This window comes from Manis pentadactyla, chromosome 9 (assembly GCF_030020395.1).
Source record: "Manis pentadactyla isolate mManPen7 chromosome 9, mManPen7.hap1, whole genome shotgun sequence".
Classification (NCBI taxonomy): Eukaryota; Metazoa; Chordata; class Mammalia; order Pholidota; family Manidae; genus Manis; species Manis pentadactyla.
In genome coordinates this window covers 44,537,618-44,609,706 of record NC_080027.1, presented here as the reverse complement: position 1 = coordinate 44,609,706, position 72,089 = coordinate 44,537,618, and the positions used below count along the sequence as shown (strand labels likewise).

General features: G+C 37.9%; 3 protein-coding genes and 1 pseudogene across 3 annotated transcripts in view; all 4 read left to right on the top strand.

Annotated features, from left to right (window-relative positions):
- LOC118933055 (olfactory receptor 51V1) overlaps positions 1 to 347 on the top strand; it is a 954-nt gene extending 607 nt beyond the window's left edge. Inside the window, 1 exon segment of the mRNA XM_036927022.2 lies at positions 1 to 347. This exon segment is cut by the window's left edge and continues 607 nt beyond it. Coding sequence (XP_036782917.2) covers positions 1 to 347 — 347 coding nt within the window.
- Positions 348 to 16,423: 16,076 nt separating this feature from the next.
- Positions 16,424 to 17,362, top strand: LOC118933137 (olfactory receptor 52A1-like). Its single transcript, XM_036927112.2, has one exon. The coding sequence runs from the start codon at positions 16,424 to 16,426 to the stop codon at positions 17,360 to 17,362; it is 939 nt and encodes a 312-aa protein (XP_036783007.2).
- A 37,071-nt stretch (positions 17,363 to 54,433) lies between these two features.
- Positions 54,434 to 55,372, top strand: LOC118933139 (olfactory receptor 52A1-like). Its single transcript, XM_036927113.1, has one exon. The coding sequence runs from the start codon at positions 54,434 to 54,436 to the stop codon at positions 55,370 to 55,372; it is 939 nt and encodes a 312-aa protein (XP_036783008.1).
- A 243-nt stretch (positions 55,373 to 55,615) lies between these two features.
- Positions 55,616 to 56,376, top strand: LOC118933056 (olfactory receptor 52A5-like; annotated as a pseudogene).
- The last annotated feature ends 15,713 nt before the right edge of the window (positions 56,377 to 72,089 follow it).

Sequence of the window (72,089 nt, the reverse complement as noted above, 5' to 3'; positions counted from 1 at the left end):
ATGCCCTGATGCTGGTCATTTGCACGGTGTTGCTGGATGTTGTTCTTATCTTTTCCTCCTATGCCCTGATTCTTAAGTCAGTCTTAGCAATTGCCTCTAAGGAGGAGTAGCACAAGTCATTTCAGACCTGCATCTCCCACATCTGTGCTGTCCTTGTGTTCTATATCCCTCTGGTTAGCCTAACAATGGTGCATCGTTTTGGGAAGCATCTCTCTCCCTTGGTCCATGTCCTCGTGGGCAACATTTACATCCTTTTCCCACCTTTGATGAACCCTATCACCTAAAGTGTCAAGACCCAACAGATTCGTAGCAGAATGCTCAGACTCTTTTCTCTGAAAATATATTGAGATACTCAGGTCTTTATATAAAAAAAAGAGCAACAGCAGTTTTAAAACACAAAAATCAATACAAAAAAATAAGTTCTATTAAAATTAGAGCTTCAGCCCTGAGTCTATAAGCTGTGATCTTAAGATACACTTTAAACATGAAGCCAAAGGATCACCAACAAACAGTTCCATTTTAACCTACATCATAGAAATGAGTTATTCTTAAGGCTGAAGGTAAGAGACTCTATCTGAAACTTCCCATTAATTCACTACCAACTGTTTGATTTGTGTAAACCAAGACATATGACATATGTAGTCTGTGCCACAAGCGTGAGGATATTCAAGAAACTATAAAACTAGTTAATGTGGCCCAAATGGATTTTTGAGTACTCTCGTTGCAGAAAAACAAAGCTAGATTCAAATCCTAAGTCTTTCAGTTTCAAAGGTAGATAATTTGAAGCTTCTGTAATTCTCTGAGAGTCAATCAATTAATCTTCAAAATGGGGAAAACACCCAACTCACAGGAATGTTGTGATAACTGTATGAACCAGAAATATCCAGTAGAAATTTTTTCTAAAATGATGGAGATATTCTATAAATTAGAGTAATGTAGACCAACATAGACTAAAAGTTACAATAATTGCTGAACACTTGAAATATAGGTAATTTAACAGAGCAACTATATTTTTGATTTGGGTTAATTGTATTTAATTTATATTGGAATATTAAAAGACCATTGTATTGGATAATGCAGTGGCTACTGTACTGAGCCAGGCAGGTATAAAGTATAAAGGGAATATATAAGAAATATGACTTTGGGTTAAACTTTTACTACATCTTCTTTTAACTGGAATCTTCACTTGTATTTCATATGTGGACTCTATTGCAATTGGGCTGAAAGTGGGTTTTGCTCTGAATTCTTTGATTTTTACATCTAAAAAAGGGAATTTTCTGAACAGATGAAATTATATGCATATGACTGATCTGAGTTTAAGAGAAAAATATAAAAGAACATAAACAGGTTCTCTATAAGTAATTTAGTCCAACTTTCATAAGCAGGAAAGAAAGAAAGAAAGCAATCAGGATCTGCAAGGATACAGAGAAAATAATTGATTTAATATTCCTATAATCTCCAAGACACCTAAGGAAGAAAGTGGTAACACTTAAGAGGTTAATGCTTCAGAAAAATTTTATGCCAAGAAAGTAAATATATCTTAATATTTTTAGATAAAACCAAAACCTATGTATTTAAAATTTGCATTTAAAACCTGTGCTTAAACCTCTCCCTCATTTTTTGTACTTCATTCAATAAAGAAGTCTTTATTTATTGACTCAGTCTAGAAAGCAAAAATACAGGCTTTAGTTCTAACAAAGTATCTTGACCCAAAAGATGAATATAAATACCCCTAGGACAATAAACTAGGACTCTTGGGTTAGAGTGGGGGTTAATTAGAAGGAAAAGAGAGTGAGTTTCCTGATACCATTGAGGATCTATCTACTTTCTGCCAAAGCTACCACAAGCTAAACACTGTAAGGTAGGGTGCAAGGGGGAGATGAAAGATGACTGAGTTCTAGTTGCTAATTTTAATGTGATTCCTTGTCTTGCTACATGACCATAATAACTACAATTTATTAAATTAATATGAATGTCAAGTACTCTACTAGGTCTCCTTATGATAATAAATAGCAGCATGGTCCATACTGGCAGACTGGAACATGGCTGACTGACTTGATGAGATTCGCATGACACTATATTAGAATGAACAGCGGCCGCCTGCTGAATCTGCAGAGGCCGTGTTGATGTCCCACAGATAACCTTTGGGCATGTGTTGCTCAATGGCTGAACAAGCGTTCCTTTCAATGTCTTGACACTGTAAATTCCTCTCCTCAGAACTGATTCAGTCCTGGGGAGGCAGGGGTCTCTGCTGTAGCAGATATGATTTCCCCTGACCAGACATGCTGCCAACAATAACATGAATTTACGTGGAATTAAAGGACTAGGGTTTTATGCTTAATACACCTGAGGTGTTAGTTTGAGGCAAGTTTAATGTGGCGAGTGAGAGGGGTGATTTGAGGACTTCATACTGTGAGTATTTGGACCTCAGATTATGCCAGCCTACAGAATATGAACCCAAATAGTTGAAAATAATGGCTGTGAAAAATAGATTTGAAAATATCTGGTATTTTCCCAGAAATCACAGCTTATTTTAGAACCACAGAGTTGTATTATCATGATGAGCTTTATGAAGATCTTCAGGATGTTTTCAAATCCACGGGAAGGTCAGCCAAGGGAAGGAAGGTAAGTAAAGGAAGCTGATGAAAGTAGATTCCCTATGGTTGCTAGGTTTTATACAGAAAGGAACAGGTTTGGAAAGCTTGAACTTCGGCTTCTATGCTGGAGTAATGGTTTATAAAACAACTAACCCTTTTCCTAGGGAGAAGAAGCAATTTCAGTCCACCCAGGCTGTGATATTGAGAATAGACTTAGCACAGAGGTTAAAGGCACCATTTGGCAATTTATGGCCTCTGGAGAAACTAAGCAGGGACAGTCTTCCATGAAGTCCAGAAAGCCAACTTACAAAGCATAAGAAAGCTATTATCCATGAATTAGGTGGTCTCTGGGGCTGCTGTCAGTGTGGTGGTCTAAGGAGCCAGTGAGGAATAGTGACTTTGTAGGAATTGACCAGATGTCATTACATGGCCTGCAAGGCTGTTCTCCAGCTTGGGTGGGAAACACTTCTAAACACAGTGAGCTTAGGGAAACACACCTTCTCTTCCTGCTGCTTTTGAATTAGGTTGACTGGCATGCTATTGTACACAGCTGCCTTAAATGAAGTCACAACTAACAAGGAGAGAGATAAAGGGTATTGGTTCGGGTGAGATAACAGAAATAGGATGCAGGAAATCAGAAGGTCTAGGCTCAGTTGGTAATCATTTTACTCTCATATCAAAAGGCTATGGTCCAAGTCAGACAGAGAAAGACAAATACCATATGATCTCACTTACATGTGGAATCTCAAAACAAAACAAGCCAACAAACAAAACAGTATTCTATTCATAAATTCAGTGAACGAGCTGGTGTTGGCCAGAGGGGAGGCAGTAAAGTGATGGGTGAAACAGATGAAGAGGATTCAAGAATTACAGCATTCAAGAACTACAAACTTGCAGTTATAAATGAAAAAGTGACAAGGGTGAAAAGTACAGCATAAGGAATATTGTCAATAACATTGTAATAACTTTGTATGGTGACATATGGGGACTACACTTATTGTGGTGAGCATTTCATATGTATATAAATGTTGAATCACTATGTTGTACACCTAAACTAATATAACATTGTATGTCAACTATTCTTCAAGTAAAAGAAAAGGAAAAAAAATGTAGGAAGCAGTGTAATTCCTGTCTTATTTATAGTTTCTGTCTCTTATTTCTACATGAACAGTATTATTGTGGATATGTCTGTCATTACAAGTCAAATCAAACCATTTTTGGAAGAAAGCAGACCAGAAATTATTAATAAGGTGTTATTTATTTCACCCAAGATGACCACAATATCTTTACTTCCTGGTGATAAAATCTACCTGAATGATTAAAAACAAAAGTCAAAATAATAAACCATCAACAGTAACAAAAACAGCAAAGCTAAGGTCCAGACTGAGAGCAATTAGTGTCACTTAGAAGTGAGGGAACATGTTTCTAGAAAAAATAATCAGCTGATAATAAATCTACTCACACATGCTTACTGCTCACTATACCTCCTGATTTTTTTCCCAGGTACATCTAAACTTTATTGTTAAATCAACTTAAAGATTTTCTGACTGAGGCTGTGTCTCTGCCCTCCAGGATATTTATGACCCCTAGCTGAAAAAGGCAGAATGTGCTGGAGTAATGAATATAGCCCTCTAGATTAAATGAAAATATATCTGTTTTCCTAGAGTGATTCTCATGGAAATTAAAAAAATAACACCAACCCAGCCAAGAGCACCTTAGAACTCGTGTTCTAAGGCTTTTCTACTAAAAGCGTGGTTTCTGGTTCTGTAGCTTCAGCAGCCTCTGGGAGCTTGTAGGAAATGCAGAACCTCGTGCTTTAGTCCAGCCCTACTGAATTAGAGCCTATGGTAGTTTAGGGTTACTGGCAGTGTTCTCTTTCTTGTTAGAGTGTTGGTTATAAACTTTTGCTAATTTTGTGGCAATTAATCATTGAAATCATAACCAATGAAAAGAAAAATTATCTGCACAGAACAATCCGGGGAAAACACAGGAATTTCTTATTTGTAGAAAAGGTGAACATCTGTGTGAGGTTTCCTAGTTAAGTATCTAGAAACCCACTCCTTTTTAATCCTGGCAAAGTGGCTGGTATCTTTAGTAACTAAATAAATGTATATTTATTTATGTACCTTTCTGTGCTTAATTTAATAATAAATACAAATTTAAGGAATGTGGAAGTGTCAATTGATAGGAAAACCTGACAGATTGAATATATGTTTCTAGTTCTATAATCCACTAAACCTACAGTGTATACATGGAGACATTGTTAGAGGAAATGATAACAGTGTATATGTAAATAAATTTTGTAAAAACAGAAAATTTAGATATTACTCTTAGATAGATAAAACAAGATGGGAAAAATCTGAAATATAGGTGCCTGTGGAAGGGGAAACCAATGGAAAGAAAAATTATCTGCACAGAACAATCCGGGGAAAACACAGGAATTTCTTATTTGTAGAAAAGGTGAACATCTATGTGAGGTTTCCTAGTTAAGTATCTAGAAAGCCACTCCCTTTTAATCCTGGCAAAGTGGCTGGTATCTGTAGTAACTAAATCAAATATGATCCAGATATAGGGGCATTAGGTACAAGGGATACTAGGAGTGAGGTGTTAAATAAAAGAGGTTATGTGAAATAATACAACTTAAATGCTGAAGCATGTGTAGAACTTTTCCCCACTCATCTCCTAAAATGCTAACCAGAGTGATATTCCATAGTTAGGCAATTGTAGGATTATTCTCTATAAAAACTGTCTCAAAAGAAAAGACAGATAGGTACTGGCATTTGAGTATTCATTCACTGAGTTGGGCAGGCTCCTTACTTACCAGCTTACAAAGTAACTTGCCAGAAAACAAACTCCACCATGTTCATGGAAACGCCCAGTAGGTTCTTAGTCCCTCACTGTGAAACACAGATGGACAGCCAAAGATTACCAGGGATGTGATTAGATTCACCAATACAAAAATCACATATCCAAATTAATTTTTAAAAATAGAATTAACTGATTGGATCACATAATAAAACTTAAAATGAGTCCATAATTAATACTCTTAATAAAAGTCATATCAGATCCTTGGTAAAAGAACAGAATACTTCTAGTAAGAAACAATTAGAGTGCAAAAGATTACTGACAAGTTAAACAACAATATGAGAAAGAAAAGAAAAACCAGCTGAAGTCTCAGGAGATAGATTTAAGAAAGGAGAACAAAAAGGACATAGTGTTAAATATGATGACTAGGAGGAAAACAAAACATAGGTTCAATCCAAGAATACCAAGATCCTACTAAAAGGTGTTCTAGAAAGACAGAGAAGATAAAAATATAGGGGAGTTTACTATAAGTAGGGATTTATTATGAAATGATGCAAGACTCTTCCCAAAACAAAAGGATACAAGTCCAAATTGAAGATATCTGCTGAGTAGCCATGAAAAAGTGAAAAGAATATAATTCCATAGTAAGTTAAGAGAATAAAAAGACAAGACACAGACTGGCAGAAAATGTTTTCAAAATATATATCTGATAAAGGACTGTGTCTAAATTATACAAAGAATATTTAAAACTCAACAATAAGGAAATAAAAAACTCACGTAAAAAGTGGGCAAAAGATCTGAATAGACACTTCACCAAAGAAGATATGCAAATAGTTACACCTATATGAAAAGCTGCTCAATATCTTTTGTCATAAGGGAATTACAGATTAAAACAGCAATATGATATCACATATTAGAATGGTTAAAATCTAAAACTGACAACACCAAATGCTGGTGAGGATATGGAGCAACAGGAACTCTCATTCATTGCTAGTGGGAATGTGAAATAGTCCAGCCGTTCTGCAATAGAGATTTTTTTTGTTTGTTTGTTATCATTAATCTACAATTACATGAAGAACATTATGTTTACTAGGCTCCCCCCTTCACCAAGTCCCCCCCACACACTCCATTACAGTCAATGTCCATCAACATAGTAAGATGCTGTGAATCACTACTTGTCTTCTCTGTGTTGCACAGCCTCCCTGTGCCCCGCCCCCACATTGTACATGCTAATCGTAATGCCCCCTTTCTTTTTCCCCGCCCTTATGCCTCCCTTCCCAACCATTGTCCCTAGTCTAGTCCCTTTCCCTTTTGCAGTTTCTTACAAAACTAAACATTGTCTTGCCATGTGATCTAGCAATTGCACTCCTGGATATTTCACCCAAATGAGTTGAAAACTTATGTCCACACAAAGACTTCCACATAGATGTTTGCAGCAGCTTTATTTATAATTGTTGAAATCAAAAGTAACTAAGATGAATGGTTAAACAAACTATGGTGCATCCATACAATGGGATGTTATTCTTTGATTTCAAGAAGAGAGAAATATCAAGCTGTGAAGAAGACATGGAAAACCTTAGTTTGATATTGATAGGCAAAAGATAACATTCTGAAAAGGCTACATATTTGATTCCAACTATATGACATGCTGGAAAAGGCAAAACTATAGATATAGCATAAAAATCAGTGGTTGCCATGGGCTTGGGGAGAGAGAGAGGGAGGGATGAATAGGTGAAGCACAGGGTATTCTTAAATATTCTGTATGACACTGAAATGGTGGGTATATTATATTATATATTTGTCAAAACTATAGAATCTACACAGAAAGAGTGAATCCTAATGTAAACTTTGAACTTTAGTTAATAATATATCAATATTGGTTCATCAATTATTCAAAATAAGGAAAAAGCATACTTAGATAAATTATCACTTAATTTTAATACAAAATGGGAGTAGAAAGGATATACTAATAGCCTTAAAAGGAAAATGAATATATAAATAAATAGCTTATATCTGAAGGATCAGAAAGTACAGTGGCACTGCTCATTTCAACAGCAAAATAGCCCATGTAGAAGATAGCATGAAATCCCTTCAAAATTTTGAGGGAAGTCTCTAAGAATACTGGAAGAAAATGATAGTTAATTTTATCTGAAGTATGCATATTTTGTCTGCCTTCCTCAATGCATAAAAATCATCAAGAGAGCAAACATAAGCACACAGACTTCCATAAGTATGGAAATAAATAATCCCAAACTTTCTGGAGCCAGCTCCAGAATCCACACCAGGACAAAGACTGTATAGGGGAAGAAGGTTGGGGAACAGCGGCATATTGTTAGTACACAGAAAATACCCGCCCTCCCCACCAACGCAAAACAAAAAAGAAGCCTCTACCCCAATGGCATGACACAGTGAGAAGAGGTTGGAAAGACCTTACAAACCAGATATTTTCTACCTGGGGAATTAAAAGGAGTTGTTGAATGTGCATAGAAGTAGGCTTAAAAGCAGTCTTGAGAAAGTGTGGATTTGTGGTGGGGAACAATACTTAGAAGTGGAAGGAGTCATCTGGAGGCTTGATTATGAAGGAGAAGAAAGCAAGACATTAAAGTTAACAAAAAATCCAACAGAAACAGAACTGAATCATGCATTTAGAGAAAAGTTACTGCAGCTGAGAAAATTAAAAATGTTCAGACTGGGAAAATAAAAATCCATATAAAAACAAAATAAAAGTCTGTATAGCTGTTGATGGAATTTTTGGACACTTCTGATGCTGACTAATCTTACTATGTGACCAACAGAAGAGACAGAAAACCAAAAAGCTTAACATTTCAAGGTAAATAAGATAAACCAGTTTTAGGTACTTTCTAAAAATCAATTCTGCCCCGTGGGACACTGATAAACCATATTTATGGCTGCTTCCATGAGAACAGGATATCACTGCACCAGCATGAGTTACTCAGCTGTAAGTATGTAACCTGGGTGTTCAAGAGTGTTAGGGGAAAAAACAGCACAAATTGTACAGTGAGAGAATGCAGGGTGCTTCTCCCAGAAGCCAACTGTAGGCCAGCTCTTTCCATGAGGAGTAAAGCTCAATCCTCTGTGGGCTGAAGATCTTGGGCCTGAGAGATGCTAAAGATATGCCTAGAATGAGGTATAGGCAGTTCCATTTATGCTTATTTATTTCCTCTATTTATGTTTATCTCCTTGCATTTATTTTTTCCATCTCAACCAGTTAAGTATCTTCAGCATCCTAGGAAATATAGGTAAGTAAGCTGAGTTATGTTCAGTGAAGATGTGTAGGGAAAAAAACCCCAGGAAACTTCAGAAGTTGCTCATTCTTCATAGAACTTAATCATCTTGCATTTTCCTCAAGCCTGACCTACAAGGTACTGGACTTGGCCTAAACTGAACTTCATCTGCAATTGTAGTATCTCTTCATGCTTTTTATTAAGCAGTTCTTTGGAAAGGAACACAAGTAAATACATGTATTTCTTCTTAGAATATGTTTATGCAGTGGTCATTTTTCTTTGATCTGAATGTTGCGTGTAGATGCAATGAACTTATATTGCAGTTCCAGTAGTTAAAAACAAGGCTCAGTGTGAAATAAGGTTAGAACTTAATGACAATGTGTCTAATAAATATTTAAATACATGCATGTATTTTTTCCATAGAACTTACTGAATATTCATTATATAACAGGTCAGAGTAAGATGCTGAAACTCAGAGATTTCCACTCCCTTTTCTCTGTATAACAAGGGTGTTATACTGGTGATGGGGGCAGAAATAAAACTGCATTTCTAAGGCCACTAAATTCACTGTGCTGCAACTTATAAAAGTAAAATGACAGGCTTGACTCAATTTAAAATGTGTCTATTTTACTCAGGAACATGATTAATGAAAAATTTGATGATGTACTTTTGCATCTAGTTTTAGTTTCATAAGCAGAACTGGATGGTGGTTAAGATCACAACCTTCAAATTTATCCTGACTTTGAATACAGTGGGACCTAGTTCAAGATGCTGAAAGTCTATGGGACCTTTATTCATCTGTAGGTGTAATAACAGTATCCATGTCATGGATTATTGCAAAGATCTTTTCAACAGGCTATTGTGGAGATATAATAAGTTATTTATGTAAAGTACTATGACACATATCTAGTGCTCATTAAATGTTAAATAATTATTTTTTTCAAGACACAAGATTTAACTTTGCAATTAGAGGAGTCAGAGTGCAATTTTAGCCTAGTTAATCCATCTCACTGTCCTTTCACAGAGAAGAATATATTGGAAGAAAAATCTGATCAGACATTATTCAGTGTAAGGTGGTGCCCCTGATTCCACAGTCAGCCTTGTGGATTTTCATTAAAAGTACATGGTCTGGAATATGTGGCCACAAATGGCTCCTTCCTCTTATATCACATGAACCCCCATGATATGTGGTATTATCTCATCGAGATCCCTGGACTGGAAGATTTGCATATCTGGATCTCCATCCCTATGTGTTCTATGTACACTGTGGTTGTAGTAGGCAGTTTCTTCTTGATTGTCCTTATTGTAACTGAGCACAGTCTCCACGAGCCCAGGTGTCTGTTCCTTTCCATGCTGGCCAGATGTCCTGCTCTCCACAGCCACAGCCCCCAAGAGGCTGGCCATTGTTGGATTCCATTCCATGGATGTATCATTTGGTAGCTGTGTATCCCAGATGTTCTTCAAACATTTCCTTTTTGTGGCAGAATCTGCTATTCTCCTGGCCATGGCTCCTGACCACTATGTGGCCACTGCTTCCCACTGAGGTTCACCCCAGTTCTGTCCTTGTCAGTCATTGGGAAGATGGCACAGCAGCTGTGGTCAAGAGCTTTATCATCTGCTTTCCATTCCTCTTCCTCATACACAGACATATATTGTGGAAGAAACATCATTCCCATTCCTATTGTGAACACATGGGCATTGCCAGACTGGCATGTGACGTTATCAACATCAACATCATTTATGGCATGTGGCCCTATTGTCTACAAGCTTCTATATAGGGCTCATCTTTATGTCCTACACAACAATCCTCTGTACAGTGTTTCAAATACCTCCCTGGGCTGCCAGATTCAAGACCCTTAACACATGTGGTTCCCACATCTATGTCATACTTATGTTCTATATCCCAGAATTATTCTCATTTTTTGCCTATTGCTTTGAGGGTAAAATCATCCCTCACCAAATCCACATCCTAGGAGCCACCCTCTGTGTGGTGCTGCTCCCTGTGCTGAGCCCCATCATTTTGCGGTAAAAGAGTAAACAGATTCAACACCGAGTGATTCTGCTTTTCCGTATATGTTGTTAAAATGAAGAATAATGCTAAATACAGGGCATCTCTGAATAGCACATGCACACACACATACACTGTTTCAGTGGGGAAAATGAATAAATGAAATCCATTAAAAAATCCTCAAGTACACTTAAAAAGATAGTATCTGCCAAAGTTTCAACGCATTTTCTTAAGGCTCTTAAAGATTGTGAAAAAAATCCTTTCAATTAATGGTATTGTCAATGATCCTAGTCATCCTATTATCATGTATTTTAACTTATTCTTAAGGACACATAAATACAACTCTGAGAAAGAAGATATATTTTGGAATGGTGAGTCACCTGCTTTTTTTATAGACAGCTGAAATTCTGCTGAAATACAGAACACTCTTACTTCAATCAGTAAATACTTGGGCCAATAGCATGAAGCCCCCATATTATAGTTATTTTTATCTGCATCTATTTCTTAAATTAAAACATCAACTTTAAAGTCAGATATTTTCTGCTTTATTGGGGGATTTTAGGCCCAACTCATCAATGCAGCACCTGGTATCAACCAAGACTTTACTGAGAGACTAATGGTTTGAAAAGTTCCGTAGTCAGGTCAAAAGTTTCAAGGCCATAAAACATCAAATAGGATATTTACACAGAATCTTAAATAAAAACAGCTCTAACCACACCAAATATAGTTATCGATGAGCTTATCTCCAAACTGTACCTTTACTCCTTCATATTGAGAAAATATTTTTATAATCTCCTTAAAGGCCTAGCACAATGCTATGAGAATGTGAAATCTGATCTTAGTTATACTTAAAGAAAGACAAAAAATAAACCTTACAGCATTATCTTGAACATCTGCACCCTTTTCATGTTTCCTTTCTTTTTTCTTTGTCTTTCTCTCTTCCTTATATATAGATGGTTTACACAGATTTTTTTCCCAATTAAGTCAGACAGAGAAAGATAAATACCATAGGATTTCACTTACGTATGGAATCTAAAAAAACAAAACAAAACAGAAATAGACTCATAACACAGAGGGTAGACTTGTGGTTACCACAGGGGAGAGGGATAAAAATTGGGTAATAAAGAGGCAGAAAGGGGAGAAAACTAGTGATAATGTTTGATATCTTGAGCTGAATGATGGCTACATGAGTATATGCAGATGCTAAAGTTCATCAAACAGTACACTAAGATTTATGCATTTTATTGTTCGTACCTCAGTTAAATAAAACACGCACGGATGTCTTATAGTCTGTGATTTTGTTTCAATATTCTTAATAGCATCTATGAAAGAACAAGTTTGATTTCTTAATAAAGTCTTATTTTTCAATTTTTTTTCTTGCTTTATGCATTTCAATCCTTTCTGAGAATTCTTTGCTATGACCTCACAAAAAATGCTCTGTTTTCTACATTGTTTATAATTTCAGATTTACATTTTGATTTGTAATCTATTTTAAGTTAAGTTTTGTATAGGAACAAGATTAATTTTTTTTCTATATGCAGCTATCAGGTTGTTTCAGCATTATTTGTAGAAAAATCTATTACTTCTCCCTTGAATTACCTTGACACTATTTTTGAGAATCAAATGACTTTAAAAGTGGGCATTAACTTCTTGATTCTATATTCCATATGATTTGTCAGTAATTTTAGCAATATGAGTCTCTTCATGACTATAGCTTTGCTAAATTAAGAGATGGACAAAAAATAGATCTCAATGATTTTACTCTGCCAAAGACCTACATTTCCAGCATTTTGTTATGTGTACCCAATTATGTATGTGCTTCACAGTGAATACATACCTATATTTTTGGTAAATGCATTAGAATTAGTGACCCTTTGAACAATATTCAATAGCCTAACCACACTCCCCCAGCCCCAAAGAAAGAAAGAAGATAGGTATTGATTGAAATATGAAGGAATTTCAAATATTACAACAAGGTGTAAACATACTGTTTACCTCTGATGCAACTAAATGAAGTGGTCAGGGACAGTCTTCAAGGACCTGCAGCATGAACCAAAATGTGGATGGTGACATGCTGGTCTTGTACATCTGGGAAAAAGTAAAGTATGAGCTAGAAATATTGTTATTAAGTTGGCAGAAAACACTGATAATTAAGGTATTTTGAGAAGATAGAATTACTAGCAAATTTGTATGGTTTGAGAGTGAAAGTGACCAGGAAAAACTTTGGGGAGCACCCAAATTTAAAAGCAGTCATTAGAAGAGAGAGGAGGAAGGAACCGAGATGGTAAACTAGTCTAAAATGTTTTGGTGACTCAAGATTAAGCTGAATATTAGCTCACATGTCAGTCTGAACTCTGAATGAACTCCATTCAAAGTGGAATTGGTACCACTGTTTCCCTCTCCTTCACAGAGAAATTCTGGAAGAAGGATTTAGGGTCCCTTGCCCTTTCGTCCTTGTCTGTTATTCACCCTAAAGCCCATTGTGAATGCTCTCCTCCTCCGACTGAAAGTATGCTTTCTAAATTTGCCCATGTTTCAACACTAGTTAAAGTACCTTTTCCTATTACATACAAAAAAGGCTAGGAACCAAGTGAAACATGTCAAGGAGAAAAGCATCATGTGCATTAGATTGTCTTAAAAATTATCCTTTGTTCTCATGATAAAAGATATATAGGTCCATCTCCCCACAGTTCTAAAAATTAGGAGGTATATATCATATCTTTTTTGTTTTTTTCATGATTCCTTCATACATATGAGGCATAAAATGACTGCCTTTTGAAGGAAGAAGAGAGAAAGAAAAGAAGGAGTAATACATAAACGGAGGGATAGAGAAAATTCACCCATGTAACACATGGGTGTTAAAATAGCAACTCTGTATATAGATTCTTTCCAGAAGTGAGGGAGTAAAAGGAAGAATCACAAGGATATTTTTTTATGAAGTGTATAGTTGATATACAGCCTCATATTGGTTTCAAGTATACAAAAGAGTGGTTCAGCAGCTTCCCATGTTATTAAATCTTCTCCCCCACTAGTGCAGCTACTCTTCATCCACATAAAAAGATGTTGCAGAATCACTGGCTATATTCTTCATGCTATACCGCCATCCTCATGAACAGCTTATATTATGACTGAAAATTTGGAATCACAAGAATATTTATAAATATAATTGATTGGCATAAGGACATGTCTACATTTAAGTATCCTTTAAGATTTATGCAAATGAGGACAACAGAAGAAAAAATCAGTTTATTAAAAAACTTGCTTATATTAACGTCTTTGCATATATCCTGTGGGAAAAGAGAAAAGAGGAGAGCAAGGAGATTCTGTAAGTTGTAGAAATAATTGCAGATAGCAGGTGTTGATGAACCCAGAGGGCCTAATTATCATCTGCTGGGGCCCTTGTGTAGGGGCTGCTGGTGAGGAGATCTCTCATCCATGGTCGTAAGTCCTCTCTCTCCACATACCTATTGGGGAACACTAAAATTGGTGGCCATCAGCTTACTTCTACAAATAGAGCTCAATAAATGTATGCTGTGCCCAGAATATTACAGGCCTTGTTATGAGTGTGATTGGAGAATGAACATACCAACGTGATCTAAGACAGCCATACAGAGGAAGGAGAGTGTCTGACAGGAGAACAGGAAGCATGAAAGGCTATCCCAGAGATGTGCACCTGCCGGCAGGTGTTCCCAGCACCAAATGATTTGTGTCCCTGCCATTGCCTGTGTGCTGGCACAGAGGGTGCAGAGAGACAGAAGAGGCAGAACACAAAACTCAAGGAAAGACACTGGAATCTCAGGAGGAGAACAGAGTTCAGGCAAGGTAAGTGATGAGCAATAGTGATATGAAAACCTGACAATACATTTCAGATGTCTGGTAAAAAAAGAACCAGCTCCCAACAAAACGTGGCCAGGTTTCACTATTCCCAAGTTTTCTCCCATAAATTTCATTACCAGCTCTTCCAATGATATCTTGCCATTCCACAAGCCCTGTGCTCACTCACGTTCTCTCCCAGCTGCCAACCATTGTCTATACTTTCAGTTAATGCCCACCTGTCAGCTCCTTACTCTTGAACAAGTCAGACAATGCAATTCTAATTTAAGGTTCCTGTTCTTATACTGATTATCTTCGAAGAAGAAAACTTACCATTATTACAAAGAATCAGTGATCTATGGATTGTGGTGTCTTAGAATAAAGGGTTGAGGAGTGAACTGGAAATAAAGGGCTTCCCTGACAGCTGAGTCTATGCTTTTACCTATAAGCTGACACAGCCTCCATATCATAGAATCGGCCTGCTGACTAGATTCCATTACTTGAGGTTTGCAGCATAAACCACAACTGTTTCTGCATTAATAGCCTATGTGGTGACATTCAGTACATGGTTAGCTGATCCTAGGCGTGCTGATGTAACACGAATTCAGTGGAAAGTCTAGAAAGAATGAAAAAGTCGAAGCCTATTTTCCTCAGAATGATAAACACTTCTCTAATGCATGGTTTGAGAATTTCTTGCTTCAAAATATGTAATATATAAAATTTAATATCAGAAAAGAGCATTTATATAATGCATAATAGCCCAAATACATAGAAAATTCAGTCATCAGTGAATTGAGAGGGGATTAAGTTCTCTCAGTGCCCTACAGCCCTGTGCTGAGTCACGTCTAGAAGCCCAAGTTTTGATTCTAGTTTTGTATTTGACTCCTTTTAAGAAAATGTCTTTCTTTTCCATTTTATCATCCCTCTATTTCCTATCAATTTCTTATGCCTCAGCTCACAAAATAAAGCAGCTTTTCTGTATCATATACAATCATGAAGAATTAGTGTACCTAAATTGTCTAAATTAATTTCCAAGTAGTTGTGAACAGTTTAAACCCAAGAAACAAGCCTCCATTCCAGCTTAATTACCCACTTACTCACTGTCCTTTACCTTGTATCTCCAAAAATGTGTCCTCTTGCCCATAGACAGCAACTGCTGATTTTTCCTTCCTTCCCAGGTTTTCCTTCCAGAATTACTGTTATTTTAAACATGCAAATAATTTTAAGGACTTCAGATATTAGAAATATAGATGAAATAAAATACAGTTTTAGTGGAAATATAAAAAGTAGCAAGGGATGTTGATGCAGACTCTTCATAAGTATATGGATTTGAATGATCTTTTCTAAAGCTCCTCCTTCATAGTCCATGGAAAGGACATCCAGCCTTAAAATGATACAGAGGATATAGATAGATAGAGATGTATCTTGGGTGCCAAGTTTCACAAAGAACCTTTTACACGAATATACTTGTCAGTGTCTGAGAATTTGCTGGTCCAAACTGACATTTCCTGGCTTAGAGACGATTGGAAAGAAGAGAGCACTAGAGGAGTAGCTGGGAGGTGGGATAAGGAGAGATTCATCAACCTCTCATTAACGTGAAATTTCCAGAGGAAAATATACAGGTCCAGTTGTTTGCCCACAGGTCAGAAATGAAATCACAGACTGGTCAGCAGTCTATTGCCTCAGGCAGGTGGTTGCCTGGCTCTAATGGAGTTGCCCTGCCAGGCAACAACGTCCTACTATGAACAGTGCCGTGGATGCCCTCCCTGGATACAGTGATACATGCATGGATCTGACTTTTCCCTGCAATAATATCAATGAGATGGATGATATGACCTTGAAGTTCTACAGAAATCAGGCAGAATCACCATGATGTCCTTGGTCAAAAATAGGAAGTGGAAGAACAGTGCCACTCACGACTTTACTTTGTTTGCATCCAGGGTGCCAAGGATGCAATGACCATTTCCAACAGGACTGTCTTCATGCCTCCTGTGCTCACCCTGATTGGGATCCCAGGCCTAGAATCTGTGCAGGGCTGGATTGGCATCCCATTCTGTGCCATGTACCTTGTTGCCATGATTGGAAATTCCTTGCTTCTCATCATCATCAAAACAGAGCGCAGCCTCCACGAGCCCATGTACATTTTCCTCGGCATGCTGGGAGTCACAGACATTGCACTTGCCACCACCATTGTACCCAAGATGCTTGGCATCTTCTGGTTTCATGTGCTAGAGATTTATTTTGAATCCTGCTTGCTTCAAATGTGGCTCATCCACACATTTCAGTGCATAGAGTCAGGCATCTTGCTGGCCATGGCCCTGGACCGTTATGTGGCCATCTGCTATCCACTAAGGCATGCAGCCATCTTCACCCACCAGCTACTCACCCAAATAGGGGCTGTGGTAACACTCAGGGCAGCCATTCTTGTGGCCCCTTGCTTGGTACTGATAAAGTGCCGGTTACAATTTTATCTTACAACAATCATCTCTCACTCCTACTGTGAGCATATGGCCATTGTGAAACTGGCTGCAGAAAACGTCCAGATCAACAAAATCTATGGTTTGTTTGTGGCCTTCACTGTAGCAGGCTTTGACCTCATATTCATCACATTGTCCTATATACATATATTTATTACTGTTTTTCATTTGCCCCAGAAGGAGGCTCGGTTGAAAGCATTCAGTACTTGCTTCCCTCATATCTGTGTCTTCCTTCAGTTCTACCTCCTTGGCTTCTTCTCCTTCTTCACACACAGGTTTGGATCCCATGTCCCCCCTTATATTCATATCCTGTTTTCTAGCATTTACTTGCTGGTCCCACCATTCCTCAATCCACTTGTCTATGGTGCAAACACTAAGCAGATACAAGTTCATGTGGTAAATATGTTTTTTTCATAAACCCATTGTAATGAATACCTTCATGCTTTCCTCTTTGTACTATAGTAAAATCACCCAAATCAAAATAAAACAACAAAAAAAGTCCATGTAGTCTCTGATGCTTGAGTTTTCCATTTAATTGTTTCATGAAATTTCCAGAATGAGAGCTAGTTTTCTTGATCATTACAGCTAATGGCAACTTTCAGCCCACGGTGCCATGGATCCTACATGGGTAACAAGTGTGAGAAATTTGGAAAACACCTACACATGTGTGCTTTTCTTTTTCTCTTTTATTTTTTAGTAGTTAGTTTAACTTTCTCATTTATTATTCCTCATTAAGGGTTCACAGATATGCACCTCACTGAATTCAGAAGCACCTAAGACTCATTTTTTTTTTTTGGTCTGTACAGATTCTCAGTTAAAACAAGTTGACTCTCTTTGCCTCTAGTTTCATCCTACTAATCTTTAAACAAATCGGAGGAACTGTTTCTTATCCATGCCTTATTTAAACAAAAAAAGCAAAAGAAACAAGCCAATGAAGTTTATGTATCTGATATCACAATGAAGTCCTAAGACTTCAGGGTCATTTAGGGAATTATCAGTGTAAACATCCATGAGAGCTCAAGGGTTCCATGTGACACATCACTATTTTTTCTGCTACTTCCACCCTTTACTTCCCTATTAATTCACCAAGTGGTATCAACAACTTACAATAAAATTGTGGCATAATGGTAAATATGACACAGTGTTTTCTTTTGTGATTTTGCACAAGTTGTAGCCTTATATTTCTGAGAGAGAGAAATAACAGTGGTAGGCATAGAATGTGAGGCTAGCAAAGGGAATGAAGCATTGAAAACTAACTGAAAGCAGTGGTCAGGGTAACTGTATTTGTTCGCTTTTCTGTTTTAATTAGGAAGTCTGATTCTTGAGGAATGATGAATGAGTAGTCAAGTAAGTAGACATAAGATGTCAGGTAGATAGAGGAGATTTAAACAAGAGAATGCAGTTAATGTAACTGAGTAATTGCAGTGTTATTTTCCATATAATGTACAGTTTGAAAGATGATATAAATATGAATATCAAGAATGGATATGTATGCTGTGCAAGGCTGTTGAATTTATTCTGAAGTTATTTTGTGTCCTTGGAGAATTTTCCTCAATAGCAAACGAAATATGTATGCATGTGTGTGTGTGTGTGTGTGTGTGTGTTGTATGTATGTGTGTGTGGTATGTACTTGGCATTTGGCAGCATATCTTCTTAGTGGTACAAAACATTATGCTTTTTAATTACTCAAGCATATTGTGTTACTGAAGAAATGGATTTTTTTGTTTCTAGGAGTAATTACTTGAGAACCTAAGGCTAGTGTGCAGTTGCTGAAAATTTCAGCCCATAGGTAATTCTTTTAAATATTAAGGGAAATATTTACATTTGTGCAGATATCTCTAATTTGATTTATGACACTAAAATCATGGCATATTATGTTGAGGTATGTTTTCTCCACACCCATTTTGTTGAGACTTTTTATCATGAGTGGATGTTGAATTTTGTCAAATGCTTTTTCAGCATCTATTGAGACCATCATGTGGTTTGTATCTTTCCTTTTGTTAATGCGGTGCATCACATTGATTGATTTAAGAATATCATACCATCGTTGTATCTCTGGGATATATCTCACTTGATGGTGATGGATGATCCTTTTGATGTATTTTTGAATTTAGTTTGTTAATATTTTGTTGATGATTTTTGCATTTATGTTCATCAGGGATATTGGTCTTTAGGTTTCTTTTTTTGTAATATCTGTCTGATTTTGCTATTAAAGTGATTTTGGCCTCATAGAATTAGTTTGGAAGTATTCCTTTTTATTCTACTTTTTGGAATACTTTAAAAAGGATAGGTATTAGCTTTTCTTTAAATGTGAGGTAGAATTCAGCTGTGTAATCATCTGCTGTTGGACTTCAAATTGTTGGGAGTTTTTTGTTTACCAATTCAATTTTATTACTCATAATCATTCTGTTCAAATTTTCTGTTACTTCCTGGGTCAGTCTTAGAAGATTGTATTTTTCTGGAACTTTGTCCATTTCTTCTAGGTTGTCCAAATTACTGGCATATATTTTTTCATATAATTTTCTAATAATTGTATTTCTTTGGTATCTGTGACTATTCCTTTTTCATTTGTGATTTTGTTTACTGTGTCCTCTCTTTTCTCTTTTTGGTAAGTCTGACTAGGGGTTTGTCTATTTTGTTAATCTTCTCAAAGAACAAGTTCTTGGTCTCACTGATTTTTTTCTATTGTTTTATTATTTTCCATATAATTTATTTCACTCTAATCTTTATAATGTCCCTTCTATTAACTTTGTATTTTTTGTTCTTCATTTTCTAATTCCTTTAATTATGAGTTTAGATTATTTGGGATTGTTGTTTCTGTAATAGGCTTGCATTGCAATGTACTTCCATATTAGAACTGTTTTGCAGCATCCCACATATTTTGGAATGTTGTATTTTTGTTTTCATTTGTCCCCATGTATTGCTTGACTTCTTCCTTGATCCATTGATTATTTAGAAGCGTGTTGTTTAGCCTCCATGTGTTTGTGGGGTTTTTTTTCCTTTAATTGATTTCTAATTTCATATCATTGTGATCTGAAGAGATGGATTTATTGAGCCTATTTTTGTGCCCTTTCTTCCTCTCTTATACTCTTCTCTTGTTATTTTGTTGTATTCTTTGATGTTATGTTGGGATTTCTTTTTTAAATTGTTTGGTGTATCTATTATAGGCTTTAGGATGTGGTTACCATAAGGTTCATAAACAGTTTCCTAAACATACAACAGTCGATATTAAGTTGATGGTTGATCTATTCTTAACACAGTCTAAGAATAGTACTTTTAATTTTTCTTCCTCATCCAAACTTTATGTATGTCATAATCTACATCTTTTGTGTATCCCTTAACTGATTTTGAGTATGTGTATTTTACTACTTTTTTTTTAAAGTTCATACTTGCTTAGTAAGTAGTTGGTCTACTACATATATTGTAAGTTTATTTTCACTGATGAAAAATATTTAGGCTTAAGAACATTTCCATTTACAGAATTCCCATTGACAATATTCTATAAGGTCAGTTTAGTGGTGGTGAATTCTTCTACCTTTGGTTTATCTGGGAAATTTTTAAACTCTCAGTTCTGAATGATAACTTTGCTGCATAGGTAGAAGATTCTTTGTTGTAGGTTCTTCCATTTCAATACCTTAAATATTTCATGCCACTCCCTTCTGGCTAAAGTTTCTTCTGAGAAATCTGCTGATGGCCTTATGAGGGTCCCTTCAAGGTAACTATCTGGTTCTCTCTTGCTGCTTTAAAGATTTGTCTTTATCTTTAATCTTTGCCATTGTAATTACTATATGTTTTGATGTTACCTTCATTTTTTTTAGGAGCTCTTTGTGCTTCCAGAACCTATGTGTTTATCTCCTTCCCCACACTGGGGAAGTTTCCAGCTATTATTTCTTTAAAGGGACTTTGTCCTCTTTTGTATCTCTCTTGCCCTTCTAGAACCCCTCTTGTGCAAAAATTGTTTCATTTCAAGTTGTCACACAGCTCTTTTAGCATCCTCTCAGTTTTAGAAATTCTTATTTCTCTCCGTTCCTTAGCTTAGTTGTATATGACAAACCCATAGCTAATACCCTATTCAATGATGAAAAGCTGAAAAATTTTCCTTTAAGATCAGAAACAAGACAAGAATGCCCACTTTTATTCAATATAGTACTGGAAATCTTAGCCATAGTGATCATACAAAATAAAGAGATAAAAGTCATCCAAACTGGTACAGAAGAATAAAAATTGTTACTGTTTGCTGATCACATGATACTATACATAGAAAGCCTTATAGACTGCACCAAAAAACTATTAGAACTAAAAATTGGATTCAGCAAAGTTACAGGATACAAAAATCAATATTCAGAAATATGTTGCATTCCTAAATACTAACAGTGAACTAGCAGAAAGAGTAATCAGGAAAACAACTCATTTATGATTACTTCAAAAAGAATAAAATATCTAAGAATAAACCTAACCAAGGAGTTGAAAGACCAGAACTCTGAAAACTATGACACTGATGAAAGAAATTAAAGAAGACACAAATCAGGAAATCTATCCAATGCTCATGGATAAGAAGAATTAATATGGTCAAAATGGCCATCCTGCCCAAAGCAATTTACAGATTCAACACAATTCGTATCAAAATACCAATGGCAATTTTCAATGAACTAGAACAAACAATCCAAAATTTCATATGGAACCACAAAAGACTCCAAATAGCCAAAACAATCTTGAGAAAGAAGAACAAAGCTGAGGGTGTTATCCTCCCTGACTTCAAGCTATACTACAAAGCTATATAATCAAGAATATGCTATATACGCAAGAACAGACCCATAGATCAATGGAACAGAAGAGAAATCCCAAAAATAAACCTATGCATATATGGTCAATTAACATTTGATAAAGGAGCCATGAATATACAATGGGTAAAAGAGTCTCTTTAATAAGTGGTATTGGGAAAACTGGACAGGAACATGCAAGAGAGTGAAACTGGATTACCAACTAACTCCATACATAAAGTAAACCAGAAAAATATTAAACACCTAAATATAAGCCATGAAACCATAAAACACTTAGAAGAAAACATAGGCAAAAATCTCTTGAACATAAGCATGAGCAATTTTTTTCTGGACATGTCTCCCTGGGCTACAGAGAAAATAAAAAATGAACAAGTGGGACTAAATCAAACTGCTTCTGTACAGCAAAGGGCACCATCAGCAGAACAAAAAGGCAGCCTACAGTATGAGAGAATATATTTATAAATGACATATCTGACAAGGGGTTAATATACAAAAAATATAAAGAGCACACATGCCTCAACACCCAAAAAGCAAATAACCCAATTAACAATTGGGTGGAGGATCTGAACAGACATTTCTCTAAAGAAATTCAGATGACCAACAGGCACATGAAAAGATGCTCCACATCGCTAGTTATCAGGGAAATGCAAATTAAAACCTCAGTGAGATATCACCTTATACCAGTTAGGATGGTCACCATCCAAAAGACAAACAACAACAAATGCTGGCAAGAATAAGGAGAAACGGGAACCCTCCTACATTGATGGTAGGAATGTAAATTAGTTCAACCATTGTGGGAAGTAATATGGAGTTTCCTCTAAAAACTAAAAATAGAAATACTATTTGACTCAGTGATTCCACTCCTAGGAATTTACCTGAGGAAAACAAGATCCCTGATTCAAAAAGACAAATGCACCCCTATGTTCATTGCTGGACTATTTACAATAGCCAAGAAATGGAAGCAACCTAAGTGTCAATCAGTAGATGAATAGACAGAGAAGATATGATACATATACAGAATATTATATTATTCAGCCATAAAAGGAAAACAAATCTTACCATTTGTGAAAACATGGATGGAGCTAGAGGGTATTATGCTCAGTGAAATAAGTCAGGTGTAGAAAGGCAAGTACCAAATGATTTCACTCATTTGTAGAGTTTAACAACAAAGCAAAAACTCAAGAAACAAAACAGCAGTATACCCTCAGACCCCAAGAGACAGTACATCAAGGAGGGCAGTACATTATGGAGAAGACAAGTAATAACTCTACACCATTTCACTACACTGATAGATAGTAACTGCAATGGGGTGAGGGAGACTTGATAATATGGATGAATGTTGAAACCACAATGTTCATGTGAAACCGTTATAAGACTGCATATCAATGATACTTTAATAAAACAAACAACAAACAAAAAACCATCAGCAGACTCATAGATACTGAGTGTGACTGGTGGTTACCATGGGGAAGGGTTGGGATGGGAGGTTGAGGTGGGTAAGGGGATAAAGAGGCACAAAAATCTCAATCATAATATAAGTTGGTCATGGGAATGGAAGTGCAGTATGGAGAATATAGTCAATGATTCTGTAACATCTTTTTATATTGACAGATAGTAACTGCACTAGTTAGGGGTGAAGAGTTAATAATGAGTGTAAGTGTTAAATCACTGTGTTGTATACTTGAAACCAATATAATATTGTATATCAAATATAGTTCAATAAAAAATAAAAAATATAAATGATAAACTACTACTAGTGTATTAAGTATGTCACCATAAAAAATCACTGCATACTTACAAAATATTGGACTGCATATCACATCGACAGTGAATACTCTAAACTTTATGGACTGGGACTTAATAGATGACTGCTGAAGATGACTATTTGGTATATGTAGAGCTATCTTGGGGTATAGTTTCAGACTTTTAAATATAAATACTTATTAAATATCATTAGAATGGATTAAAATATGGGTAGTTGCTCTTAGATAATATAATTTCTTTATAAATAAAACTAAAATAGGTTGAGAGTTAATTTCCTAATGGTATAGCCAGGATTCAGTAAACTTTTATGAAAATGACTAAAAAAATAGCATAGACTTTGTAGACAAAGTAGCAGTAGAAGTTATTATAATAGTATTTATATAACGTAAGAACACATTTCCACAGAAATTTTGATGAAATTCTACATATAATAATAATAGTGTAGTTGTTCAGTAATATAAGTCTACTAATTAGAAGAATGGAGTTCAATTTTTTCTAGGAGATACCACTCTTCTTCAGTAGGGCTGAAAGATAGATTTTCCTAATCATCAACTGACTGCAAAAGTAGTAACTGTTCTTATCTAATACAAAAAGAGGCAGCAGATGAGTTTTGAATAGTCCACTAAAATTCTACACTTATGAGGATTCTCAAGATGGCAGAATGAGTAGGGTGGAATAAATCTCCTCCCAAAACCATATATATTTTGAAAACACAGCAAATACAACTATTCCAAAAAGAATTATCAGAAGATACAGTACATCAGCCAGGCTACATCTGCAAGAACCCAACATCTCATGGAAAAGGGTAAGATACAAAGCCATGACCCAGGGGGACTTGAGCACTCCCCCCACACCAGCTCACCAGCAGGAGGAAAAGAATCAGAGTGGGGAGGGAGTGGAAGCACAGGATTGCTAAATAACCAGCCCTAGCAATCTGTACCAGGAGCACAGACCCACATTGCACAGAGCTTGGGATATTAGAGGAGCAGAAAAGCAACATCTGAGACTAAGACTGAGAACAGGTTCCCCCAGCTGGCTGCCCTGGGACAAAAGGCACTTTAAAAGTCTTAAAGGGACAAGGGTTTAACTGGTGGACAAAAGTATCCTGTCACACTCAGTCCAGCAGGCTGCTAACTTTAAGGAACTTCAGGCACCCTAACCCCATGGGTAGCAATGCAGCTCTGAAGACCCTCACAGTGATAAGCAGCTTGATGTTCCTTCCACAAACTGGCAGTGCAAGCAAACCAGCTGACCACCATTGCAGCAGAACAGCTGGGGAGAAGCCCCACCTAAAGCAACCACCAGCTTAACAAGGAGGCATCACCCTGCATGTAGCTACTGGAGTCAGACCCAGAGGCTGTTCACTAAGCGATGTTGCTTGGCACAGACAGCAGGGACCAGCGCAGAGTCCAGGAGGCACAAAGGGGCTTTGTTCTTGTGGAAGCACACATGCTGCTCACCTGCGACTCCTGCCAGTGCCCTAGGCCATCCTGAGAGCCGCCCTGCCCATGGCAGCTCAGGGGATTAGCCCAGAGGCTGCTTCCTGAACATGGTTGACTGGCACAGACAGAGGAGACAGGCACAGAGCCCATGAGGCACAAAGGGGCTTTGCTCTTGCTGCAGAACATGTGCTGCTGGATTGCAACCCCTGCCATTGCCCTAGGATATCTCGAAGGCCACCCGCCCATGGCAGCAAAGGGGATTAATGCAGTGGCTGCTCCCTGTGTGCAGTTAACTGGCAGAGACAGCAGAAATAACAAGGTGAATGGCAAGTGGGAAGGGACTTTGTTCTCCCAGCTGACACACGTGCCACTCACCGGTGACCACCTACATCACCATGAAAAGGCAGAAGAACCCTGTTCAGCCCAAAATTCATCAGACACCAGAGAGAGGGGTTGCTGATATTGAAATCACCAATCTTCCTGAAAATGAATTCAAAATAAAAGTCATAAGCATGCTGATGGAGCTACAGAGAAATATTCAACAGCTAAGGGATGAATTCAGGAAGGAGATAACAGAAATTAAACAAACAATGGAAGGATTTAAGAGCAAACTTGAGGTGGAAGAGACAGTTAATGGAATATAAATCAGAGAACAGGAATGCAGAGAAGGTGGAGAGGTAGAGAGAAATAAAAGGATCTCTAGGAATGAAAGAATATTAAGAGAACTGTGTGACCAATGCAAATGTAACAATATTTGCATTATAGGAGTACCAGAAGAATAAGAGAGAGAGAAAGGGATATAAAGTGTCTTTGAAGAAATAATTGCTGAAAATATCCTCAATCTGGGGAAGGAAACAGTCTCTCAGACCAATGAAGTCCACAGATCTCCCAACACAAGGGACCCAAGGAAGACAACACCAAGACATATAATAATTAAAATGGCAAAGATCAAGGACAAGGACAGAGTATTAAAAGCAGCCAGAGAGAGAAAAAGATCACCTACAAAGGAAAACCTATCAGACTATAATCAGACTTCTCAGCAGAGACCTTAAAGGCCAGGAAGGAATGGCATGATATATTCAATGCAATGAAACAGAAGGGCCTCAAACCAAGAATACTGTATCCAGAAAGGTTAGCATTTAAATTTGAAGGAGGGATTAAACAATTCCAAGATAAGCAAAAGTTGAGGGAATTTACCACCCACAAACCATCTCTACAATGTATTTTAAAGAGACTGCTCTAGATGGAAATATGCCTAAAGCTAAATAGCTGTTACCAAAGAAAATAAAACCACAGCAAAGAAAGTAGACCAACCAAATACTAACTAAATGCAAAATAAAATCAGCTATCCACAAAATCAGTCAAGCAAAACACTAGAGTCCGGAATGAAACACCTAACATATAAAGAATGGAGGAGGAATAAATTGAAGGGAGAGTAATAAAGAATCATCAAACTGTGTTTACAATAGCATAATAAGTGAGTTAAGATAGATGGCTAGATAGTAAAGAAGCTGCCCTAGAACCTTTGGTAACCACGAATTCAAAGCCTGCAATGGCAATAAGTACATATCTATCGATAATCACCCTAAATATAAATGGACTGAATGCACCAATTAAAAGACAATGAGTAATAGAAGGGATAAAAAAGCAAGACCCATCTATATGCTGCTTACAAGAGGCTCACTTCAAACCCAAAGACATATACAGACTAAAAGTGAAGGGATGGAAAAAGATATTTCATTCAAACAATAGGGAGTAAAAAGCAGGTGTTTCAGTACTTGTAACAGACAAAATATACTTCAAAACAAAAAAAGTAACAAGAGATAAGGGTATAACATAATGATAAAGGGTCAGTCAAACAAGAGGATATAAATATTATAAATATCTATTCACCTAACACAGTAGCAATGACATATGTGAAACAAATACTAACAGAAATAAAGGAGGAAATAGAATGCAATGCATTCATTTCAAGAGACTTCAACATACCACTCACTCCAAAGGACAGATCAACCAGACAGAAAATAAGTAAGGATACAGAGGCACTGAACAACACACTAGAACACATGGACCTAACAGACATCTACAGAATTCTACATCCAAAAGCAGCAGGATACACATTCCTCTCAAGTGCACATGGAACATTTTCCAGAATAGACCACATACTAGGCCACAAAAAGAGCCTCAGTAAATTCAAAACGATTGAAAGTGTACCAACCAACTTCTCAGATCACAAAGGTATAAAACTAGAAATAAATTGTACAAAGAAAACTAAAAGGCTCACAAACGCATGAAGGCTTAATAACATGCTCCTCAATAATCAATGGAATGATGACCAAATTGAAACAGAGATCAAGCAATATATGGAGACAAATGAAAACAATAGCACAATGTCCCAAATTCTGTGAGACACAGTGAAGACAGTTCTAAGAGGAAAGTATATAGCAATCCAGGCCTATTTAAGGAAGGAAGAACAATCCCAAATGAATAGTCTAAATTCATAATTATTAAAACTGGAAAAGAAGAACAAATGAGGCCCAAAGTCAGCAGAAGGAGGGGCATAATAAAGATCAGAGAAGGGGGCGAGCCAAGATGGTGATGTGAGTAGGACAGTGGGACTCTCCTCCCAAAAACATATATATTTTTGAAAATACAACAAATACAACTATCCCTAAAAGAGAGACTAGAAGACACAGGACAACAGCCAGACTACATCAACACCTGCGAGAACCCAGTGCCTGGTGAAAGGGGTAAGATACAAGCCACAGACTGGTGGGACCTGAGGCCCCTCACCCCAGATCCCAGCAGGAGGAGAGGAGTCAGAGCGGGGAGGGAGAGGGAGCCCAGGACTGCTAAACACCCAGCCCAAGCCATCCACACCAGAATGCAGACACACAGTGCATGCGTGGGGTGCTGGAAACTAGGGAAGCAGGACAGTAAGACCTGTGAGCGGGTCCCGAAGCCGGCACTCCTGGGACAAAGAAAAGCGAGTACTTTTTGAAAGCCTTAAAGGGACAGGGACCCCACAGCTGGATGGAAGCATCCCGGGTCACAGTGCAGCAGCTGGAAATTCCACGTAACTCTGGGCACACTAACCCCCTGGGCATCAGCTCTGAGACCCCTCACAGAGGTAAACAGCCAAACAGCCCCCCATCCTTTACCCCTCCAGGGCCCTGCCATAGCAGAACAGCAGCCTGAGGCTGGCCATGCCCAGAGTAAGGGAGCTTCCTCCATACAGGCCTGGCAAGATACAGACCCAATCTACATAAAATTACCGAACACAAGGCATTAGGGGTCGCACTTGTCCCAGTAAAGAAAGGCCAGGAGTAAGTGGAAAGAGTCTTAACTCTACCAGCTGACAGACAAGTCAATAGCTCACCACTGCAACTATAAACATGAAAAGACAAAAAAATTTGATCCAAACAAGACTAACCCAGTCAGCTTCGACATCTTCTACATCTTTCCCTGAGAAGGAACCTGGGAGATAGATTTAGCCAATCTTCCTGAAAAAGAATTCAAAACAAAAGTCATAACCATGCTGATGGACTTGCAGAGAAATATGCAAGAACTAAGGAGGGAGAATACAGAAATAAAACAATCTCTGGAAGGACTTCAAAACAGAATGGACGAGATGCAAGAGACCATTAATGGACTAGAAAACAGAGAACAGGAATGCAGAGAAGCTGATGCAGAAAGATAAAAGGATCTCCAGGAATGAAACAATACTAAGAGAACTGTGTGACCAATCTAAACGGAACAATATTCACATTATAGGGGTACCAGAAGAAGAAGAGAGAGAAAAAGGGATTGAAAGTGTCTTTGAAGAAATAATTGCTGAAAACTTCCCCAAACTAGGGGAGGACATGGCCTCTCAGACCACAGAGGTACACAGAACTCCCATAACAAGGCATCCAAGGAGGGCAACACCAAGACACATAATTATTAAAATGGCAAAGATCAAAGACAAGGACAAAGTATTAAAGGCAGCCAGAGAGGAAAAAAAAGGTCACCTACAAAGGAAAACCCATCAGGCTATCATCACACTTCTCAACAGAAACCCTACAGGCCAGAAGAGAATGGCATGATATACTTAATGCAATGAAACAGAAGGGCTTCAAATGAGGAATACTGTATCCAGCATGGCTATCATTTAAATATGGAGGGATTAAACAATTCTCAGAAAAACAAAAGTTAAGGGAATTTGCCTCCCACAAACCACCTCTACAGGGCATCTTACAGAGACTGCTCTAGATGGGAGCACTCCTAAAAAGAGCACAGAACAAAACCCCCAACATATGAAGAAGGGAGGAGGAGGAATAAGAAGGGAGAGATATAAAGAATCATCAGACCATGTTTATAATAGCTCAATAAGTGAGTTAAGTTAGAAAGTAAGATAGTAAAGAAGCTAACCTTGAACCTTTGGTAGCCACAAACTTAAAGCCTGCAATGGCAATAAGTACATACCTTTCAATAATCACCCTAAATGTAAATAGACTGAATGCACCAATCAAAAGACACAGAGTAACACAATGGATAAAAAAGCAAGACCCATCCATATGCTGCTTACAAGAGACTCAACTCAAACCTAAAGACATCCACAGACTTAAAGTCAAGGGATAGAAAGAGATATTTCATGCAAACAATAGAGAGAAAAAAGCAGGTGTTGTAATACTAGTATCAGACAAAATAGACTTCAAAATAAAGAAAGTAACAAAAGATAAAGAAGGACATTACATAATGATAAAGGGCTCAGTCCAACAAGAGGATATAACCATTATAAATATATATGCACCCAATACAGGAGCACCAACATATCTGAAACAAATACTAACAGAACTAAAGGAGGAAATAGAATGCAATGCATTCATTTTGGGAGACATCAACACACCACTCACTCCAAAGGACAGATCCACCAGACAGAAAATAAGTAAGGACACAGAGGTACTGAACAAAACACTAGAACAGATGAACCTAACAGACATCTACAGAACTCTACATCCAAATGCAACAGGATACACATTCTTCTCAAGTGCACATGGAACATTCTCCAGAATAGACCACATACTAGCCCACAAAAAGAACCTCAGTAAACTCAAAATGATTAAAATCCTACCAACCAACTTTTCAGACCACAAAGGCATAAAACTAGAAATAAATTGTATCAAGAAAGCAAAATGTCTCACAAACACATGGAGGCTTAACAACATGCTCATAAATAATCAATGGATCAATGACCAAATTAAAATGGAGATCCAGCAATATATGGAAACAAATGACTACAACAACACAAAGCCCCAACTACTGTGCGATACACCAAAAGCAGTCATAAGAGGAAAGTCTATAGCAATCCAGGCATATTTAAAGAAGGAAGAACATTCCCAAATGAATAGTCTACTGTCACAATTATCGAAATTGTAAACAGAAGAACAAATGAGGCCTAAGGTCAGTAGAAGTAGGGACATAATAAAGATCAGAGAAGAAATAAACAAAATTGAGAAGAATAAAACAAGAGCAAAAATCAATGAAAACAAAAGCTGGTTCTTCAAGAAAATAAACAAAATAGATAAGCTTCTAGACAGACTTATTAAGAGGAAAAGACAGTCAACACAAATCAACAGAATCAGAAATGAGAAAGGAAAAATCATGACGGACCCCACAGAAATACAAAGAATTATTAAAGAATACTATGAAAACCTACATGCTGACAAGCTGGGAAACCTAAAAGAAATGGACAACTTCCTAGAAAAATACAAACTTCCAAGGCTGACCAAGAAAGAAAGAGAAAATCTAAACAGACCAATTACCAGCAACGAAATGAAATTGGTAATCAAAAAACTACCAAGAAAAAAACCCCCGGGCTAGATGTATTTACCTCGGAATTTTATCAGACATACAAGAAGACGTAATACCCGTTCTCCTTAAAGATTTCCAAAAAATAGAAGAGGAGGGAATACACCCAAATTCATTTTATGAAGCCAACATCACCCTAATACCAAAACGAGGCAAAGTCCCCAACAAAAAAGAAAACTACAGACCAATATCCCTGACGAATATAGATGCAAAAGTACTCAATAAATATTAGGAAACCGAATTCAAAAATACATCAAAAGGATCATACACCATAACCAAGTGGGATTCATTCCAGGGATGCAAGGATGGCACAACATTCGAAAATCCATCAACATCATCCACCACATCAACAAAAAGAAAGACAAAAACCACATGATCATCTCCATAGATGCTGAAAAAGCATTCGATGAAATTCAACATCTATTCATTATAAAAACTCTCAACAAAATGGGTATAGAGGGCAAGTACGTCAACATAATAAAGGCCATATAAGATAAACCCACAGCCAACATCATAATGAACAGCAAGAAGCTGAAAGTTTTTCTTCTGAGATGGGGAACAAGACAGGGATGCCCACTCACCCCACTGTTATTCAACATAGTACTGGAGGTCCGAGCCACGGCAATTAGACAAAACAAAGAAATACAAGGAATCCAGATTGGTAAAGAAGAGGTCAAACTGTCACTATTTACAGATGACATGACATTGTGCATAAAAAACCCTAAAGATTCCACTCTGAAACTACTAGAGCTAATATTGGAATTCAGCAAAGTTGCAGGATACAAAATTAACACACAGAAATCTGTGGCTTTCCTATACACTAACAATAAACTAATAGAAATAGAAATCAGGAAGACAATTCCATTCACAATAGCATAAAAATGAATAAAATACCTAGGAATAAACCTAACCAAGGAAGTGAAAGACCTATACCCTGAAAACTATAAGACACTCTTAAGAGAAATTAAAGAGGTTACTAACAAATGGAAACTCATCCCATGCTCCTGGCTAGGAAGAATTAATATCATCAAAATGGCCATCCTGCCCAAAGCAATATTCAGATTCTATGCAATCCGTATCAAACTACCAACAGCATTCTTCAATGAACTGAAACAAATAGTTCAAAAATTCATATGGAAACACCAAAGACCCCACAGAGCTAAAGCAATCCTGAGAAGGAAGAATAAAGTGGGGGTGATCTCACTCCCCAACTTCAAGCTCTACTACAAGGCCACAGTAATCAAGACAATTTGGTACTGGCACAAGAACAGAGCCACAGACCTATGGAACAGAATAGAGACTCCAAACATTAACCCAAACATATATGGTCAACTAATATTTGATAAAGGGGCCATGGACATACAATGGGTAAATGACAGTCTCTTCAAGAGATGGTGCTGGCAAAACTGGACAGCTACATGTAAGAGAATGAAACTGGATCACTGTCTAACCCCATACACAAAAGTAAATTCGAAATGGATCAAAGACTTGTATGTAAGTCATGAAACTATAAAACTCTTAAAAAAAAACATACGCAAAAATCTCTTAGACATAAACATGAGTGACCTCTTCTTGAACATATCTCCCCGGGCAAGGGAAACAAAAGCAAAAATGAACAAATGGGACTATATCAAGCTGAAAAGCTTCTGTACAGCAAAGGACACCATCAATAGAACAAAAAGGTATACCACAGTATGGGAGAATATATTCATAAATGACAGATCCGATAAAGGGTTGATATTCAAAATATACAAAGAGCTCACACACCTGAACAAACAAAAAGCAAATAATCCAATTAAAAAATGGGTAGAGGATCTGAACAGACACTTCTCCAAATAAGAAATTCAGGGGGGCGGAGCCAAGATGGCGGTGTGAGTAGAGCAGTGGAAATTTCCTCCCAAAACCACATATACCTATGAAAATAAAGCAAAGACAACTCTTCCTAAAGTAGAGACCAGAGGACACAGGACAACATCCAGACCACATACACACCTGCGAGATCCCAGCACCTCACAAAGGGGGTAAGATACAAGCCCCAGCCCCGCGGGACCCCCTCCCCACAACTCCCGGTGGGAGGAGAGGAGTCAGAACGGGGAAAGAGAGGGAGCCCAGGACTGCTGAACACCCTGCCCCTGCCATCTGGACCAGAGCACACACACAGTGCATGCGCAGGGCCCTGGATACTAGGGAAACAGGGCTGCAGGACCGGTGAGCAGGTGCCTGAGGCCTACGCTGGAGAAGAAAGAAACGGGAGGGGCCAACTTTTTTTTTCGGTGAGTGCTTTATGGAAGTCTTAAAGGGACAGGTACCCCAATACTAGGGAAACAGGCAGCAAGAACGGTGAGCGTCTGCCTGAGGCCGGCGCCTGAGGGCAAAGAAAAGCGAAGGGTATTCTTTTTTTCTTTGAAATTATTTATTTAATTTTTGTTGTTGTTGTGGTTTGGTGAGTTCTTTTTGGAAGTCTTAAAGGGGCAGGGCGGGACACCTAGTCTAGAGGCAGGTTATCTGGGGATCTCTGGGCTCTCTAACTTCTTGGGCAGCAGGGAGCATGGAGGCCCCTTACAGAGATAAATAGCCTCCCGGCCACTCCCCCTCCAATGCGACTCCACCATTTTGGAGCAGCAGACCAAGCCAGGCCACGCACACAGCAAGAGCGGAGATAAACTCCATAGCAGCCGGGCAGGAAGCAGAAGCACTGTCTGTGTGCAGCTACCCAGCACAAACCACTAGAGGTCGTTGTTCTCTCAGGAGAGGAGGGCCACAAACCAACAAGAAGGAACGGAAGCTCTTCCAGCCGTCACTCGTCCAAGCTCAGCAAACTATCTCTAGCACCAAGAAAAGGCAAAACTACAGGCAGACAAAGATCACAGAGTCAACACCTGAGAAGGAGACAGACCTAACCAGTCTTCCTGAAAAAGAATTCAAAATATAATCATGAACATGCTGACGGAGATGCAGAGAAAAATGCAAGAGCAATGGGATGAAGTCTGGAGGGAGATCACAGATGCCAGGAAGGAGATTACAGAAGTGAAACAAACCCTGGAAGGATTTATAAGCAGAATGGATAAGATGCAAGAGGCCATTGAAGGAATAGAAACCAGAGAACAGGAATGCATAGAAGCTGACATAGAGAGAGATAAAAGGATCTCCAGGAATGAAACAATACTAAGAGAACTGTGTGACCAATACAAAAGGAACAATATCGGTATTATAGGGGTACCAGAAGAAGAAGAGAGAAGAAAAGGGATGGAAAGTGTCTTGGAAGAAATAATTGCTGAAAACTTCCCCAAACTGGGGGAGGAAATAATCGAACAGACCACGGAAATACACAGAACCCCCAACAGAAAGTATCCAAGGAGGACAACACCAAGACACATAATAATTAAAATGGCAAATATCAAGGACAAGGAAAGAGTTTTAAAGGCAGCTAGAGAGAAAAAGGTCACCTATAAAGGAAAACCCATCAGGCTATCATCAGACTTCTCGACAGAAAACCTACAGGCCAGAAGAGAATGGCATGATATATTTAATACAATGAGGGGCGGAGCCAACATGGCGGCGTGAGTAGGACAGTGGGAATCTCCTCCCAAAAACATATATACTTTTGAAAATACAACAAACACAACTAGCCCTAAAAGAGAGACCAGAAGACACAGGACAGTGGCCAGACTGCAGCTACACCAGCGAGAACCCAGCGACTGGTGAAAGGGGTGAGATACAAGCCCCGGCCTGCGGGACCCGAGCGCCCCTCCCCCCAGCTCCCGGCGGGAGAACAATAGGCAGAGCGGGAGGGAGACGGAGCCCAGGACTGCCGAACACCCAGCCCCAGCCATCCGGGCCAGAGCGCAGACACAGTATATGCCCAGGGGGCCCTGGATACTGGGGGAACAGGGAGTAAGACCTCTGAGCGGGTGCTGAAGCTGATGCCCCTGTGACAAAGAAAAGCGGGGGCTTTTTGAAAGTCTTAAAGGGACAGGGACTTAACAGCTTGACGGAAACAACCCAGGTCACAGTACAGCAGCTGGAAATCACAAGGAAAACCGGGTGCACTAACCCCCTGGGCAACAGCTCTGAGACCCCTCACGGAGGCAAACAGTCAAGCAGCCCCCCCATCCATCACCCCACCGGGCGCTGCGAAAGCAGAGAAGCAGCCTGAGACAAATTCCGACCACAGAAAGGGAAATTTCTCCCTCCCGGCCAGGCAAGACAAAAAGACCCACTCTACACGCAATTACCCAACACAAGCCACTAGGGGTCGCAGTTGCCCCAGTAAAGAAAGGCCAGTAGTAAGTGAAAATTTTGGCCCTCCCAGCTGACAGTCAATAGCACCTGTCAACATGAAAAGGCAAAAAAATATGATCCAGACAAGACTAACCCAGACAGCTTCGGCATCTGCTACATCTTCCCCTGAGAAGGAATCTGGGGAGATAGATTTAGCCAGTCTACCTGAAAAAGAATTCAAAACAAAAGTCATAACCATGCTGATGGACTTGCAGAGAAATATGCAAGAACTAAGGAAGGAGAATTCAGAAATAAAACAAGCTCTGGAAGGACTTCAAAACAGAATGGATGAGATGCAAGAGACCATTAATGGACTAGAAAACAGAGAACAGGAACGCAGAGAAGCTGATGCAGAGAGAGATAAAAGGATCTCCAGGAATGAAAGAATTTTAAGAGAGCTGAGTGATCAATATAAAAGAAATAATATAAGAATCATAGGCATTCCAGAAGAAGTAGAGAGAGAAAAGGGGATAGAAAATGTCTTTGAAGAAATAATTGCTGAAAATTACCCCAAACTAGGGGAAGAAATGGCCTCTCAGACCACAGAGGTACACAGAACTCCCATGACAAGGGATCCAAGGAGGGCAACACCAAGACACATAATAATTAAAATGGTAAAGATCAAAGACAAGGACAAAGTATTACAAGCAGCCAGAGAGAAAAAAAAGGTTACCTACAAAGGAAAACCCATCAGGCTATCATCAGACTTCTCAACAGAAACCCTACAGGCCAGAAGAGAATGGCATGATATACTTAATGCAATGAAACAGAAGGGCCTCGAACCAAGACTACTGTATCCAGCACGAATATCATTTAAATATGAAGGAGGGATTAAACAATTCCCAGACAAGCAAAAGTTGAGGGAATTTGCCTCCCACAAACCACCTCTACAGGGCATCCTACAGGGACTGCTCTAGATGGGAGCACTCCTAAAAAGAGCACACAACAAAACACCCAACATATGAAGAAGGGAGGAGGAGGAATAAGAAGGGAGAGAAATAAAGAATCATCAGATTGTGTTTATAATAGCTCAACAAGCGAGTTAAGTTAGACAGTAAGACAGTAAAGAAGCTAACCCTAAACCTTTGGTAACCACAGACTTAAAGCCTGCAATGGCAATAAATTCATACCTTTCAATAATCACCCTAAATGTAAATGGACTGAATGCACCAATCAAAAGACACAGAGTAATAGAATGGATAAAAAAGCAAGATCCATCCATATGCTGCTTACAAGAGACTCACCTCAAACCCAAAGACGCGCACAGACTTAAAGTCAAGGGATGGAAAAAGATATTTCAAGCAAACAACAGAGAGAAGAAAGCAGGTGTTGCAATTCTTGTATCAGACAAAACAGACTTCAAAATAAAGAAAGTAACAAAAGACAAAGAAGGACATTACATAATGATAAAGGGCTCAGTCCATCAAGAGGATATAACCATTATAAATATATATGCACCCAATACAGGAGCACCAACATACCTGAAACAAATATTAACAGAACTAAAGGAGGAAATAGAATGAATTGCATTCATTCTAGGAGACTTCAACACACCACTCACTCCAAAGGACAGATCCACCAGACAGAAAATAAGTAAGGACACAGAGGCACTGAACAACACACTAGAACAGATGGACCTAATAGACATCTACAGAACTCTACATCCAAAAGCAACAGGATACACGTTCTTCTCAAGTGCACATGGAACATTCTCCAGAATAGACCACATACTAGGACACAAAAAGAGCCTCAGTAAATTCCAAAAGATTGAAATCCTACCACCCAACTTTTAAGACCACAAAGGCATTAAACTAGAAATAAACTGTTCAAAGAAAGCAAAAAGGCTCACAAACACATGGAGGCTAAACAACACGCTCCTAAATAATAAATGGATCAATGACCAAATCAAAATGGAGATCCAGCAATATATGGAAACAAATGACAACAACAACACTAAGCCCCAACTTCTGTGGGACGCAGCAAAAGCAGTCTTAAGAGGAAAGTATATAGCACTCCAAGCATATTTAAAAAAGGAAGAGCAATCCCAAATGAACGGTCTAATGTCACAACTATCAAAATTGGAAAAAGAAGAACAAATGAGGCCTAAGGTCAGCAGAAGGAGGGACATAATAAAGATCAGAGAAGAAATAAATAAAATTGAGAAGAATAAAACAATAGCAAAAATCAATGAAACCAAGAGCTGGTTCTTCGAGAAAATAAACAAAATAGATAAGCCTCTAGCCAGACTTATTAAGAGGAAAAGAGAGTCAACACAAATCAACAGTATCAGAAATGAGAAAGGAAAAATTAAAACAGATCCCGCAGAAATACAAAGAATTATTAGAGACTACTATGAAAACCTATATGCTAACAAGCTGGGAAACCTAGGAGAAATGGACAACTTCCTAGAAAAATACAACCTTCCAAGACTGACCCAGAAAGAAACAGAAAATCTAAACAGACTAATTACCAGCAACGAAATTGAAGCGGTAATCAAAAAACTACCAAAGAACAAAACCCCCGGGCCAGATGGATTTACCTCGGAATTTTATCAGACATACAGGGAAGACATAATACCCATTCTCCTTAAAGTTTTCCAAGAAATAGAAGAGGAGGGGACACTCCCAAACTCATTCTATGAAGCTAACATCACCCTAATACCAAAACCAGGGAAAGACACCACCAAAAAAGAAAACTACAGACCAATATCCCTGATGAACGTAGACGCAAAAATACTCAACAAAATTTTAGCAAACCGAATTCAAAAATACATCAAAACCATCGTACACCATGACCAAGTGGGATTCATCCCAGGGATGCAAGGATGGCACAACATTCGAAAGTCCATCAATATCATCCACCACATCAACAAAAAGAAAGACAAAAACCACATGATCATCTCCATAGATGCTGAAAAAGCATTTGACAAAGTTCAACATCCATTCATGATAAAAACTCTCAGCAAAATGGGAATAGAGGGCAAGTACCTCAACATAATAAAGGCCATCTATGAAAAACCCACAGCCAACATTATATTGAATAGCGAGAAGCTGAAAGCATTTCCGCTGAGATCGGGAACTAGACAGGGATGCCCACTCTCCCCACTGTTATTTAACATTGTACTAGAGGTCCTAGCCACGGCAATCAGACAAAACAAAAAAATACAAGGAATCCAGACTGGCAAAGAAGAAGTCAAACTGTCACTATTTGCAGATGACATGATACTGTACATAAAAAACCCTAAAGACTCCACCCCAGAACTACTAGAACTGATATCGGAATACAGCAAAGTTGCAGGATACAAAATCAACACACAGAAATCTGTGGCTTTCCTGTACACTAACAATGAACCAACAGAAAGAGAAATCAGGAAAACAACTCCATTCACAATTGCATCAAAAAAAATAAAATACCTCGGAATAAACCTAACCAAAGAAGTGAAAGACTTATACTCTGAAAACTACAAGTCACTCTTAAGCGAAATTAAGGGGACACTAACAGATGGAAACTCATCCCATGCTCGTGGCTAGGAAGAATTAATATCGTCAAAATGGCCATCCTGCCCAAAGCAATATACAGATTTGATGCAATCCCTATGAAACTCCCAGCAACATTCTTCAATGAACTGGAACAAATAATTCAAAAATTCATATGTAAACACCAAGGACTCCGAATAGCCAAAGCAATCCTGAGAAAGAAGAATAAAGTAGGGGGGATCTCACTCCCCAACTTCAAGCTCTATTATAAAGCCATAGTAATCAAGACAATTTGGTACTGGCACAAGAACAGAGCCACAGACCAATGGAACAGACTAGACAATCCAGACATTAACTCAGACGTATATGGTCAATTAATATTTGATAAAGGAGCCATGGACATACAATGGCGAAATGACAGTCTCTTCAACAGATGGTGCTGGCAAAACTGGACAGCTACATGTAGGAGAATGAAACTGGACCATCGTCTAACCCCATATACAAAAGTAAACTCAAAATGGATCAAAGACCTGAATGTAAGTCATGAAACCATTAAACTCTTGGAAGAAAACATAGGCACAAACCTCTTAGACATAAACATGAGTGACCTCTTCTTGAACATATCTCCCCGGGCAAGGAAAACAACAGCAAAAATGAACAAGTGGGACTATATTAAGCTGAAAAGCTTCTGTACAGCAAAAGACACCATCAATAGAACAAAAAGAAACCCTAGAGTATGGGAGAATATCTTTGAAAATGACACATCCGATAAAGGCTTGACGTCCAGAATATATAAAGAGCTCACACACCTCAACAAACAAAAAACAAATAACCCAATTAAAAAATGGGCAAAGGAACTGAACAGACGGTTCTCCAAAAAAGAAATACAGATGGCCAACAGACACATGAAAAGATGCTCCACATCGCTAATTATCAGAGAAATGCAAATTAAAACTACAATGAGGTATCACCCCACACCAGTAAGGATGGCTGCCATCCAAAAGACAAACAACAACAAATGTTGGCGAGGCTGTGGAGAAAGGGGAACCCTCCTACACTGCTGGTAGGAATGTAAACTTGTTCAACCATTGTGGAAAGCAGTATGGAGGTACATCAAAATGCTCAAAACAGACTTACCATTTGACCCAGGAATTGCACTCCTAGGAATTTACCCTAAGAATGCAGCAATCAAGTATGAGAAAGATCAGTGCACCCCTTTGTTTATCGCAGCACTATTTACAATAGCCAAGAATTGGAAGCAACCTAAATGTCCATCGATAGATGAATGGATAAAGAAGATGTGGTACATATACACAATGGAATACTACTCAGCCATAAGAAAAGGGCAAATCCAACCATTTGCAGCAACATGGATGGAGCTGGAGGGTATTTTGCTCAGTGAAACAAGCCAAGCAGAGAAAGAGAAATACCAAATGATTTCACTCATCTGTGGAATATAAGAACAAAGGAAAAACTGAAGGAACAAAACAGCAGCAGAATCACAGAACTCAAGAATGGACTAACAGGTACCAAAGGGAAAGGGACTGGGGAGGATGGGTGGGTAGGGAGGGATAAGGGGGGGAGAAGTAGGGGGGTATTAAGATTAGCATCCATAGCGGGGTGGGAGAAAGGGGAGGGCTGTACAACACAGCGAAGACAAGTAGTGATTCTACAACAGGTTGCTACGCTGATGGACAGTGACTGTAAAGGAGTATATAGGGGGGACCTGGTATAGGGGAGAGCCTAGTAAACAAAGTATTCGTCATGTAAGTGTAGATTAATGATTAAAAAAAAAAAATGCAGTTCCTATGTGGTGACCTCTAATGAGTTCTACACAATGATATAAAGGACATATAAAAGTGTAGGCAAAGGTTCTGTTTGTGTTTATACAGAGGATCAAAGCCTAATTTGGCTACCCCGAAAATGAACTAAGAAAGGATATGAAAGAGAACTTCCAACATCAGCACTCTTGGGAAGACTCATGCCAGAAGATGATCATCAAAAAACCCCAACAAAGATCCATGCACTGCTACAGCTGTAGATGCACTCATCCCACCAGCTCCTGGACTTGCCATGGGAATGAAGGAGATATCTAAGCTGGCCTGTGCATACAGTAAAACAACAAATTTGACTGGATCTATACTGTTGGAACTCAACCAAGAATTAGGAGAAGTGCAAATTGTAGCGCTCCAAAATCTTACAACTACAGACTATTTACTGTTAAAAGAACATATGGGATGTGAACAGTGCCCAGGAATGGGTTGTTTTAATTTGTCTGATCTTTCTCAAACTATTCAAATTCAGTTAGATAATAACCATCATATCATTGATAAGTTTTCACAAATGCCTAGGGTGCCTAACTGGTTTTCTTGGTTTCACTGGAGATGGCTGGTAATTACAGATATGCTTTGGTTATGTAACTATACTCCTATTATGTTAATGCGTGTGCGCAATTTAAGTAGTAGCTTAAAATCTATACATGCTGAAGTTACTCTACAAGAAGATATGTCAAAGAAATAATCAATCTTCCCATGTTTTCTCCCGCCTGCTACTTCTATAGCTTTTCTTCTTCCTTCCTAATTACAACGAATTCTTAAATAGAATTCGTGCCTCATATCAAATTTACCGAGTATCATAATTCTTCCAAGTGGTAAAGATACCTCAAGACAAATGCTGGGCATAGAAGCCACAGGGCATAAATATGCAAAGAAATAAAAAGCTAACCATTTCAAACAATAAGGCTTCTCTCTCACTTACCAACTTAACATTTCCCTGTATGGCCCCGGAAGATGACTGGTTAGCCAGAGACGGGTAAGATTCCTCAAGGGAGGAACAACCTAAGACAGGCACAGTCGCAGGGGGGTCATCAGGTGAGAAATTGGGGATCAACAGAGGTGAGGCTTTGAACCTCACCCTCCCTGTTCTGAGAGAAATCTTCTGCATACGTGGATGTTTTATTGCCCTTGTCTAGCTTGGATTAACACATAGTCTACAGGCACACACCTGATCATCTACATTTGCTCTCTTACAACACTAAACTATGTTTTCTACCTTTATCTTGTATCTACCTACCACTTCAACATCTTATTAAAAATAATAAAGAGAGAAATGTGGTATCCACATATAAATCAAGTATAAAAATCAAATGTGTATTCATATTTGAACTGACTGTTTATAGTTCACAATGCATGAGCAAAACCAAAAGTTTCTGTGATGACTGCCCTTGTACTGTTCACCATGTAACTTATTCACTATGTAAGAATTTGTTCTCCATGTAAGAACTTGTTCGTTATGCTTCAGAAGATTGGAGACTGACGAAAATTAGGCTTGGGGTGGATTAATGATTGTGCATTGAGCATTGACTCCCCTATACAGAATTTTATTGTTGTTAACAACCATTTGATCAATAAATATGAGAGATGCCCTAACAACAACAACCAAGAAAAAGTACACACTTCCAATTGTAAAATAAATAAGTAACCGGGATATAATGTATAGCATAAGGAATATAGTCAAAATATTGTAACAACTTGGTATGGTGATAGGTGGTACTTAGAATTATCATGTATATAAATGTTGAATCACTGTGTTGTACACCTGAAACTAATGTAATGTAATACTGTGTGTCAACTACCCTTCAATAAAAAATAATTATCTAAAAAAATATATATATATTTAATACAATGAAACAGAAGGGCCTTGAACCAAGGATACTGTATCCAGCACGACTATCATTTAAATATGATGGCGGGATTAAACAATTCCCAGACAAGCAAAAGCTGAGGGAATTTACTTCCCACAAACCACCTCTACAGGGCATCTTACAGGGACTGCTCTAGATGGGAGCACTCCTAGAAAGAGCACAGAACAAAACAATCAACATATGAAGAAAGGAGGAGTAGGAATAAGAAGGGAGAGAAGAAAAGAAACTCCAGACAGTGTATATAACAGCTCAATAAGTGAGCTAAGTTAGGCAGTAAGAAATTAAAGAGGCCAAACTTGAACATTTGGTAACCACGAATTTAAAGCCTGCAATGGCAATAAGTACATATCTCTCAATAGTCACTCTAAATGTAAATGGACTTAATGCACCAATCAAAAGACACAGAGTAATAGAATGGATAAAAAAGCAAGACCCATCTATATGCTGCTTACAAGAAATTCACCTCAAACTCAAATACATGCACAGACTAAAAGTCAATGGATGGAAAAACGTATTTCAGGCAAACAACATTGAGAAGAAAGCAGGGGTTGCAGTACTAATATCAGACAAAATAGACTTCAAAACAAAGAAAGTAACAAGAGATAAAGAAGGACACTACATTATGAAAAAGGGCGCAGTCCAACAAGAGCATATAACCCATAAATATATATGCACCCAACACAGGAGAACCCGCATATGTGAAAGAAATACTAACAGAACTAAAGGGAGCAATAGACTGCAATGCATTCATTCTAGGAGACTTCAACACACCATTCACCCCAAAGATACATCCACTGGGCAGAAAATAAGTAAGGACACAGAGGCACTGAACAACACAGTAGAACAGATGGACCTAATAGACATCTATAGAACTCTACATCCAAAAGCAACAAGATATACATTCTTCTGAAGTGCACATGGAACATTCTCCAGAATAGACCACCTACTAGCCCACAAAAAGAGCCTCAGTAAATTCCAAAATATTGAAATTCTACCAACCAATTTTTCAGACCACAAAGGTATAAAACTAGAAATAAATTCTACAAAGAAAACAAAAAGACTCACAAACACATGGAGGCTTAACAACATGCTTCTAAATAATCAATGGATCAATGAATAAATCAAAATAGAGATCAAGGAATATATAGAAACAAATGAAAACAACAGCACAAAGCCCCAACTTCTGTGGGATGCAGCAAAAGCAGTCTTAAGAGGAAAGTATATAGCAATCCAGGCACACTTGAAGAAGGAAGAACAATCCCAAATGAATAGTCTAGTATCACAATTATCGAAACTGGAAAAAGAAGAAGAAATGAGGCCTAAAGTCAGCAGAAGGAGGGACATAATAAAGATCAGAGAAGAAACAAACAAAATTGAGAAGAATAAAACAACAGCAAAAATAAATGAAACCAAGAGCTGGTTCTTTGAGAAAATAAACAAAATAGATAAGCCTCTAGCCAGTCTTATTAAGAAGAAAAGAGAGTCAACACAAATCAACAGTATCAGAAACGAGAAAGGAAAAATCACGACGGACCCCACGGAAATGCAAAGAATTATTAGAGACTACTATAAAAACCTATATGCCAACAAGCTGGAAAACCTAGAAGAAATGGACAACTTCCTATAAAAATACAACCTTTCAAGACTGACCAAGGAAGTAACACAAAAGTTAAACAAACCAATTATGACAAAGAAATTGAAACGGTAATCAAAAAACTACCCAAGAACGAAACCAACGGGCGGACGGATTTACCTCAGAATTTTATCAGACACACAGAGAAGACATAATACCCATTCTCCTTAAAGTTTCCCAAAAAATAGAAGAGGACAGAATACTCCCAAACTCATTCTATGAAGCCAACATCATCCTAATAGCAAAACCAGGCAAAGACCCCGCCAAAAAAGAAAATTACAGACCAATATCCCTGATGAATGTAGACGCAAAAATACTTAATAAAATATTAGCAAACAGTATACAAAAGTATATCAAAAGGATCATACACCATGACCAATTGGGATTCATCCCAGGGATGCAAGGATGGTACAACATTTGAAAATCCATCAACATCATCCACCACATCAACAAAAAGAAAGACAAAAACCACATGATCATCTCCATAGATGCTGAAAAAGCATTTGACAAAATTCAACATCTATTCATGATAAAAACTCTCAGCAAAATGGGAATAAGGGGTAAGTACCTAACATAATAAAGGCCATATATGATAAACCCTCAGCCGACATCATAATGAACAGCGAGAAGCTGAAAGGTTTTCCTCTGAGATTGGGAACAAGACAGGGATGCCCACTCTCCCCACTGTTATTTAACATAGTACTGGAGGTCCTAGCCACGGCAATCATGCAAAACAAAGAAATACAAGGAATCCAGATTGGTAAACATGAAGTTAAACTGTCACTATTTGCAGATGATATGATTTTGTACATAAAAAACCCTAAAGACTCCACTCCAAAACTACTAGAACTGATATAGGAATACAGCAATGTTGCAGGATAGAAAATTAACACATAGAAATCTGTAGCTTTCTTATACACTAACAATGAACTAATAGAAAGAGAAATCAGGAAAACAATTCCATTCACAATTGCATCAAAAAGAATAAAATACCTAGGAATAAACCTAACCAAAGAAGTGAAAGACCTATACCATGAAAACTACAAGTCACTCTGAAGAGAAATTAAAGAGGACACTAACAAATGGAAACTCATCCCATGCTCATGGCTAGGAAGAATTAATATCGTCAAAATGGCCATCCTGCCCAAAGCAATATACAGATTTGATGCAAACCCTATCAAATTACCAGCCACATTCTTCAATGAACTGAAACAAATAATTCAAAAATACATATGGAAACACCAAAGACCCCGAATAGCCAAAGCAATACTGAGAAAGAAGAATAAAGTAGGGGGATCTCACTCCCCAACTTCAAGCTGTACTTCAAAGCCATAGTAATCAAGACAATTTGGTACTGGCACAAGAACAGAGCCACAGACCAGTGGAATAGATTAGAGACTCCAGACATTAACCCAAACATATATGGTCAAATAATATTTGATAAAGAAGCCATGGACATACAATGGCGAAATGACAGTCTCTTTAACAGATGGTGCCAGCAAAACTGGACAGCTACATGTAGGAGAATGAAACTGGACCATTGTCTAACCCCATGCACAAAAGTAAATTGAAAATGGATGAAAGACCTGAATGTAAGTCATGAAACCATAAAACTCTTAGAAAAAATCATACGCAAACACCTTTTAAACATAAACCTGAGTGACTTCTTCTTAAACATATCCCCCTGGGCAAGGAAAACAACAGGAAAAATGAAAAAGTAGGACTATATTAAGCTGAAAAGCTTCTGTACAGAAAAAGACACTATCAACAAACAAAAAGGAACCATACAGTATGCTAGAATATATTTGAGAATGACAGATCCAATAAAGGCTTTACGTCCAAAATATATAAAGAGCTCACCCACTTCAACAAACAAAAAACAAACAATCCACTTAAAAAATGGGCAGAGGAACTGAACAGACAGTTCTCAAAAAAGAAATACAGATGGCCAACAGCCACATGAAAAGATGTTCCACATCATTAATTATCAGAGAAATGCAAATTAAAACTACAATGAGATATCACCTCATACCAGTAAGGATGGCTACCATCCAAAAGACAAACAACAACAAATTTTGGCGAGGTTGTGGAGAAAGGGGAACCCTCCTACACTGCTGGTGGGAATGTAAGTTAGTTCGACCATTGTGGAAAGCAGTATGGAGGTTCCTCAAAATGCTCAAAATAGAAATACCACTTGACCCAGGAATTCCACTTCTAGGAATTTACCCTAAGATTACCGCAGCCCAGTTTGAAAAAGACAGATGCACCCCTATGTTTATCGCAGCACTATTTACAATAGCTAAGAATTGGAAGCAACGTAAGTGTCCATCAGTAGATGAATGGATAAAGAAGATGCGGTACATATACTCAATGGAATATTACTCAGCCATAAGAAGAAATCAAATCCTACCATTTGCAACAACATGGATGGAGCTACAGGGTATTATGCTCAGTGAAATAAGCCAAGCGGAGAAAGAGAAATACCAAATGATTTCACTCATCTGTGGAGTATAAGAACAAATGAAAAACTGAAGGAACAAAACAGTAGCAGAATCACAGAAACCAAGAATGGACTAACAGGTACCAAAGGAAAGGAACTGGGGAGGATGGGTGCGTAGGGAGCGATAAGGGGGAGAAGAAGAAAGGGGGTATTATGATTAGTATGGTTAAAGGGGGGTGGGAGAAAGGGGAGGGCTGTACAACAAGGAGAAGACAAGTAGTGATTCTACAGCATTTTGCTATGCTGATGGACAGTGACTGTAAAGGGGTTTATAGGGGGGACCTGGTATAGGGGAGAGCCTAGTAAACAGAATATTCATCACGTAACTGTAGAACAGTTAAAAAAAAAAAAAAGAAAAAAGAAAGGGGGATTACTCCTTGATAGGATAATACTAACTGTAAATCAATGATTAATGCATGCTTTAAATATCCTTAATTTTGATCATTTAAATGGTGTCAGATGATCAGCTATGGAAGTACATTTTTCGGATAATATTCCTTTCTCTTAAAAAAAAAAGCAGTTTCTGTGAGGTGACCTCAAATAAGTTCTTCACAATAGTATAAAGGGCATATCAAAGTGTGGGCAAAGGGTCTGTTTGTGTTTATACAGAAGATCAAAGCCCAATTTGGCTACCCAGAAATGAAATAAGATACGATATGAAGAAGAAGTTCCAACATCAACATACTCTGGAAGAGTCATTCCAGAAGGTGATCATCAAAAAACGTCAACAAAGATCTTGTCGCTGTTGCAGTTGTAGCTGCATTCATCCCACTGGTTCCTGGAATTGCCATTGGAATGAAGAAGGAGATATCTAAGCTGGTCTGTGCATACAGTAAAATAACAAATTTGACTGGATCTACACTGTTGGAACTCAACCAAGAATTAGGAGAAGTGTAAGTTGCAGCACTCCAAAATCTTGAGACTACAGACTATCTTACTGTTAAAAGAACATATGGCATGTGAACAGTTCCCAGGAATGTGTTGTTTTAAATTGTCTGATTTTTCTCAAACTATTCAAATTCAGTTAGACAATATCCATCATATCATAGATAAGTTTTCACAAATGCCTAAGGTGCCTAATTGGTTTTCTTGGTTTCACTGGAGATGGCTGGTAATTGTAGGTCTGCTTTGGTTATGTAACTGTATTCCTATTATGTTAATGTGTGCACACAATTTAATTAGTAGTTTAAAACCTATACATGCTTAAGTTACTCTACAAGAAGATATGTCAAAGAAATAACCAATCTTCCCATGTTTTCTTCTGTCTGCTACTTCTATAGCTTTTCTTCTTCCTTCCTAATTACAACCCTTAAATAGAATTTGTGCTCATATCGAATTTACCGAGTATCATAACTCCTCCAAGTGGTAAAGATACCTCAAGACAAATGCTGGGCATAAAACCCACAGTGCATAAATCTGCAAATAATTAAAAAGCTAACCTTTTCAAACAATACTGCTTCTCTCTCACTTACCAACTTTACATTTCCCTGTATGGCCCCGGAAGATGACTGGTTAGCCAGAGACGGGTAAGATTCCTCAAGGGAGGAACAACCTAAGACAGGCACAGTCGCAGGGGGGCCGTCAGGTGAGAAATTGGGGATCAACAGAGGTGAGGCTTAGAACCTCACCCCCCCTGTTCTGAGAGAAATATTCTGCATCCGTGGATGTTTTGTTGCCCTTGTCTAGCTTGGATTAATACTTGGCCTACAGGCACACACCTGATCATCTGTATTTGCTTTCTTACAGCACTAATCTATGTTTTCTACCTTTATCTTTCACCTACCTACCACTTCAGCATTTTATTTAAAATAATAATAATAATAATAAGGGAGAAATGTGGGATTCACATATAAATCAAGTATAAAAGTCAAACGAATATTCATATCCGACCTGATTGTTTGTCGTTCATAATACGTGATCAAAACCGAAAGTTTCTGTGATGACTGCCCTTGTACTGTTCACCATGTAAGAACTTATTCACTATGTAAGAATTTGTTCACCATGTAAGAACTTTTCGTTGTGCTTCAGAAGATAGGAGACTGATGAGAATTAGGCTTGGGGTGGATTAATGATTGTGCATTGAGTCCCCTGTACAGAATTTTATTGTTGTTAACTGTTAACAACCATTTGATCAATAAATATGAGAGATGCCCTCTCAAAAAAAAAAAGAAAAGAAAGAAATTCAGATGGCCAACAGGCACATGAAAAGATGCTCCACATCACTAATCATCAAAGAAATGCAAAGTAAAACCACAATGAGATATCACCTCACACCAGTTAGGGTGGCCAGCATCCGAAAGACAAACAACAACAAATGTTGGTGAGGTTGTGGAGAAAGGGGAACCCTCCTACACTGCTGGTGGGAATGTAAATTAGTTCAACCATTGTGGAAAGCAGTATGGAGGTTCCTCAAAATGCTCAAAACAGAAACACCACTTGACCCGAATTCCACTCCTAGGAATTTACCCTAAGATTGCCGCAGCCCAGTTTGAAAAAGACATGTGCACCCCTATGCTTATCACAGCACTATTTACAATAGCCAAGAAATGGAAGCAACCTATGTGTCCATTAGTAGATGAATGGATAAAGAAGATGTGGTACATATACCCAGTGGAATATTATTCAGCCACAAGCGGAAAACAAATCCTACAATTTGCAGTAACATGCATGGAACTAGCGAGTATTATGCTCAGTGAAATAAGCCAGGTGGAGAAAGACAAGTATCAAATGATTTCACTCATCTGTGGAGTATAAGAACAAAGAACAAACTGAAGGAACAAAACAACAGCAGACTCACAGAACCCAAGAATGGACTAATGGTTACCAAAGGGAGATGGACTGGAAAGAATGGGAGGGAAGTGAGGGGTAAGGGGACAAAGATGCATTATGATTAGCACATATAACGTAAGGGAGGGGCACAGGGAAGGCAGTATAACACAGAGAAGACAGTGAATCTATAGCATCTCACTACAGTGATGGAAAGTGACTGTAATGGGGTATGTGGTGGGGTCTTGAGGATGGGGGGAATCTAGTAACCACAATGTTGCTCATGTAATTGTATATTAATGATACCAAAATTAAAAATTAAAAAAAATATTCTACACTTATTTAGAGAAGGTTGAAGTATATCTAACAATGACTAGCTCTGAAAATCATCTGGAAAATATATGGGAACATAAAACCAACATGAAGACATTGTGTGAAACTGGAAAATATTCCCATGATATCCAATTGTTAATATCCCATAAAATATCTGTTCCAGAGTCCAGATTGTTCAATTACTGTGGTCTTCAATTTATCATGACTAGTTCCAAACTGTGACCTGCAAGTGGAAAAGAATAAACAAGTGGGTCATTATAAGGACAAGGGGATAACCAGTACTCACTATCATCTGATATACTTGGCTGAGGACAATTATAGGATAAATTGCTTTGAAAACAGAACTATATTTTGTAAAAGTGAATTTTAATGATTATTAGAAACTTCAAAATTCACCTTCAAGGAGATTAAATTAATGTCAACAATTACTAAAAGAAATAGTTGGCCTGAATTTTCAAAAACACTGCATATGGCTGACATTTTTAACCTTGACCAGTTTGACATATGAAAGGTAATTCTCCTTATAATCAGCAGTTAGCAAAGACTTGTTATTTTTTCTATTTGCACATTCTTTCTGTAATGTACTTTACTCTTCCCTTTGATCATCTGTCTAGTGTGTTCATTTTTATTTATTCTATAGTTTAAAAATTCGATGAACAAATTTTGAACCAACATTTTCAAGGGCTTTAATCTTCAGGACTTATTTCCTAGTAGTAGTGATTTCAGAAGAGACATTTTTTTTTGAGAGGGCATCTCTCATATTTATTGATCAAATGGTTGTTAACAACAATAAAATTCTGTATAGGGGACTCAATGCTCAATGCACAATCATTAATCTTCCCCAAGCCTAATTTTCATCAGTCTCCAATCTTCTGAAGCATAACAAACAAGTTCTTACATGGTGAACAAATTCTTACATAGTGAGTAAGTTCTTACATGGTGAACAGTACAAGGGCAGTCATTACAGAAACTTTCGGTTTTGATCACACATTATGAACTATAAACCATCAGGTCAAATATGAATATTTGTTTGATATTTTTTTTTAGATAATTATTTTTTATTGAAGGGTAGTTGACACACAGTATTACATTACATTAGTTTCAGGTGTACAACACAGTGATTCAACATTTATATACATGATAATTCTAGGTACCAGCTATCACCATACCAAGTTGTTACAATATTTTGACTATATTCCTTATGCTATACATTACATCCCGATTATTTGTGTATTTTACAATTGGAAGTGTGTATTTTTTTTCTTTGTGAGGGCATCTCTCATATTTATTGATCAAATGGTTGTTAACAACAATAAAATTCTGTATAGGGGGGTCAATGCTCAATGCACAATCATTAATCCACCCCAAGCCTAATTTTCATCAATCTCCAATCTTCTGAAGCATAACGAACAAGTTCTTACATGGAGAACAAATTCTTACATAGTGAATAAGTTAATGGTGAACATCACAAGGGCAGTCATCACAGAAGCTTTTGGTTTTGCTCATGCATTATGAACTATAAACAGTTCAAATATGAATACTCATTTGATTTTTATACTTGATTTATATGTGGATACCACATTTCTCTCTTTATTATTATTATTTTTAATAAAATGCTGAAGTGGTAGGTAGATACAAGATAAAGGTAGAAAACATAGTTTAGTGTTGTAAGAGAGCAAATGTAGATGATCAGGTGTGTGCCTGTAGACTAAGTGTCAATCCAAGCTAGACAAGGGCTACAAAACATCCATGGATGCAGAAGATTTCTCTCAAAACAGGAGGGTGAGGTTCTAAGCCTCACCTCTGTTGATCCCCAATTTCTCACCTGATGGCCCCCCTGTGACTGTGCCTGTTTTAGGTTGTTCCTCCTTTGAGGAATTTTACCCAAGAAGAGACATTTTAAAGATGGTGTGTTATGGACCATCAGGTGAGGAACTGACTTTTCTCTCTCACTTTGGGGTTGGCATTCTAAGAGGGGGTAATACTGCCTTGAAGGTTTTGACTCCTTGCAGTTCTTATCAAAATGTTCAATTTAAGGACAACTTGAAGCATTTTTCTCATCTCCACCCTCCCCGGTAGAAGATTTCCCATAAGCTGCAGTGGTTTGTGCAGACCCTCCTGGCTTAGTCTTCCTGCCATCTTGGGAATGCTGGTCTGGCATCTGTATTGCCCTCAGTTGATGGGTAAGTCATCTCATTTGGGATTTAGTTAGCAGGTTCACTTGGCTTTTGTAATAAACTGTGCCTTTACAGTTAAAAAATGTTAAAAAGACATGATACTTTGTCTTCCATTTACCACTACTATGTATAATTTCTAAGCTTATCCAGAACCTCTATTATAATTCTCCAGGGAAACAGAACCAGGTGGAAGTACAGATACAAGTCTCTGTGTGTGTGTGTGTGTTATAGAAAAAGAACACTTGGGTATTTAATTTCTCTGCATTTATCCTGTGGGGAAAGAAAAAAAAAAGGCAAGCAAAGAGATTTTTGTAAATTGTCGAAATGATTACAGATAGTAGGTGTTGATGAACCCAGAGGGCCTAATTATCATCTGCTGGGTCTCTTGTGTAGGGGCTGGTGGTGAGGAGATCTCTCATCCATGGTCATAAATCTTCCCTCTTCACATACTCATTGGGAAACACTAAAATTGGTGGCTATCAACTTTCTTGTACAAATCAAACTCAAATGCTGAGCCCAGAATATTACAGGCCTTGCTATGAGTGTGATTGGAGGATGAATACACCAGCGTGATCTCAGACAGGCACACAAAGGAAGGAGAGTGTCTGTTTGGCAGGAGAACAAGAAGCATGAAAGGCTGTCCCAGAGATGTGCACCTGCCAGCAGGTGTTCCCAGGACCAAATGATTAGAGTTCCTGCCATTGCCTGTGTGCTGGCACAGAGGGTGCAGAGAGACAGAAGAGGCATCACAGAACACAAAACTCAAGGAAAGACACTGGAATCTCAGGAGGAGAACAGAGTTCAGGCAAGGTAAGTGATGAGCGATAGTGATATGGAAACCTGACAATACACTTCAAATGTCTGGTAAGAGCAGAACCAGCTCCCAACAAAATGTGGCCAGAAGGTTTCACTATTCCCAAGTTTTCTCCCATAAATTTCATTACCAGCCTTTCCAACAATATCCCGCCATTCTGCAAGCCCTGTGCTCACTCATATTCTCTCCTAGCTGCCAACCACTGTCTGTACTTTCAGGTAATGCCCGCCTATCAATTCCTTACTCTGGAACAAGTAAGACAATGTAATTGTTATTAAAGGGTTCATGTTCTTATAGTGATTATCTTTGAAGAAGAAAAACTTTACCATTATCAGAAAGTATCAGTGACCTAAGGATTGTGGTGTCATATAATTAAGGGTTGAGGAGTAAACTGGAAATAAAGGGCTTCACTGACAGTTGAGTCTATGCTTTTACCTGTCAGCTGACACAGCCTCCATATCATAGAATCGCCCTGCTGACTATATTACATCATTTGAGGTTTGCAGCATAAACCACAACTGTTTCTGAATTAATTGCCTATGTGGTGACATTCAGTACATGGTTAGCTGATCCTGGGCTTGCTGTTGTAACAGAAATTCAGTGAGAGTCTAGAATGAACAAAAAAGTCAAAGCCTATTTTTCACAGAATGACAAACACTTCTCTATGCATGGTTTGAGATTTTGTGCTTCAAAACATGTAATATTTAAAATGTAATATTGGAAGAGAGTGTTTATATAATGTATAATAGCCCAAATTCATAGAAAATTCAGTCATCAGCGAATTGAGGAGATTAAGTTCTCTCAGTGCCCTACAGCCCTGTGCTGAGTCACGTCTAGAAGCCCAAGCTTTGATTCTAGTTTTGTATTTGACTCCTTTTAAGAAAATGTCTTTCTTTTCCATTTTATCATCCCTCTAGTTCCTATTAATTTCTTATGCATGAGCTCACAGAATAACTCAGGTTTTCCTGATCATATACAATTATTAAGAATTAATGAACCTCAGTTGTCCAAAATCTATGGTAATATGGCTCTGAACAATTTAAACAGATGAAACAAAGTTGTTAATTCCAGCCAACTTGCCCACTTACCATTATCCTATATTTTGTATCACTTAAAATGATTTCTCTTTTCCCTGCTCCTGATTCTTTTGCCTCTTTGATGTTTCTCCCTCCAGGCACTCTATAATATGTATTATAGAAGTTCAGTTATTTTTAACACACAATTAATTTTGAGGATTTCAACTGTTACTGATACAGGGAAAGTCAAATAGAGTTTACCAGAAATATGAAATGTGGGAATAAACATAGACCCCACTACTCATGAAAGTACATGGATATAAAGGATCTTTTTAGAGCTCTTCATTCATATTCTTTGGAAAGAACATCTACCAGGTAATACAGATAGACTTATATTCATAAATAAGTTATTCTCCTGGGGACCAACTTTTTCTATACTCTTCCACAGAGAGTATTTTAAATTGATGTAGTGGTCAGAATCTGAGAATTTGCTGGTCCAGACTGACAGTTTCTGACTCACAGGCCACTGGAAATAGTAGAGCAGTGGAGGAGTAGCTGGAAGGTGAGATATGGAGAGATTCATGAAACTCTGGTTCAAATGTAATTTCCAGGCCCAATAAGCAGGTCTAATTATTTTGTCTGTAGGTTCAGAAGAAATAACAGAACAGCAGCTTATTCTCTTCCCCATGTGATTAGACTGCTTCTAATGCAGTCACCTGACATACACATAACAACTTGCTGTTAACAGTGTTTGTGCTGCCCTCCCTGAAAACAGTGATGCATATCTATGGAGCTGTCCTTTCCAATCAATAATATGAAAGAGATATATGATATGACCTTAGAGTTCTACAAAAATAAACAGGATCGCTACGTCTTTGGATGAAAATATGAAGTAGAGGAACAGTGCCACTCACGATCTTACTTTGTTTGCATCCAGGTTGCCAGGGACATGATGATCATTTCCAACAGGACTGTCTTCATGCCTCCTGTGCTCACCCTGATTGGGATCCCAGGCCTAGAGTCTGTGCAGGGCTGGATTGGCATCCCGTTCTGTGCCATGTACCTTGTTGCCATGATTGGAAATTCCTTGCTTCTCATCATCATCAAAACAGAGCGCAGCCTCCACGAGCCCATATACATTTTCCTCGGCATGCTGGGAGTCACAGACATTGTACTTGCCACCAGCATTGTGCCCAAGATGCTTAGCATCTTCTGGTTTCATGTGCCAGAGATTTATTTTGATTCCTGCTTGCTTCAAATGTGCCTCATCCACACATTTCAGTGCATAGAGTCAGGCATCCTGCTGGCCATGGCCCTGGACCGTTATGTGGCCATCTGCTATCCACTAAGACATGCAGCCATCTTCACCCACCAGCTAGTCACCCAAATAGGGGCTGTGGTAACACTCAGGGCAGCCATTCTTGTGGCCCCTTCCATAGCACTGATAAAGTGCCGGTTTCAATTTTATCTTACAACAGTCATCTCTCACTCCTACTGTGAGCATATGGCCATTGTGAAACTGGCTGCAGAAAACGTCCGCATCAACAAAATCTATGGCTTGTTTGTGGCCTTCACTGTAGTATGCTTTGACCTTACTTTTATCACATTGTCCTATGCACACATATTTATCACCGTTTTTCATTTGCCCCAGAAGGAGGCTAGGTTGAAAGCATTTAATACTTGCATCCCTCACATTTGTGTCTTCCTCCAGCTCTACTTCCTTGCCTTCTTCTCTTTCTTCACACACAGGTTTGGATCCCATGTTCCCCCTTACATCCATATCCTCTTTTCTAGCTTGTACTTGCTGGTCCCTCCATTGCTCAATCCACTTGTCTATGGTGCAAAAACCAAGCAGATTCGCATTCATGTGCTAAAAATATTCTGTTCTTAAAATCCATTGTGACTAATGCCTTCATACTTTCTTCTTTTTGCAAGAGTAACAATCTCTAATGACTAAATATAAGAAGTTATTAAAAAATTCATGTGATTTGTAATGCTTGAGTTTTCTATTATATTGTGTCATGAAATTTCCAGGATGATAGCTAGTTTTCCATCATCATAGTGCATGGCATCCCTCACCTACAGTGTTGTGGATCCTACCTGGGTACATGATAATCACATATGTAAATGACTCCATAAACCCATGTACATATTTTTGACCATATTAGGGTGACACATATTGCACTCAGTATCTGTATTCTTCCCAAAACATTAGGCATTTTCTGGGGGGGCAGAGATTTCTTTTGCAGCCTGCCTTGTACAGATGTGGCTTGTTCACTCATTCCAGGCAAGTGAATCAGTTGTCCCACTGATAATGGTTGTAGGTTGCTATGTGGCCATCTGTGAGCCCTCGAGACATGCCACCACCTTCTGCCAATAGTTCTTCAATCACACTGAAGTTGGGGTGACACTCAGGGCTGCCATTCTTGGAGCACCATGCCTGGTGTTTATCAGATGTCAAATTCTACCAAACTACATGCGTCTATCACTCTTACTGTGAGCACATGAACATTGTGAAGCTGGCTACTGAAGATATCCAGATCAATAAGATCTATGGTTTATTTGTTGCCTTCACCATCTTAGGGTTTGTCATTTATCTCTTGTCGTATGTTCAGATCTTTATCATTGTATTTCATTTGCCTGATAAAGAGACACAATTGAAGTCCTTAATACATGTATTGCCCATACTTGTGTCTTCCTACAGTTTTACCTCCTTACTTTCTTTACTTTCTTCTCTCACAGGATTGGTTCCCACATTCTACCTTTTGTTCATATTCTCTTAGCAAACCTTTACCTTTAGTCCCTCCTTTTCTCAACCATATTGTCCATGGAGTGAAGACCAAACAAATTTGCAACCACATTCTGAAAGTATTTTTCTCAAAAAATTATTATTAGTGGCTCCTTCTACAGAGATTTAAGATTGATTCAACATAGTAACATATATGGTAAAAGCTATATCTTTGAGTATCTATGTCTGAAAAAAAAACTTTAATCTTAGATTCTCATAATTAAAGGAGGTATTTAACAAGCCATGAAATATTTAGAAACTTTTGTTTGCTACTCATATGAAGAACAAAATTCTCTTATTCTGAAATTTCAAACTGTTTCTATTATTCTTGGTTTTGTTCTGTTTGTTTAAACATAGAGAGTCCTCCCTGGCCATACTTAGACTTACCTAGAAATAAAATTGGAAAAAAATACTCAGTCCAGGTGATTTCCAAGGACCATGTCTCACATTAATAACCTCAAATTGTTAACCCAACATGTATCTATAATTCTGGATATGTCTCATTTTCAATATCTGAGCACCCAAATATCTGAAGTAAACATTAATGCAAAAGAGGGAGAAATAGACAGCAACACAGAGTAATAAGGTTCAACACCTTCAATAATGGATAGAACATACAGACAGAAGATCAATAGGCAGCTGAAGAATTGAACACTACTGAACAAATGGGCCTAACAGACATATGCAGAACATCCCATCCCACAGCAGCTGAATACAGATTTTTCTATAGTGCTCATGGATCATTTTCCATGATAGACCATATCTGCAATCATATAACAAGTCTTTAATGATTAAAATATTGAAATAATACCGAGTACTTTTTCTAATTGCAATATGATGAAAGTAGAAATTGATAGCAGAAGAAAAACTAGAATATTCACAGATATGTGGAAATTAAACAACAAAGTCTCGAATAGCTGATGGTTTGTGACTGAAAGGACAAATCAAAATGGTAACCTGGAAATCATCAGAAAAGGAAATTAGACACAACATACTAAAAGCCAATGGGATGCAACAAAACAGTACTAAGACAGAATTTCATAGGAATAAATATATACTTTAAAAAATAAGAATGATCTCAAATAAATTATCTAATATATGCCAAGAAACTACTGGAAGAACAAACTAAGCCTAAATTAGCAGAAGAAATTAAATAAGACTAGATCTGAAATAAATCTAATAGAGAATAGATAAACAATATAAATATTCAACAAAAGTAAGAGTTTCTTTTTCAAAGATTAGGAAAGTTGAGCATCCTTCAGCTAAACTAAAAAAGAGAAAGAACATTAAAATAAAAAAGTCATAAGTGAAAGAGGAAATATTATACCTGATATGATAGGTAAATACAATGAATCATGAGACTATAAAGAACAATTATACACCACTGAATTGGATAACTTACAAAAAAGGGTACATTTTGTTTGGCCACAATACGTGAAAAAGAGGAGGATGGAGAAAAATATGGTGGCATGAGAAGTGAGTCAGAAATCTCCTCCCAAAACCACATATAACACGAAAATAGAGCAAATACAACTAATCCTGAAAGAGTGACCAGAAAGAAGACTCTAACAGACAGCCTACATGTGGGGAAAAGAGAAGACTTTGCAGAACAGGGGAAAGTAACAAAGCTGTGATCCAGCAGAACCCAAGTCATCCCCCAACCCCTGCTCACTGGCAGGAGGAAGAAGACCAGGACTGCTAAACATCCACCCTTGGACATCTGCTCCAGAAGCATGAACCCACATTACATGGTACTCTGGATAACAGAGGGGTTGGAATGCAAAGACAGGTGAAATACTTGGAAAGACTGAGATTCAAGCCACTTGTGGACAACAGGTACAAACAACCTGATGCTCCAGGACAAAAGAAAGGTAGGCACTTTGAAAGACTTCCCAACAGTGAGAGGGCAGGGATTACACACAGCTTGCTAATCAGGAGAAAGGACAGGGGGACAAAATTGTCCCAGCACACTCAGCTGGGCATGTTGGGAACTTTCAGGAGTTTCAGACACTCTATCCCACAGGATGGCAACACAGCATGAAGGCATCCCACTGCGATACATGGCCTGCTGTTCCTTCCTCCCAGCAGGCACCGGTCAACAGACCTTCTGCCCCCACCATTGTGCCTGGCCAGCCGGAGGATGGCCCTGCCTATGGCAGGTACATGAGTGTAATGCAGATGCTCCTCCCAGCAAACTTGGCCAACTGGACCTGGCAGTGCAGGCAGGCACTGCTGCCAAGAAGCAGGAAAGTACTCTTTCCTCCTGGCAGGTGCTGGCACCGCACCTGTGACCACTGCCATTGCTCCAGGTGCTGGGCACTTTACAGAGAGTAGAGCTTATGGGCACAAGAGAGAGCCACTACACAAAATTTTTATTCCACAGTAATCAGTAGAAATATGGAACAGCAAAAAAATTTTGTACAAACAAGGTTCCCACAAACACCAGACAAAGGGCTAAATGCAACTGAAGTCACCAATTTCTTGATAAAGACTTCAAAATGAATAGCATAAACATGCTCCTGGAGCTGCAGAAAAATATTCAAGATCTCAGGGAGGACTTCAAGAAAGAGATAGAAATGGAAAAATACAGTATCTGGAATGAAACATACAATGGAGGGACTTAGAAGCAGATTAGATGAGATAGAGGATACAGTAAATGAAACAGAAATTAGAGGACAGGGAAAAAAGAAGCTGAGACACAGAGAGAATAAAGGATATCTAAGAATGGAAGAATAAAAAGAAAACTGTGCAACCAATCCAAAAGGAACAATATTTGTATTCTAGGAGTACTAGAAGAAGAAGAGAGAGAAAAAAGGACAGAAATTATTTTTGAGGAAATAATTGTTGAAATCCCAATCTGGGGAAGAAAATAATCTCTCAGGCATTGGAAGTGCACAGATTTCCCAACACAGTTGACTCTAAGAAGACCACACCAAGACATTTAATAATTAAAATGACAAAGACAGAGTATTAAAAGAAGCCAGAAATAGAAAAAAGATCATGTACAAAGGAAAACCCATCAGGCTATCATCAGATTTCTCAGCAGAAACCTTACAGGCCAGAGAGAGTGGCATGATATATTTAATGCAATGAAACAGAAGGCCCTCCAACCATGAATACTCTACTTGGAAAGATTATCATTTAAATTTGAAGGAGGGATTAAACAATGTTCAGATAAGCAAAAGTTGAGGGAAGTTACTTTCCAAAAATGATTTCTAAAGTGTATTTTAAAGGGACTGCTAAGGCTAAATAATTGTCACCACAGAAAATAAAAACACAGTAAAGGAAGTAGACCAATTAATTACTAACCAAATAGAAAATAAAATAAACTATCCACAAAGTCAGTCAAGAGATACAGAAAGAATACAGAATATGACACCTGAAATATAGAGTGCAGGAGGAAGAAAAAGAAGGAAGGAAAAAAGAACCTTTAGATTATGTTTGAAATAGTATAATACGTGAGTTAAGGTAGAGTGCTAGGTAGTAAAGAAGCTGCCCTTTAACCTTTGGTAACCATGAATCTAGAGCCTTCAATAGCAATAAGTACATATCTACCAATAATCACCCTAAATGTAAATGGATTGAATGCACAATCAAAAGAAATAGAGTTACAGAATGGATATAAAAGAAGATCCATCTATATTCTGCCTACAAGAGACTCACTTCAAACCCAAAGACATACACAGACTAAAAGTGATGGGATGGAAAAAAATATTTCATGCATATCATAGGGAGAAAAAAGCAGGGGTTGCTGTACTTATATCAGACAAAATAGACTTCAAAACAAGGAAAGTAACACAAAGAAGCACATTACATAATGACAAAGGAGTCAGTACAACAAGAGGATATAACCATTATAAATATATACATACCCAATATAGGAGCACCTAAATATGTGAAACAAATACCAACAGAATTAAAGGGGAAATGAATGCAATGCACTCATTTTAGCAGACTTCAACACACCACTCATTCCAAAGTAAAGATCAACCAGATAGAAAATAAGTAAGGAGACAGAGGCACTGAACAACAAATTAGAACAGATGGACCTAACAGACATCTACCAAACAGTTCACCCAAAAACGGCAGGATACATGTCCTTCTCAAAAGCACATTGAACATTTTCCAGAGTATATCACATACTAGGCCAGAAAAGAATCTCAGTAAATTCAGATGGAATGAAATTGTGCCAACCAGTTTCTCAGACCACAAAGGTATGAAACTGGCAACAAATTACACAAAGAAAACAAAAAAGCCCACAAATACATGGAGGCTTAACATCATGCTCTTAAATATTCAATGGATAAATGACCAAATAAAAAACAGAGATCAAGAAATATATGGAGACAAATGAAAAAATAACACTCCAAAACGTGTTGGATGCAGTGAAGGCCATTCTTAGAGGAAAATATATTGTAATACAGGCTTATCTCAAGAGAGAACAATCCCAAATGAACAGTTGAAACTCAGTTAATGAAACTAGAAAAATAAGAACAAATGAAGCCGAAAGTCAGTAGAAGGAGGAACATGAAAGTGATCATAACAGAAATAAATAAAATTGAGAACAATGAAACCAGGAGCTGATACTTTGAGAAAATTAAAAAAATGGATAAACCCCTAGACAGACTTATAAAAAAAAAAAAGAGAGAGAGAGTTTACATGCAAAACAGAATCAGAAATGAGAACCAAAAAAGCACTATGGACACCCATGGAAACACAAAGAAATATCAGAGAATACTATGAAAAATTATATGCTAACAAATTGGATAACCTAGAAGAATGGACAACTTTCTAGAAAAATACAACCTTCCAAGAGTGACCCAAGAAGAAACAAAATTTAAGCAGATCAATTACTAGCAACAAAATTGAATTGGTAATTAAAAACCTACCTAAGAACAAATTCCCTGGACCAGACGGTTTCACCACTGAATTTTATCAAATATTTAGTGAAGATCTAATATCCATCCTCCTTTAAGTTTTCCAAAAATTAGAACAGAGGGAGTACTTCCAAACTCATTCTATGAGGCCAGCATCACTCTAATATCAAAATCAGGTTACAACACCATAAAAAAAGAAAATTACAGACCAATATCCCTGATGAATATGGATGCAAAATTCCTCAACAAAATATTAGCAAATCAAATTTAAAAATACATCAAAAAGATCATCATGATCAAGGGGATTTATTCCAGAGATGTAAGGATGGTACAATATTAAAAATTCCATCAACAGAAGGAGAGGGGGTTAAAGACAGTGGCATGAGAGGTGAGACAGAGGCTTCCTCCTAAAACTGCATACAATTCGAAAATACAGTTGTTGCAACTAATCCTGAGAGAGCAACAGGAAAGAGGACTGCACCAGATTGCATACATCTGGAGAAAAGAGTAGACCTCACGGAAAAGGGTAACATATCAAAGCTGTGGCCTGGCGGGACCCAAGCCTTTCCCACACCCCAGCTCACTGGCGGGAGGAAGACAAACTGAGTGGGGAGGGAGCAGAGGCCTGGGTCTGCTGAATACCTAACTCCGAGATCTGCTCTGGGAGCACAAACCTACATTTCATGGTGCTTTCATGATATCCACATGATTACGGTGTTGGAAAGCTAAGACACACAGAATTCCTGGAGAGACTGAGATTCTAGCCACTTGTGGAAAGCAGGGACCCATATCTGGATGCTCTGGGACAAAAGCTTATACCTGTGTGCTCGGTCCACTGGTTCAGGCAGTGGAGACAGGCATAGTAGCCAGGAAGCAGGAAACAACTCTTTCCTCCCCTCAGACACCAATCTCACTCCCCAGTGAACCCTGACAGTGCTTCAGGGGCTGAGCAGTTCCAGAGAGTAGAGCTTCCAGACACTAGAGGGTGCCATATACAAATATGAAATGCCAAAGGAACCTGGTTCAGAGTAAAATTAATATAACTCTGGAGAAAGATTTAAATGACATGGACCTTATGACTCTTCTTCAAAGGGAGTTCAAAATAAAAATCATCAACATACTAATGGAGGTATGGAAAGATACCCAAGAACTCAGGAATGAATTCTGGTTGGAGATCAAATTGCTGAAGAGCACAATGGAGGGTATTAAAAGCAGGTTGGATATGGTGGAGGAGATGATAAATGAAATAGAAACTAGAAAAGAGGAATACAAAGAAGCTGAGGCACAGAGAGAAAAAAGGATCCCTAAGAATGAAAGAATACTGAGAGAACTGTGTGACCAATCCAGTTGGAACAATATTCGCATTACAGGGGTGCAAGAAGAAGAGAGAAAGGGAGAGAAAGTTAGAAAGTGTCTTTAAGAAGGTAATTGCTGAAAAGTTCCCAGTCTGGGGAAGGAGATAGTCTCTCAGGCCATGGAGATCCACAGATCTCCCAACACAAGAGACCCAAGGAAGAGAACACCAAAACATGCAGTAATAAAATTGGCAAAGATCAAGGATAAGAACAGACTATTAAAAGCAGCCAGAGAGAGAAATAAGATCACATTCAAAGGTAAGCCCATCAGGCTAAATTCTGACTTCTTAGCAGAAACCTTACAGGCCAGAAGGGAGTGGCATGATGTATTTAATGCCATGAAGCAGAAGGGCCTGGAACCAAGATTACATTATCTGGCAAGATTATCATTTAAATTTAAAGGAGGGATTAAACAATTTCCAGATAAGAAAAGCTGAGATAATTTACCTCCCACAAACCATCTCTACAGTTCATTTTGGAGGGACTGCTATAGGTGGAAGTGTTCCTAAGGTTTAATAGCTGTCACCAGAGGAAATAAAACCACAGTAAAGAAAGGAGAACAGCTAATTACTAAACAAATGCAAAATTAAATTAACTATCCCCAAAGTTAGTCAAGGGATAGACAAAGAATACAGAATATGATACCTAATATATAAAGAATGGAGGAGGAAGAAAAAGGAGGAGAAAAAGAAAAGAACCTTTAGATTGTGTTTGTAACAGCATATTAAGTGAGTTAAGTTAGACTCTTAGATAGTAAGGAAGTTAACCTTGAACCTTGGTAACCATGAATCTAAAGCCTGCAATGGCAATAAGTACATACCTATCGATAATCACCCTAAATGTGAATGGACTGAATGCACCCATCAAAAGACACAGAGTCACTGAATGGATAAAAAAACAAGACCTATCTATATGCTGCCTACAAGAGACTCACTTTAAACCCAAAGACATACACAGACAAAAAGTGAAGGGATGGAAAAAGATATTTCATGAAACTAACAGAGAGAAAAAAGCAGGAGTTGCAGTACTTGTATCAGACAAAATAGACTTCAAAACAAAGAGAGTCACAAGAGACAAAGAAGGACATTACATAATGATAAAGGGGTCAATCCAACAAGTTGTAACCATTATAAATATCTATGCTCCCAACACAGGAGCACCCACATATGTGAAAGAAATACTAACAAAATTAAAAGGGGAAATAGAATGCAATGCATTCATTCTAGGAGACTTCAACACTCCACTCACTCTGAAGGACAGATCAACCAGACAGAAGATAAGTAAGGAGACAGAGGCACTGAACAACACAATAGAACAGATGGACCTAACAGTCATCTACAGAACTCTACACCCAAATGCAACAGAATACACATTCTTCTCAAGGGCACATGGAACATTTTCAAGAATAGATCATATACTAGGCCACAAAAGGAGCCTCAGGAAATTCAAAAAGGTTGAAATTGTACTAACCAGTTTGTCAGACCACAAGGTTATGAAACTAGAAATAAATTACTCAAAGAAAATGAAAAATCCCACAGACACATGGAGGCTTCACAACATGCTCCTAAATAACCAATGGATCAATGACAAAATAAAAACAGAGATCAAGCAAAATGTGGAGGCAAATGACAGCAATAAATCAACACCACAAAATCTGTGGGATGCAGCCAAGGATGTGCTAAAAAGAAAGTATATTGCAATACAGGCCTACCTCAAGAAAGAACAATCCCATATAAGAAGTCTAAACTCACAATAAATTAAACTAGAAAAAGAACAACAAATGAGGCCCAAAGTCAGTGGAAGGAGGGACACAATAAAGATTAGAGCAGAAATAAATAAAATCGAGAAGAATAAAATAATAGAAACAATCAATGAACGAAAGAGCTGCTTCTTCGAGAAAATAAAGAAAATAGATAAACCCCTATCCAGACTTTTCAAGAAAAAAGAGAGTCTCACATAAACAGAATCAGAAATGAGAAAGAAAAAATCACTATGGACATTACAGAAATAAAAAGAATTATTAGAGAATGCTATGAAAAATTATATGCTAACAAACTGGATAAACTAGAAGAAATGGACAACTTTCTAGAAAAATACAACATTCCAAGGCTGACCAAAGAAGAAACAGAAAATCTGAGCAGACCAATTACCAGTAAAGAAATTGAAGTGGTAATCAAAAACCTACCTAAGAACAAAGGCATTGGACCAGATGGCTTCACCACTGAAGTTTATCAAACATTTAGTGAAGACCTGATACCCATTCTCCTTTAAATTTTCCAAAAAGTAGAAGAGGAGGGAATAATTCAAAACTCATTCTATGAGGCCAGCATCACTCTAATACCAAAACCAGGCAAAGACACAACAAAAAAAGAAAATTACAGACCAATATCCCTGATGAACAGAGATGCAAAAATACTCAGCAACATATTAGCAAACCGAATTCAAAAATACATCAAAAACATCATCATGACCAAGTGGGATTTATTCCAGGGATACAAGGATGGTACAACATTCGAAAATCCATCAACATCATACACCATATCAACAAAAAGAAGGACAAAAAACACATAATCATCTCCATAGATGCTGAAAAAGCATTCAACAAAATTCAACATCCATTCATGATAAAATCTCTCAACAAAATGGGTATAGAGGGCAAGTACCCTAACATAATAAAGGCCACATATGACAAATCCACAACCACCATTACACTTAACAGTAAGAAGCTGAAAGCTTCTCCTTTAAGATCAGGAACAAAACAAGAATGCCCACTTTCCCCACTTCTATTCATCATAGTACTGAATGTCCTAGCCACGACAGTCAGACAACACATAGAAATAAAAGACATCTAGATTGGCAAGGAAGAAGTTAAATTGTCCCTGTTTGCAGATGACATGATATTGTACATAAAAAACCCTAAAGAATCCACCCCAAAACTACTAGAACTAATATCTGAATTCAGCGAAGTTGCAGGATACAAAAGTAATATCCAGAAATCTGTGGCATTCCTATATACTAACGATGAACTAGTGAACTAGCAGAAAGAGAAATCAGGAAAACAATTCCATTCACAACAGCATCAAAAAGAATAAAATACCTAGGAATAAACCTAACCAAGGAGGTGAAAGACCTATACCATGAAAACTACAAGACACTCAATGAGAGAAATTAAAGAAGATATCAATAAATGGAGACTCATCCCGTGCTCATGGATAGGAAGAATTAATATTGTCAAAACGGCCATGCTGTCTAAAGCTATCTATAGATTCAATGCAATTCCTATCAAAATACCAACAGCATTCTTCAATGAACTAGAGAAAATCATTCTAAAATTCATATGGAACCACAAAAGATCTTGAATAGCCAAAGCAATTCTGAGAAGGAAGAATAAAGTGGGGGAAATTATGCTCCCTAACTTCGAGCTCTACTACAAAGCCACAGTAATCAAGACAATTTGGCACAAGAACAGACCCATGGACCAATGGAATAGACTAGAGAGCCCTGATATAAACCCAACCATATATGGTCAATTAATATATGATAAAGGAGCCATGGACATACAATTGGGAAATGACAGCCTCTTCAACAGTTGGTGTTGGCAAAACTGGACAGCTACATGAAAGAGAATGAAACTGCATTATTGTTTAACCCCATACACTAAAGTAAACTCAAAATGGATTAAATACTTGAATATAAATCATGAAACCATAAAACTCTTAGAAGACAACATAGGTAAGCATCTCCTGAATATAAGCATGAGCAAATTCTTCCTGAATGCATCTCCTTGAGAAAGGGAAACAAAAACAAAAATGAACTCAAAGGGCTACATTGAACTAAAAAGTTTTTGCACAGCAAAGGATATCATCAACAAAACAAAAATGCATCCTACAGTATGGGAGAATATATTTGTAAATGACATATCCAACAAGGTGTTAACATTCAAAATATATAAAGAACTTACATGCCTCAACACCCAAAAAGCAAATAACCCAATTAACAAATGGGCAGAAGATATGAAGAGACAGTTCTCCAAAGAAGAAAGTCAGATGACCAACAGGCACATAAAAAGATGCTCCACATCAGTAGTCATCAGGGAAATGCAAATTAAAACCACAATGAGATATCACCTCACACCAGTAAAGATGGCCAGCATCGAAAAGACTAAGAACAACAAATGTTGGTGAGGATGCGGGGTAAGGGGAACCCTCCTACACTGCTGGTGGGAATGTAAATTAGTTCAACCATTGTGGAAAGCAATATGGAGGTTCCTCAGAAAAATAAAAATAGAAATACCATTTGACCCAGGAATCCCACTCCTTGGAATTTACCCAAAGCATACAACTTCTCATATTCAAAAATATATATGCACCCCTATGTTTATTGCAGCACTTTTTACAATAGCCAAGATATGGAAGCAACCTAAGTGTCCATCAGTAGATGAATGGATAAAGAAGATGTGGTACATATACAAAATGGAATACTATTCAGCCATAAGAAAGAAACAAATCCTACCATTTGCAATAACATGGATGGAGCTGGATGACATTATGCTCAGTGAAATAAGCCAGGTGGAGAAAGACAAATGCCAAATGATTTCCCTCATTTGTGGAGTGTAACAATGAAGCAAAACTGAAAGAACAAAATGGCAGCAGACTCACAGACTCCAAGAATGAACTAGTGGTTACCAAAGGGGAGGGGTGTAGGAGGGCGGGTGGGGAGGGAGGAGGAAGAAGGGGATTGAGGGGTATTATGGTTAGTACACATGGTATGGGGGATCCCGGGGAGAACAGTGTAGCACAGAGAAGGCACATAGTAGATCATTGCATCTTACTACACTGATGAACAGTGACTGCATTGGGGTATATATGGGGACTTGATAATATGGGTGAATGTAGTAACCACATTTTTTTTTCATGTGAAACCTTCATACGAATGTATATCAATCATACCTTAATAAAAAATTTAAAAATAATCCATCAACATCATACAACACATCCACAAAAATAAGGACAAAAATCACATAATCATCTTAATAGATGCTGAAAAAGCATTTGACAAAATTCAACATCCATTCATGATAAAAGCTCTCAACAAAATGGGAATAGAGGGCAAGTTGCTCAACATTATAAAGGCCAGAAATGCAGACCCACAGCCAACATCTTGCTTAGCGGTGAAACACTGAATGCTTTTTCTCTAAGATAGGAACAAGACAAGGATGCCCACTCTCTTCACTTTTATTCAACATAGTACTGGAGGTCCTAGGCATGGCAATCAGACAACACAAAGAAAGAAAAGGCATCCAGCTCGGCAAGGAAGAAGTCAAACTGTCACTGTTTGCAGATGACACGATATTGTACATAAGAAAACCCTAAAAAATTCACTCCAAAACTACTAGAACTAATATCTGAATTCATCAAAGTTGCAGGATACAAAATTAATACACCGAAATCTGTTGCATTCCTATACATTAACGATTAACTAGCAGAAAGAGAAATCAGGAAAACAATTCCATTCACAGTCACATCAAAAAGAATAAAATACTTAGGAATAAACCTAACAAAGGAAGTGAAAGACCTATACCATGAAAACTACAAGATACTTAAGAGAAATTAAAGAGGACACTAATCAATTGAAATTCATCCCATGCTCTTGGGAAGGAAGAACTAATATTGTCAAAATGGCCATTCTGCCTAAAGCAATCTACAGATTTAATGCAATCCCTATCAAAATACTGACAGCATTCTTCAACGAACTGGAACAAATAGTTCTAAAATTCATATGGAAACACAAGAGACCCCAAATAGCCAAAGAAATCCTGAGAAAGAAGAATAAACCTGGCAGATTATACTCCCCAACTTCAAGGTCTAATACAAAGGCACTCTAATCAAAACAAGTTGTTACAGGCACAAGAACAGACCCATAGACCAGTGGAACAGACTAGAGATTCCAGATATAAACTCATACCCATATAGCCAGTTAATATACTATAAAGGAGTAATGGATATACAATGGGGAAATGACAGCCTCTTCAACAACTGGTGTTGGCAAAACTGGACAGCTACATGTAAGAGAATGAAACTGTGTTATAGTCTAACTCCATACACAAAAGTAAATTCAAAATGGATCAAAGATTTGAATGTAAGCCATGAAACCATAAAACTCATAGAGTAAAGCATAGGCAAAAATATCTTGAATATAAACATGAGCAGCTTTTTCCTGAACACATCTCCTCAGGCAAGGGAAACAAAAGCAAAAATGTAAAAAGGGACTAAATCAAACAAAAACCTTCTGGACAGCAAAGGACTCCATTGGCAGAACAAAGAGGCATCCTACTGTATGGGAGAATATACTCATAAAATGACTTATCTTTTAAGGGGTTAACAACCAAAATATATAAAGAGCTTATATGCCTCAACACCCAAAAAGCAAATAACTCTATTAAAAAATGTGAAGACACTTTTCTGAAGAAGAAATTCAGATGGCTAAGAGGCACATGAAAAGATGCTCCACATTGCTAATTATGAGAGAAATACAAATTAAAAACAAAATGAGGTATCACCTCACACCAGTTAGGATGGCCAACATAGAAAAGACTAGGAACAAGAAACACTAGCGAGGATGCAGAGAAAGGGGAACCCTCCTACACTGCTGGTGGGAATGTAAATTGGTTCAACTGTTGTGGAAAGCAATATGGAGGTTCCTCAAAAATCTAAAAATAGAAATGACATTTGACTCAGTAATTCCACTCCTATGAATTTACCCAAGGTAAATCCTGATTCATAAAGACATAAGTACCCCTATGTTTATCACAGCACTATTTACAATAGCCAAGATATGGAAGCAATCTAAGTGTCTATCAATAGATGAATGGATAAAGATGATGTGGTACATATACACAATGGAATATTATTCAGACATAAGTGGAAAACAAATCCTACCCTTTGCAACAACATGGATGGAGATAGAGGGTATTATGCTCAGTGAAGTAAGTGAGGCAGAGAAAGATAAGTACAAAATGATTCCCCTCATTTGTGGAGTATAACAACAAAGCAAAACTGAAGAAACAAGGCAACAGCAGACTCCCAGACTCCAAGATGGGGCTAAGGGTTACCAAAGGGGAGGAGTAGGGGAGGGCAGGTCAGGAGGAAGTGAGAAGGAGATTGAGTGGCATTCTTATTAGCACACATAATGTACGCGGATCATGGGGAAGGCAGTATAGCATGAAGACAAGTAGTGACACTGGAGCATCTCACTACGATGATGGACAGTCACTGCAGGGAGGTGTGTGTGGGGGGCTTGATAACATTGGTGAATGTTGAAACCACAATATTGCTCATGTGAAACCTTCATAAAATTGTGTATCCATGATACCTTAATTTTAAAAAAAGCTAAAAAATAAAGGAGAGTTGTTCCCTTGAGGAAGTGGTAACTGTAAAGGAGAATGGAGGAAAGGGGCTTCTTGAAGAGTGAAGCAATGATATAGTTCTCAATTGGATGGTTATGTGTTTATGTCAATCAAGTGGAAATTCTTTAAAGTGTGTAACATATGACTTTTGTATGTTTTAGAATTCAACAAAGATGTTTTTGAAATATTAGATAAATAACTGCTCCTAAACAAAACATAACAGAAAAGAAAGAATAAAAAGAAATACTGAGGAACTTTTCAGGTTAAAGGATTCTGAAGAGACATCAATGTTAAATGCATGGTGTGATCTTGGATTGGATTCTGGGCAAGAAGAATGTGGTCATATGAAGTTAATCTTTGAACAGTTGTTTAATTTTGAATGTGGATTATAGAATAGTTTACAATATTCTTTTAGTACTAAGTGTTTTGATTTTGGTTATAATGTTACAGTTATGTATTACAATATCCTTTTCCTTGGTGAATACACACATAGTCTTATTTAGGGGTAAAGGAGTATGAAGTTTTCCACCTTCTTATAAACAGTTCAGGAAAATTGCTATCATCTATCTACCAAAACTACTTACCAAATTATAGACAATTTGTGAATTTGGGTAAATATTCCAAGGATTTTTTTGAACTATTCTTCCAAAAATCTGTACATTTAAAATATTATCAGTGTAAAAAAATTTAAAGCAGTGTTCTTGAAAATATCATCAATTCAGAAAAGGGTACAAGTACTCATTCACCAATCTAAAACTATAACCAGCTGCTTCTGACATTGGCCTATACTGTGTGTAAATGAAATCACCAATTCTTAGTGATTATCTCTTAAATAATTCTGAAATATGATGCCTCCTGTCCATTAGTTATTAATAATTCCCATTCCAAAGTTGCTAGTCTACCATCACCATGTATTAATGTGTCATTTATTTTCAGGATGCTTTAAATTTCTTGCATTTTCTACAGTAATTAAGCATGCATTCCATTTGCTACCCTAACTGCTATTCAGCTTTCAGAATTCAGTTAGGAGTGTGTGCTTTAATTAAGGAACTTTGGACATTTCCTTGTCTTTCTATTCCCCTTCTTAATGAATTTTGAAGTATATATTGGCAGATGGCCTTAGCACCTCTTATCTAAATGTTCAATTTGGGAAGAATAACTTGTAACATTTGGTGCATTTCCACTGTTCTTGATAGAACATTGCCCATAGGCTGCAGGTGTTTTGCGCTGACCCTCTGGGCAGTCTCCACTCCAACATGGGAGTGCTGGTCTGACATGTGTTATTACCCTCACTTGATGGGTAAGTCAGCCTCATTTGGTATTTAGTTAACAGCCCAACTTAGCTTTCTTACTAAGCATATCTTTACATTTAAAAACTATTAAGAAAACACATATTTTTTCTCCCCTCTACCACATCTAAGTATAATTTCTAAAGTTGTTCAAAACCTTTATTAATCAGGATTCCCTAAGGAAGCAGAACCAATTGGATGTACAGGTACAAGTCTCTCTCCCTTTGTGTGTGTGTGTGTATGTATATACATATATATGTATATATATATATATATATATATATATATATATATCAATTTATAAAAAGAAAACTGTTTTATATTAATTCCGTGCATTTATCCTGTGGGAAAAAGAAAAGAGAAGAGCAAGGACATTTCTGCAGGTTCTACAAATGATTGCCAATAGCAGGTGTGGATAACCCAAGAGGGCTTAATTATAATTTCCTTAATTATAATTTGTCCCACATGCTCTGGTGACTAAGGGAACTCATGCATGGTCATAAATCCTCCCTCTTCACATACCCATTGGGGAACATTAGAATTGGTAGCTAGCTCGATTCGAGCTCAATAAATGTATGCTGCACCCAGAATATTACAGGCTTTGCTATGAGTGTGGTTGGAGGATGAACACACCAACATGATCTCAGACAGGCATACAGAGGAAGCAGAGTGTCTGTTTGGCAGGACAGCAGGAAGCATGAAAGGCTGTCCCAGAGATGTGCACCTGCCGGCATTTGTTCCCAGCACCAAATGATTATAGAGTTCCCTCCATTTCCTGTGTGCTGGCACAGAGGGTGCAGAGAGACAGAAGAGGCATCACAGAACACAAAACTCAAGGAATGAGACTGGAATCTCAGGAGGAGAACAGAGCTCAGGAGAGGTAAGTTATGAGCG

Excerpts from the sequence above, each read along its gene's own strand:
- LOC118933137 (XM_036927112.2), top strand. The coding sequence starts at position 16,424 with ATGACCATTTCCAACAGGACTGTCTTCATGCCTCCTGTGCTCACCCTG.
- LOC118933139 (XM_036927113.1), top strand. The coding sequence starts at position 54,434 with ATGATCATTTCCAACAGGACTGTCTTCATGCCTCCTGTGCTCACCCTG.